Source organism: Perca fluviatilis, chromosome 5 (genome assembly GCF_010015445.1).
Source record: "Perca fluviatilis chromosome 5, GENO_Pfluv_1.0, whole genome shotgun sequence".
NCBI lineage: Eukaryota > Metazoa > Chordata > Actinopteri > Perciformes > Percidae > Perca > Perca fluviatilis.
In genome coordinates, this window is record NC_053116.1 from 41,761,095 (window position 1) to 41,818,594 (window position 57,500).

General features: G+C 41.0%; 1 pseudogene; it reads right to left on the bottom strand.

Moving 5' to 3' along the window:
- Positions 1-2,040: 2,040 nt before the first annotated feature.
- LOC120558308 lies at positions 2,041-43,327 on the bottom strand (annotated as a pseudogene).
- Between the last annotated feature and the right edge of the window lie 14,173 nt (positions 43,328-57,500).

The following is a 57,500-nucleotide window of genomic DNA, read 5'->3' on the forward strand; positions in this document are numbered from 1 at the left end:
ATTTGATTAATTAAATTACACATTTTACCTCAGTAATACAACTCAATACAATTACATACATTTTGTAATTTAATAACATCATTTCATTACACTTAACTAGTCACTCCTCAACCCTGCATACATTTTGTTCCAAAATATAGAGTTTTAGAGTATAGAGAACAAATATTTCTATTAATTCCACAATTGTTTTCTTTTTTTAAACACGTATGATATCCAGTGTTGGGGGATTATTTTACATTACTGCTTATGAAGTAATGCCATAATATAATCACATTTGGCTGTAACTGAGTAATGTAACACATTAATGTTAATGTTACTGTTGTGTTGTGAGTTGATCGGAGTGAGTTGTTTAAGCCCTTTATGAGCTCTATGCCAGGCTCTTGCTGTGTTGCACTAGTAACACAGTAATGTAATGAGTAGAGTAATGAGTTACTATCCTTAGAGAATAACAAGTAAGGTAATGCATTATGTTGTTTTCTTTAAGTGAATAATGTATATTACACGTTCTTGAGTAGTGACCCCAACACTGATGATATCAAATATCAGTAGCATAATACCATCAAGAGATGGTTTTCAAAATAAAAGACTGTCTGTCTGTTAACTTCCTTGTAGATGCCTTTTAAAATATGAAGTAGTCTTGATGGAGCCACAGACTGGAGCACTGCAGTGCTTGCATATGGCTCTGTGGTTTCCAGGTGTTGGAATTGGTTCTTCAAAATGAACTAGTACAGATGAGCTTTTAGGCCTGCTATTATCTTCCATGTCGCTGTTATTACAGGTGTCAAATCTATAAATGTTTGTAACCTGAAGTTGTAAGGGACTTCTGAAACTTAAAAAGCCCAGTGTTAACCATCAAATTGTGTAGAAAAGAAGCTTTCAAACAAATATTCACCTCACATTGTTTGGCAACAATTTTAAATACTTGGTTAAAAGTAAAGCATTCTGGGAAATGGAGTCATGGTCCATCATGTTCCACAAAATTACAATTACAATAAATCAAACTTAACTAAGTGTTCTGTGACTAGATCTTTTAACATTCATTGCTGGGGAAAACATTTCCTGTTAATGTAATCTGTACAAGTAGTTCAAACTAATCAATCAATCAATCAATCAATCAATCAAAATGTATTTATATAGCACTTTACAAAAACCATCAGGTATCCAAAGTGCTTAACATCAGAAACACATGTCATACAATAGAAAGAATGAACATAGAAAACAGTAAAATCAGAAAAGGTTACACAGAAACAAAAGAATGAAATTGTCACACCACTGCTACGTATTAAAGGCCAGACGAAACAGATACGTTTTGAGTTTGGACCTAAAAAGAGCTCCATCTGTGATAGTGCGAATATCAGGGGGTAACTCTTTTCAGAGTCTCGGGGCAGCAACTGCAAAAGCCTGATCACCCCACCGTTTATACCTACCGCAAAGACCGGCTGTGCTCAGGCAGGGTTAAAATCTCTGATAAGTACTCCGGGGCCAGGCCATTAAGGGCCTTAAAAACAAACAATTAAATCTTAAAATCTATTCTAAAATGCACAGGGAGCCAATGTAGAGTGTAAAGAACTGGAGTAATATGTGCACGTCTAGATGTAATATCGTTTATAGAATATGTAATGCCATCATATCTGACATATATTGTAAAGCTTCATTGTTAAACACTTCACTTAAATTATGTATATGAATTTCTTTGAATTTTTATTGAATTTCAATTCTGCTTCCTTTAATTCAAATTTGAATTGTAATTCTAGATCCTGTTTTTGACATCAATTCAAATTCAATTCAAATTCAAGAATGTAATTGGAATTTAGGAGTCATTCTCAGTTCAATTCTGAATTGTGCACAAGCCTGGCTGCTGGGAACAGAGGTCTTCTGAAGACTTGGAGTTCAGCTTTTCTTTGAGAAAAGAACAAAGAACGGCTCTGAAGTCATTCTTAAAAAAGGAAGATGTGTTCGGAGTTATGCCGACTGGATATGGCAAAAGTTTAAAGTTTAATCTATCAACTAGCTTCTCTACCTTCTTCGTTTCTCTGCCTGGTTGTAGCGCTATCCTATTACGTGCAGAGGGATTGAGCTCCATCAATGGTGAGTTCCCAGACCCAACATCTGGATGTGGGTCTGGCTTGTCAGGCTATCAGATACAGTATTAGGGGACCACATGCGGGGCTGGAGCTCCAGACGCTCCGCCCCTGCTCTCCCATAACTCTATTTCATGGACTCAGCTCCCTCGGGGGTGCTGAAGTGGTGTGGGGAGGAGGGAGGACCCTCTCCTTTGCTGTTAAAGGCCGTGACATACAGCTCGTAGCGAGAGAACAGCTGCAGCCCAGATACTTTCTCTGAGGTCTTTGTGCCGTGGACCACCATCACCCGACTCTCCCTGTTTCTGTCCATCCCTCGCTCGGACCTTTCCTCCTTCTCTCTCTCCTTGTGCAGGTTTCCCAGGGACCTGCGGCCCTGACCCTCATGTGGACCCAACCTCCTGATGTAGATCTGACAGGGGCAGAATAAACCAAATGGATGTGCAGTGTAACCAAGCATGACAAAGGTATTAGTGGGACCAATCCTTTGCAGTTCTAAAATATTTATTATTTATTATTATTTTTTACAATGTTCAGCGGTGATTCAGAATGGAGTTTTACTTTTCGTTGACGTATGTAACCTTTATTTATAAAATGGCTGCAGACATAAACAAAACATCTCATATCTTACAAAACTATGTGCTTTTAAAAATGCTTAAAAGTGGCCACATGGTGGTACCATCTGCACAAGTTATCAGTTCTTGGCTCACGGCTGAACTCTTTACCAAATTCTGTCAAATTTTCTTAATTTTCTTTTATATATCACATGTATTCTTATATATAATACTCTGCTTATAGTTTTTCTGTGAATGTGTTTCTTGAGATTGAGTTGTTGTAATAACTGTTGTAAGTGTTCTAAGTTGTAATAAGTGTTGTTAGTTGTAATAACTGTTGTAATAACCATTGTAAGTTGTAATAACTGTTGTAATAACCATTGTAAGTTGTAATAACTGTTGTAATAACCATTGTAAGTTGTAATAACCGTTGTAATAACCGTTGTAAGTTGTAATAACTGTACCTTGTATCCCTGCAGCAGACCTCGGACGTTCTGGGCTTCGTTCCACTTGACTCGGACCGTGCTGTTCATCACGGTCGTTGTGACTCCAGTTGGCGCTTCCGCCGGCTCTGAGAGCGACAAATAAACAAAAATCATTATTTGAATGAAGAAACATGTTGCATTTGTTTTATTTCTGGTACTTTCTATGGGCACTGATACTATTGTATCCCAGTTTAAACATTATCAATTATTACGCCTCATATCACATATGAACATACAACCGTGCCCCCAATCTACAAACTGATGGGCGAGGATGAGGCCCCCTCTGCCCAGGAAACTGCCTGATAAGCCAGCTCTTGTGTCAGCCTGTTGGCCCAAACTGAGACTCAAAAAACTCATCCAAATGGTTATGTTACACATAAATATGTCCATCAATCATTCAGGCTTTTGACTCTTGACAGAGAGAGAATTTCCGTTAGAAAACCACTGACAGCGATGAACAAGCTGCACACCAGAGCGCTTCTTTTCTACCAGAAACAAGATCCCAACAAACCAAGTCGCCCAACTGCTGGTCTCTTTCATTGGATTTGACATTTCTGCAGAACTCAATGTGATTTACTCTCATTGTAAGATGTTCCAGAAATCAAATATCCAGACTCTCTGGTGTGAGAAAGGAACTTTGACCTCTTTTATGAGGGATGTAATTACTCAGTTCTTGTACAAGAAAGGTCTTCAAGTTTTTGTTGCTCTGTATGAAGAACAATCAGCCTCTACATGGAGTTTACTAAAGACACAAGTTCCTTCAAATCAGACACATTTAGCCTGAAGGGATTTTCCTCTTGGCCATAAAGAAGGTAATTTTTGTAGAAAATAGGAAGAAGATCTTTTTGTTGATGATTGGTGTGAAACTATCTGCGCTAGCATTCCAAAGTATTGTTTACTGTTAGATACAATAAAAATGTAATTTAATTCAACGAGTGAGATTGTGTGTTTACTGTAGATTTATTGATCTTCATGTTTGTGTGTTGTAGTATTGTGTTGTATGTTTTTTTTGACAGGGTGAAGAAATAACTCACTATGACTCTGTGTTGCTCTGGAAGAAATGATCCATAGAGTTCGGATAGCGTACCTTCCTCTCCAGAGTGTCCGATCTCCGGCTCCGGTGCCGGTCCTTCTCCGAGAGAGTTGACAGCCTGGACTTTGATCTCAAACGGTGTGTACGTTCCTGTGTTGTTAACCATGAACGGCGGAGACGTTACGTCTTGGTGGTTCCAGTGTAGACTATCAGCCTTCCTCCAGAACACCTTGTACAGGAAGCCGTGGCTGTTATGTAAGCGCTTGTCCATCTCCTGGAAAGACACACAGGAATATTAAATGGATTTTTTGATTAAAGTTGGAGACTTCGACAGCGATGATTACAGACTGAAGTACTCACATCCCAGGTAATGATCAGAGTCGTTGGGTCTGTGGACTCACTGCGCACACCCGTCGGGTTACTATCAGGAACTGTAGGACGGAGACAGGGGAAAAAGACAGATAACATCCCATTATAAAGAAACAAAGTAAAGAAATAAAGTTTCACAAATGCATGTCTTTGCTTTCTTGCTGAGTCAGATGAGAAGATTGATACCTCTGTAATATGTCCCTTAGTTTAGTATGAAGATTGGAAAAATGGATGAAAAAAAAATCAACCTACCAGCATCTGTAAAACTAACTTATTTCCACGTTATATTCTGTTTGTGTAATCCGTAAAACAAAATGTAAAAGCCAGTTGTGGTTTTAAGGGACTATTTCTTAGCTAGGTGTTAAATAAGCTAAGCTAACCAGCTGCAGGCTGGCTGCTTTTCCCGACATTTGAATCAACCTTCAGATCTAACAAGAAAGTGATGAAGACAAAATGTTAAATTCTTCCTTAAATGAAGATTAAATAAGACATAAATATATATTCTCCTGTCACAGGCGACAGCGTTGAATTAGTAGGGTTGACAGATCATGGACACAGGATAAGTGTGGGAATCAAACTTCTGAGCAGACTGCTTTAATGAACCTCTAACCCAAACTTTACAGACGTTACAGTGAGAGCGTTGGGCGTCGCTTACCACCTGGCGGCGTTTGGTATGTCTGTGAGGGCTCGCTGGGGTCGCTGCTGCCCAGCTCGTTGATGGCGGTGACCCTGAAGCGGTAAGTGCAGAAACGATGGAGGATCAGCTCCTGGTGGTTGAATATCCCGGGAACTCTCTTCCACTCCTCCCACAGCCACTTCCCCTCCTCAGTGTGTCGCTCCTCCCGGGCCTCCACGATGAACTCTGAGAGAAGGACACAGTTATTACTACTTCCTGCCAGATGTTAGGACCTGGAACTCCACGATGAACACAGTTATAGTAGAGCAGATGCTAATACGTTACATATATTTATACATCTGTAATACTAATACATACATCTTAGCATGAACATTGCATTGGACATATGCAGTATATTAATATAGTAATACAAGGAAAGTTGACTTCCAGTTTGACACTATAGAGATAAAACAAAACATTTGACTAGACCAATGGTGCTAGTCTATTTTAATACTATATTAACAGTTATGATGACAATAATGGTAACGATCAAAGTTTAACAGTCTCGAGAACAGTAGCACAGTACTAGTTCATATATACTGTATATATTATATTTACCTTTTATATTGTGAGAGCTTATCCTCTTTTCTATTAGAAGCCTTTTTCTTCGTTGAACAAAAGTCATAGTATAGTATGTCAAAAAAAAGTCACTAAAACGTCCTATGAAGTCATAGTGTATTATGTTAAAAAGTCATAAAAAAGTCATAGTATAGTATGTCGGAAAAAGTAAAAAAAAGTCATAGTATAGTATGTTGGAAAAAGTAATAAAAAGTAAAAGTATAGTATGTCGAAAAAGTCATAAAAAGTCATAGCATAGTATGTGGAAAAAAGTAATAAAAAGTTACAGTACAGTATGTTGAAAAGTCATAAAAAAATAATAGTATAGTATGTCGAAAAAATGTCATAGTATAGCATGTTGAAAAAGTTACAAAAAGTCATAGTATAGTATGTTGAAAAAGTCATAGCATAGTATGTGGAAAAGTCATAAAAAGTCATAGTATAGTATGTCGAAAAAATTCATAAAAAGTCAAAGTATAGTATGTCAAAAAAGTCATAAAAAGTCATAGTATAAGATGTCGAAAAAAGTAATAAAAAGTCATAGTAAAGTATGTCGAGAAAAGTCATAAAAAGTCATAAAAAGTGATAGTATAGTATGTTGAAACCAGTCATAAAAAGTCATAGTATAGTATGTCGAAAAAAGACATACTGTACTATGACTTTTATGAATATACTGAATATATTGAATCAACTCTGCTCAGGTTGAAAGTGGGCTGGAGCTTAGATGGGAATTTATTAGGTCACAAATATTTTCTACCATCATTCATCCTGCCCTAACTGCAACACAGCTAACAGCAGACTCAGGAAGATGTCAATCAACCAGTCTAAACACACCCACACAGAAAAGAGGGCCAATCAAGACAGGTTGAGTGAAAACACCTGTGTGGGTGTTCAGGGCCTTTAAAGTGATATCTGCAAGTTCCTTTAACTCACATACGGAAATATCACTTTTGTGACCTCTGACTGTTTCCCCTAGTCTGTCTATGTCTGTGTTGTATGTATGATATGACATGAACTACTACGACTACCATTTGAAGTCACTGTTCCATTATCTTTAATGTGACTATTATCACCACTGTTCATCACACCCCCAACCGGCCCGTCAGACACCCCCTACCAAGAGCCTGGGTCTGTCCCATCAGACACCTCCTACCAAGAGCCTGGGTCTGTCCCGTCAGACACCTCCTACCAAGAGCCTGGGTCTGTCCCATCAGACACCTCCTACCAAGAGCCTGGGTCTGTCCCGTCAGACACCTCCTACCAAGAGCCTGGGTCTGTCCCGTCAGACACCTCCTACCAAGAGCCTGGGTCTGTCCCTTCAGACACCTCCTACCAAGAGCCTGGGTCTGTCCCGTCAGACACCTCCTACCAAGAGTCTGGGTCTGTCCCATCAGACACCTCCTACCAAGAGCCTGGGTCTGTCCCATCAGACACCTCCTACCAAGAGCCTGGGTCTGTCCCGTCAGACACCTCCTACCAAGAGTCTGGGTCAGTCCCGTCAGACACCCCCTACCAAGAGCCTGGGTCTGTCCCGGGTTTCTTCCCAAGAGGGAGTTTTTCCTCGCCCCTGTCTCACTGCTTGCTCTTGGTGAAATTATTAGAATTGTTGGGTCTTTGTAAATTATAGAGTGTGATCTAGACCTAGTCTATCTGTAAAGTGTCTCGAGATAACTCGTGTTATGATTTGATACTATTAATAAAATTGAATTGAATTGAATTACCTATGATGGGGCTGTTGTGTGAGTTTCCTGGGATCCAGCGCAGAGTGAGGTGGTGGTCCTCAACATCAGACAGAGACAGATCTTTAGGAGGGTCCGGCCGGCCTGAGGGTCGACACAAAAAACTGTTACACACACACACACACACACACACACACACACACACACACACACACACACACACAAACACACACACACACACACACAAACACAGACACAGACGCACACACTCATGCAAACATACACACATACACACACACACACACACACACACACACACACACACAAACACAGACACAGACACAGACACAGACACACACACTCATGCAACTACATACACACATACACACACACACACACACACACACACAGTGACACACAGTGACACACACACACACACACAGAGACACAGTGACATACCGACAACAGAGATGGAGCCGCTGGCCTTCACATTGTCCAGGTCAGTGATGACCTCACAGGAATAAACCCCACCATCGTCTGATTGGATGTCTGTCAATTTTAAGGTGCCATTCCCAAAGATAGTACGTCTAAATACACACACACACACACACACACACACACACAAATAGTTAATTATAACATGTTAATTACCTTCTTGTGAGCATTATTTTGAAATCAGATGAAGAGACTAATTTCTTGGACATGATATATCTTGATGGTACTGCGCCACATGTCGTGTGTGATGCGTTTACTTGTCATCTGGAGACGATTCCTGCACCTCCTCTCCATCTTTTCTCCATTTGATCTGGAACTGGAGCAGCCGAGGGTCTTTGTAGAAGTCACAGTCCAGCAGGGCGCTGCTTCCTCTGATCACACGGACGTCCTGCGGTCTCGCCACGATCTCGGTTCGATCTGACAGCAACGGTAACACAGGACGACTCGCCATGTTCACTCTCAGCTTATAGTAGGATTATTCTTATGTGCACGTTTGTATAAAGCATGCAGTTGTATTAAAGAGATAATGTCAAAAATAATGTCCTTCATTTCAGTGACCAGTAACAGTAACACATTATGTTTCTGCAGCTTAAAAACAATTCTCTGGAAACTCTGCAAATTTTAGAAACCTAAATATTGATTTGATAACAATAAGAACTATATTATATATATTATATATATTATTAAAAGCCATCTGCGCAGGTGTACAGTGCCATTCAGACCAAAGATTCATGAAGAGATGAATCCGTTTCAGCAGTATGTGGTGGAGAGAGATAGAGAGTGAGTGAAGAGATGAATCTGTTTCACATCTAAACTCTTTTATTAAATCAGATGTTTCTGACCAGTTATTAAACTGGTTTCTTCTGATCAGAACAGTATTATCTTTGAGTTGTTGCCGCTCTAACCTCCAGCACATCCTGACGCCATGAATACGTGTTTCCTTGTTTAGTTATTGAACCCGGGATGATCTGTGTGAAGGTTACTGCTTTTAGAACGCTGCAGACCAGACACGGCACGGAGACAAACGTTTCCCCTCGTCTCAACAGGAATCTTTGCTCTGAACTGGACTCTGTTTCAGCTGATGGGTACTTTATTATTATTATTATTAAAGATTGATGTTGGACTGACTGAAGACTTCCAGGTGAGCGGTGATGGAGATGTTGGTGCGTGTGATGGAGCAGGTGTACTCTCCGCTGTCACTGAGGCTGGCGCCGGACAGTCTGATGGTCCCGTCGGTCTGCAGCGAGACACGGGGGTCAGACAGCAGAGGGAGACTGTCCTTCCCCTCCCTGCAGAGGACACACACACAGTCATCAGACGGCATCATGGAACTGATGGGGGGGCGGGGGGGGGGGCACATTATAACCGGGGGGTCTTGAGCGTTAAACACTTGTTTGTTTATTTATTTATTGTCCCCGTGTGGAAATTAGGTTGCAGCAGAAATCACATCATCATAAGGCATTTTAACGACATTAATCCAAAAGAATAGAAAAGAAAAAGACAAAAAGAAGACTGTAACATGTAGATATTATTACTCATAAACCAGGGCACTTGTATGGAGGAGGGGGGGGGGGTTGTATGGATCAAGTATGGTTCCAGACCAGCTGGATAACGATACATAAATAAATAAAGACCTTATTACCGTACAGGACCTTCGTTAACTATTAGATATATTAAGGAGTTTGACACACTTCTTGCTTTGAGCTGAACTTCAGCCGAGCTGAATGTTTTTTTTAACCTATTGTGGGGAATGGGTTGTAAATATTGGGGGGGACATATCCCCACGCGATCTACACCTATGGCTCTAAACACTATGAACAAATGTTTACGGCCTGTAAAACAACATGCACATTCTTCAGGTTCAGATTACTTTATTTGTTGTTTGTTGTATGACACCACAGACAACATCCAATAAATACATAAAACAGTTGAAATGCTCCAGTGAATATCTAATAAATACCAATGAAAACTTAACTTCAAACTGACCACCATAAAATCTAAAAACCAACGAATGACTAAATAACATATAGGCCTACACAGATACATGCTAATACATCAGTGAGACTGCCGCTGGCTATAAGCTGTTTTAGATCGTTGGTTTTACACCGTGGAACCCCAAAAAAAAAAATTCAGAAGAAAAAAAAAAAAAAAAAAAAAATAAATAAAATATTACAAAAAAAAAAAAAAAACAAAAAATACTTTATTTTTTTTTTTTTTATATTTAATTAAAAATTTTTAAAAAAAAAAATTATTTTTTTTTTTCATTTTTTATTTAAATTTTTTTTTTTTTTTTTTTTTTTTTTTTTGTTTTTTTTTTTTAAAAATTTTTTTTTATTTTTTTTTTTTTTTTTTTTTTTTTTTTTCAAAAAAAAAACTATATTATAAAATATAAAAAAAAAAAAAAAAAAAAAGGTTAAAAAAACGACATGCACACAGGTTAAGGCACTGTAAGAAATATCACAGATGACTCATATCTGAAAAGTTTGGCTCCAAATCTAGACAGCAAACCAGTTTAAAGTTTTCAGTGAAGGTACACAAGTTTAGAAAGACTTTGTGAAGGACTTAAGGGAGCATGTGAACGGCTGAATATTGACGGATGTCAGATCCTGCAGAGAACTTTAGTTCCTGCAGCCACCGGAGGGCGCTGCTGCTTTAACAGTCAAACTCTAGAGCTAGGATTACCCAAACTGATAACAGCTCAACATGCCTTTAACTGCTCTAAATAAGATGCTCTACCTGACAGAGTTCATCTCACAGCTTTAAGGATGAAGCTGCTCTTATTCTCTGCTTGATTTATTGTCTTTGTAGATGCAATCATTACCAAAACTCTGCAGCTGAGGGACTGAATATTCCTCACTACCAAGACAACTCCAGAGACTATACTTCATACGGAGGAGTGAGGAGGTGACTCTAATCTATTGGAGGGATGAGAATGCCTCTAGGTGTGCTGGATGGAGGCAGAAACATAAAGGTTATGCTTTCTGATGTTTAAAATGTCTCTGACCATGTGACGTGTGGTCGCGGCGAGCCGAAGGATTCACAGAACAGCACGATGTCTCCGCCCTCAATGACCCGGTACACGAGTCCATCAGACGACAGGATCTGAGGAGGGAGCTCTGACACACACACACACACACACACACACACACACACACACACACACACACACACAGACACACACACACACAGACACACACACACACACACACACACACACACACACACAGACACACACAGACACACACACACACACACACAAAAAAAGACACACACACACACGGACACAAACAACAGACACACAGACACACACACACACACACACACACAGACACACATACACACACACACACACACACACAGACACAGACACACACACACACAGACACACACACACACACACACACACACGGACAGACAGGCACACAAACACACACACACAGACAGGCGCGCACACACACAAATACACACACACACACAGACACAGACAGGCGCACACACACACACACACACACACACACACGACACACAGACAAAATACCACACACACACAGACAGACAGGCACAAACCACACAGACACACACACACCAACAGACAGACACACACACACCCACAGACAGACAGGCGCACACACACACACACACACACACACACCACACAAAAACACACAACACACACAGACAGACAGGCACACAAAAACACACACAGACACACACACACACACACAACAACACAGACACAGACAGGCAATACACACACACACACAACACACAACAACAAAACACAGACAGACACAGACACACACACAGACAGACACACACACAGAAAGACACATACACACACACACAAACAGACACAGACAGATTACACACACACACAACAACAACACACAATACACACAGACACACACAGACACAAAACACATCAACACACAACAAAGACAGACAGGCAATAAACAACACACACACACAATAAAGACACAGACAGCGAACACACAAACGCACACACACAACACAATACACACACACAAACACAGACACACAAAAACCAGACAGGCGCACACACACACACAAAACAACAACCTAACAGACAGACAGGCCCAACAAACACAAAACACACACACACACACACAGACACGACAGGCGCAACACAACAAACACACATACACCATCACACAGACAGGCGCACACACATATCACACACACACACACACACAAACATACAGACACATACACACACACACACAACACACACACAACAAACACACACACACAGACTCAACACACAGACAGACAGGCCACACAGAACACACAGACGGACAATCACACACACACACACACAGACACCACACACACACACACACACACACACAGACACACACACACAGACAGACACACAGACACACACACACACCACGCAGGAAATTAAATCACAGTTTTTTCCGATTGCTAAACGACAGTGGGCACAACTGGAGTCACAAAAGTCTACCTCCAGTCTGCTCTACCAACAGTCACCTGAGCTAAACAGTTCACATCAGCTGCAAAACAGGCTCAGTGCAACCAAACACACCCTCACTGAGATAACCCAACACACACACACACACACACACACACACAGAGACACACTGTCACTCAGAACACACTGAGGGTAAAAACACTAGCATCAAACACCAATACACAAATTACAAACTTTCTCATCTTTACAGTTTGAACAATTTGAGTGACGTGACACTACTCAACAGTTTATTTAATGAAAAAATATAGATTGTATAACATACCAATCTTTACATAAGGTAAACAACAAGGAATGAAAATCAGCAGTTTTCTTCAATATATTATTTTGTCTCTAGTAATTTATGGAATTACTGGGGAAAAAAAACTAAAGGTACATAACAGTACCAACGAATAGTGACTAATCCTGCCTCTCTCCGCATCATGTGGCAAGTTTTCTTCATCACGTTGGATGTCTTCATCATCTCTAAATACTAATGAATGTGGTGTTTCTATTTCTCTCACCTCCATTACTTTCTGAAAAACAGTAAGAACACAGTTTTACTATTGTAAAGATATAGTGTTTTTCACTTTTTTTTATAGCTGTGTACATAACCTCAGACATCTTTCCTGGACATATTGGTATCTTTGCTCTTTTACCTGTTTGTCTCAAACAGTACAGTGTATAATTATTTCATTCTTATTTGGTGTTTGTACACAAAAAAGTCTTTCTGAGCTTTCTCTACTGTATATAAATACTGTATATGTTCACTAACTAGTCTAAAACAAGACACCTGCTCAGGCTTTCAGCTAAAATTCCATTCAGCAGTGTTTGATAGGCACCAGACTGAAATCTATTCTGTTCTGAATGTGTGGTTAACAGTGTTGACAGCAGTGTGTTAGCATTTGAACAAAGTGCTGTAAATCTACAGTGTTGTGCACGTTGTGGTTAAAGTCATGGGATAAGTGTGTAGAGTTTTGAAAACTGTGTTCAAGCTATGAAAAACGAACTAGAGTTTGGTCCACATGAACTGCTGCTGTGCAGACTGTTGTTAGAGTTTTGCACATGTGACTCCAGTTGTGCCCACTGTCGTTTAGCAATCGAAAAAAACTGTAATAACAACACAATCCAAAGTGCATTTATTCCACATGCATAATCAAATTACTTGGTTTATTGTTATTATTTGGTAGAATTTTTCAGAGGAAATGTATGTCACAACTTCAGAACTTTTATTGAAAAATATGATTAGTGCAGTGCTCTGAGCCAACGCCAGCGAACTAACACACACTCTTTGCAAACAGAAATAAGTTGTAGGCCGAGGACAGACTGTCCTGCTGGTCATCGGTAAAATGACAGTTGAAAAGTGCTCTATGTATGAAGATTATTAGTATAATTATTATTATAATGTCTTTATCTAAAAACTGAAAATTTTTTGAAATTGCTTGGTGTTAACCGTGGCTCTGCAGGTTTGTGTCGTGGCTAAAGCTGAGGTATGTGGGCGTGTCCTGGGACGGACGGAGAGAGAGAGCGCTGCAGTCTGTACTCACCCACAACGTAGAGGTGGGGGTACGTGTCCAGGTAGGACTGTGTGTGTGTGTGTGTGTGTGTGTGTGTGTGTGTGTGTGTGTTTTCTGTTTCTGTCTGTGTGTCAGCCTGTACTCACCCACGACGTAGAGGTGGGTGTTGAGCAGGATGGAGCCGTGTTTGTTGGCGGCCTCGCACTGATACACCGCCGTGTCGGCAAACTCTACGTCTCTCAGGATCAACACACCGCCAGACACGCTGCGGCGAGGATCATCGTCCACCTCTGAGAGACAGAGAGACACCAGAGGTTAGATCTCAGACATCACGGAGAGAGAGAGAGACCAGAGGTTAGAACTCAGACATCACGGAGAGAGAGAGAGACTAGAGGTTAGAACTCAGACATCACGGAGAGAGAGAGAGAGACCAGAGGTTAGAACTCAGACATCACGGAGAGAGAGAGAGAGACCAGAGGTTAGAACTCAGACATCACGGAGAGAGAGAGAACCAGAGGTTAGAACCTGCACACCGATGAGAGAGAGAGAGAGACCAGAGGTTAGAACTCAGACATCACGGAGAGAGAGAGAGACCAGAGGTTAGAACTCAGACATCACGGAGAGAGAGAGAGACTAGAGGTTAGAACTCAGACATCACGGAGAGAGAGAGAGACCAGAGGTTAGAACTCAGACATCAAGAGAGAGAGAGAGAGAGAGACCAGAGGTTAGAACTCAGACATCACGGAGAATCACGGGAGAAACCTGTCTTTGGACGTGCTGATGTGTAAGGTGAGCATATTGTGTCACTTCCGGTGTTCCCAGTGTTCCCGTGTTACAAACGCTAGTTTGCTGCTCCAGCAAAAACTTACTCAACTCTGCTTCACTGTTTAAATTAGCAGCTATTTGCCTGGATTGCATTTGAATTACAATTGTTCTACTCAAGCACTTATACTTAGCTTCCCTTACAGTGACTGACTCGCTGAATTTACAATTGTTAAAACGCTGTTAGCTACTTTAGCTTAGCCATTAACAATGGCTAATTCCTCTCCCTCTCCTGCTCTCTCTTGCTCTGTGTATCAAATGTTTAGCTATTCCTCTGCCTCCTTTAGTGATAACGATACATGTAATAAATGTAGTATATTCGCTGCTCTGGAGGCAAGGCTTAGTGAGTTTGGGGCACACCTCCGCACCATGGAATCAGAATCGTATGCTTCCGTAGCTAGCCAGCGCCATGTAGCTAAAGCAGGCCAACATACTGTAGCTTCTGTAGCTTCTGCTAGCTGTCCCCCGGCAGGCCCCGAGCAGCCGGGCGAGTGGGTGACTGTCCGAGGGAAGCGTAGCGTTAGATCTAAACCAGGGAGTGCACATGATGAGTGTCGCTCATGATGAGTGTCTTCGCCTCTCTAACAGTTTCTCCCTACTCAGCGATACACCCGCTGAGAAGACAACTCTGGTTATTGGGAGCTCTATACTGCGATATGTGAAGCCGGCGGCCCCGGCAGCTACAGCACCTACGGTCATATGTGTCCCCGGGGCCAGAGCGGGCGATATAGAAACCCATCTAAAGCTGCTGGCTAAAAAGAACCCTAAATACAGTATGATCATACTTCACGTAGGTGGTAATGGTCGTAAATCGGAGATCACTAAAATTTATGTTGAGTCACTTTGTGCATACGCAAAGACAATGTCGGACTCAGTAGTTTTCTCTGGACCCCTGCCAAACCTGACCAATGATGAAATGTACAGCCGTACGTCATCCTTCCACCGCTGGTTGTCGGGGTGGTGCCCAGCTAATGATGTGGGCTATGTGAATAACTGGAGGGCTTCTCGGGGAAAGCCTTGGTCTGATTAGGAGAGATGGCATTCATCCCACCTGGGACGGAGCCGCTCATATCAAAAAATTCGGACTGAGTCTATTATCAGACATAAACCATGACAACCCAAGTTTGATATTAGTAATCAGAGGTGCAGTGCTACGCGCCCCTCTGTGCTTCCGTTGGAGCAGTCGCCCACTCATAGTCTAATAAGCACGGTGTCTGTCCCCCGGCTCATATCGGTTAAATCAAAGGTAAACAAAAGATGCGCTATACTTAACAACCTAATTGGAATTAAAACGACTGCAACGATAGAACAAAATAGAAAAATTAGATGTGGACTATTAAATATTATATCTCTTTCTTCTAAAGCAGTATTGGTAAACGATTTGATATCAGATGATAACATTGATTTATTTTGTCTTACTGAAACCTGGCTGGGCCATGAAGACTATGTTAGTCTAAATGAAGCCACTCCTCCCAGCCATACTCAAATTCCTAGAGGCTCAGGCCGAGGAGGGGGAGTTGCAGCCATCTTTGATTCAAGCCTGTTAATTAATCCTGAACCTAAATTATAGTATAGAGTTATAATTATTAATAGTTATAAGTTGTTTGAAAGTCTTGTTCTTAATCTTCAACATCCAATATGGAAAACATTACAGCCAATTATATTCATTGTTATTTACAGGGCTCCAGGTCCGTATTCTGAATTTTTATCTGAATTCTCAGAGTTTTTATCATGTTTAGTCCTTAAATCAGACCAAGTACTTATTGTAGGTGATTTTAATATCCATGTGGATGTTGACAATGATAGCCTTAGTACTGCTTTCAACTCATTACTGGATTCAATCGGTTTCAGTCAGAGTGTGCACAAGGCGACGCACTGTTTTAACCACACCCTCGACCTTGTGCTAGTATATGGTATTGAAATTGAGGATTTAATAATATTTCCGCAGAATTCGGTATTATCAGATCATTCTTTAATTACTTTCGAATTCTTACTACCTGACTATACTAAATTAGATAAAAGCTTCTACACTAGATGCCTATCTGACAGTGCTATAGCTAAATTTAAGGAAGATATTCCAACAGCATTTGACTCTATGTCATGCCTTAACATACAGAGGACCTTTATGTTAACCTCAGTCCCTCTCAAATTGATGCATTTGTAGACGGTGCTATGACCTGCCTACGGAGGACTTTAGACTCTGTTGCTCCCTGATGAGGAAAAGGAAACTAGTACCTTGGTATAACTCCAAAACTCGCAAATTAAAACAAATCTTGCGAAACCTCAAAAATAAGTGGTGTTCCACCAAAGTGGCATAATCCCGTTTGGATTGGCAAGAAAGTTTCAAAACCTATAGGAAGGCCCTAAGAAAGGCCAGATCAGACAATTACTCTTCACTAATAGAAGAAAATAAGAAAAGCCAAGGTTTCTTTTCAGCACTGTAGCCAGGCTGATAGCCACAGCTCTACTGAGCCATCTCTTACTCTAGCTCTAGTAGTGATGACTTCATGAGTTTCAATAATGATAAAATTATAACAATTAGAGATAAAATTCATCACCTTTTGCCCTCAACTTCTAACAGTTCACCTTTAAATGCAGGACAACTAGAAAGAACGACTATTCCCGACATATACTTAGACTGCTTTTATCCTATAGACCTTCAACAATTAATGTTAAAGATATCCTCAGCTAAGCCATCTACCTGTGTCTTAGACCCCATCCCAACGAGACTCCTCAAAGAAGTGTTACCCGTGGTTAACATTTCATTACTAGATATGATCAATATGTCCTTATTAACAGGTTATTTACCGCAGTCATTTAAAATAGCTGTGATAAAACCTCTTCTGAAAAAACCCACCCTAGATCCTGAGGTCTTAGCAAACTATAGACCTATATCTAACCTTCCCTTTCTATCCAAGATCCTTGAGAAGGTGGTTGCTAATCAGTTATGTGATTTTCTACATAGCAATAGTTTATTTGATGACTTTCAATCAGGATTTAGAAAGCATCATAGCACAGAGACGGCACTGGTGAAAATGACTAATGACGTTCTAACTGCTGCAGACAAAGGACTTGTCTCCATTCTTGTTTTACTAGATCTTAGTGCTGCATTTGACACTATTGACCGTACAATCCTGTTGCAGAGATTGGAACACTTAGTTGGCATTAAAGGAATTGCTCTAAGCTGGTTTAAGTCATATTTCTCTGATCAATCTCAATTTGTGAATGTTAATGATAAATCCTCCAAGTACGCTAAAGTTAGCCATGGTGTTCCACAAGGCTCAGTGCTTGGACCAATTCTATTCTCCTTATATATGCTTCCTCTTGGTAATATTATTAGGAAACACTCAATTAACTTTCACTGTTATGCGGATGACACCCAATTATACTTGTCAATCAAACCAGACGAAACTAGTCAGCAAGCTAAACTTCAAGCGTGCATTAAAGATATAAAATCCTGGATGACCTATAATTTTCTGATGTTAAACTCTAACAAAACTGAAGTTATTGTGCTGGGCCCTAAACACCTCCGAACCTCATTATCTAAAGATATAGCTACTCTGGATGGTATTGTCCTGGCCTCCAGCACTACTGTCAGAAATCTAGGAGTTATTTTTGATCAGGATATATCCTTTAACACCCATCTAAAACAAACCTCAAGAACAGCCTTTTTTCATCTTCGTAACATTGCCAAAATTAGGAATATCCTGTCTCAAAACAATGCTGAAAAACTAGTCCATGCATTTGTTACTTCCAGGCTGGATTATTGTAATTCCCTACTGTCAGGTTGCTCAAATAAGTCCCTTAAGACTCTCCAGCTGATCCAGAATGCTGCAGCGCGTGTTCTCACAAGAACTAAGAAAAGAGATCATATTTCTCCTGTATTAGCTTCTCTGCACTGGCTTCCTGTTGAATCCAGGATTTAATTTAAAATCCTTCTCCTGACCTACAAAGCTCTAAATGGTCAAGCACCATCATATCTAGAAGAGCTCCTAATACCTTATTGTCCCACTAGAGCACTGCGCTCCCAGAATGCAGAGTTACTTGTGGTACCTAGAGTCTCTAAAAGTAGAATGGGAGCAAGAGCCTTCAGTTATCAGGCTCCTCTGCTATGGAACCAGCTCCCAATCTGGGTTCGGGGGGCAGAAACTGTCACCTCATTCAGGAAGAACTTAAAACTCTCCCATTTGATAAAGCTTATAGTTAGGGAGTGAGGAGTTGCAGTGTCCACCTAACTGGCCCACTTGCTTCTCTTCATAATTGTTAGATTAATAATATATAACAAAAGTAGAGGGAGTCAGGCCAGCACAGCCCAATCCGGCAGGGGAGAGTTCAAAGCCCGAACAGAATACCTCTCCTTATGTCCTGTCTCTCTTAGTTACGCTGTTATAGTTCTAGACTGCCGGGGGACTTCCTTCCTTCCTTTGACACACTGAGCTGCTCTCTCCTCTCCCTTTCTATTACCATTTGTGTACATCCCGTCCCAGAAATGCTTGTTACTAATCCTAGCTTCTGGGGAATTTACTCCCCGGAGTCCTTATGTTTTTTCCCCCAGCGTATTTCCTTGGAGAACGTTGGCACCAAGATCTTGGTTGCAGCTGTCGCCGTGGTCCTGCTGCACTCCCTGCTGAGCTCAGTGGTGCCCTGCAATGTCATGCTGCATCCTGCTGAACACTGCTGCTTCCTGCTGAACCCTGCTGCTTCCTGCTGAACACTGCAGCTTCCTGCTGAACCCTGCTGCTTCCTGCTGAACCCTGCTGCTTCCTGCTGAACCCTGCTGCTTCCTGCTGAACCCTGCTGCTTCCTGCTTAACCCTGCTACTTCCTGCTGAACCCTGCTGCTTCCTGCTACGTCCATCCATGCTCTGCTGGGTCACGCTACATCCTGTAACGCCCTGCAGCACCCTGATATGACATGAACTACTACGACTACCATTTGAAGTCACTGTTCCATTATTAATGTGACTATTATCGCCACTGTTCATCACATCCCCAACCGGCACCGTCAGACACCTCCTACCAAGAGCCTGGGTCTGTCCCAGGTTTCTTCCCAAGAGGGAGTTTTTCCTCGCCACTGTCACACTGCTTGCTCTTGAGGGAATTACTGGAATTGTTGGAATTGTTGGGGCTTTGTAAATTATAGAGTGTGGTCTAGACCTACTATATCTGTAAAGTGTCTTGAGATAACTCTTGTTATGATTTGATACTATAAATAAAATTGAATTGAAAATTGAAAAACAGACGAGGCAGCAGCTGTTACTCAACTCTTTTCAACAGCTGCTACAAAACTTTCTTTATTCTTTTTTTCTGTTTGTTTCTCTTTCATTTCCCCTCCTTTGCTCCTCTCTTTCTCTGAACATGCCTTCTTTTCTTTCTGCATTTCTGTCCATCTTCCGATTTCCTTCCACTCATTTATCACTTTCTTTCTCTCATAATTGAATTTCCCTTCCTTTGATCCTCCCTCCTATCTTCCTCCCTCCATGCCAACTCGCTTTCTTCATTTTTATTTCTCTCTTCATTTCATTTCCCTTGCTCCGTCCTCGTCTAGAAAGAAATGAAGAAAGAAAGGGAGGGATGGAAGGACGTTCCCTGCCTCCATTCTTTCGTCATTTTTCCATCCACCTTGGATTTCCTTCAATCCCTTCATTCCTTTTTTTCTCGCTACCTCACTTCCTTTGCTGGTTCGTTCATTCCTTTCATTCTAACTTCCTTCACCTTTGTCCTCCCATCCTTCCTTCCTATCTTCCCCATGTTTCTTTCTCCTTCACTTACTTTGAACAAAAAACACAAAAACGTTATTCTTACTTGTCACAGACACACAGAAAGATGTAGGAAAATTATATTTCTGCATTTGACCCCTACCAGTTTTAGGAGCAGTGGACAGCTAACAGTATCCGGGGAGCAACTCCAGTGTCTTGTTCAGGAACCCTTTATCATGTGGACGGAGGATCCTGGGATTGAACCACCAACTGCTCTCACCACCTCCTCTCTCTCTCTGGGAGTCATTCAGTAACTTTGGCGAGTCCATCTCTGCACATTATCCTGATTCATTCATCTGGTCTAAAGAGGCTTTCTCTTTCAGTGGACCAATCAGTCGGACTTCCTGTAGCCGGGAAACGACCGCGGCTCTTCCCTGAAATCTTGCTGTGCTCATGCAGCTTTGTGTAATAAAGAGATACAGAGTGAACCGAAAGACAAGAGTGCTGATCGTTCCAAATGGAGATGAATATGTTTACTACTTCAGTTATCAAGGAGCAGGGCCTGAATTTAACTTTTTCTGCCTTTTTTGACCCTAGTCGATTTTAAAATCCACCTGCCAAAGGCTTTTTACCAGAAAATTTATTTTCCTCATCAAGGTAAAATACAGGAAATGCACAAGCATTTTTCTTGAACTTGTTAAGAAGACACATTTAAGTGTTTGTACCTGTGACTGGCTGGCCCTTGATGCTCCAGGTGATAGACAGGGTCTGTGTTTTTGTTTGTACCTGTGAGTGGCTGGCCATTGATGCTCCAGGTGATAGATGGGGTCGGGATGCCATCAACCTGACAGTCGAGTCGAACGGTTTCTCCTGGAGAGTAGAGCAGGTTCTCTGGCTGCTTCACCCAGTACGGAGAGGCTGAAACACAATACACAGAGACTTTAATTCTCACTTTCTTTTGAAAAACCTATTGATCACCATCAACATACGATTTGATTGGTAAATGGCTTAAAGTGAAGTTTTTCCATCTCCCTGTTCTCTGCTGTCAGAGACAGACTGGATTAAAACCATCGTGGCAGTGACTGTCTGTGTGTTTGTACCTTCCACACTGAGACCTAATGTTCGTACGCTGAGACTTAATGTTCGTACGCTGAGACTTAATGTTCGTACGCTGAGACTTAATGTTCGTACGCTGAGACTTAATGTTCGTATGCTGAGAGTAAATGTTTGTACCTTCCACACTGAGCGTGAAGCGGTGTGACGTGGATCCGTGGTCGTTAAAGGCTCTGCACTCGTATTCACCATCATCTTCCTCTGTGATGTTGTCGAAGCGTGGAGCCGGCGGCCGTAGTGGTCCACCTGGCTGCTGGTTTCCTCCAGGCGGTCGTCCTTCTTTGTCCATTCCACCTTCGGAGTCGGTCTGCAGACACAGACAAGATAAAAAGGGCAATAGAAGAACACAGATATAAAACGGTTTGTTTTGTTTTTTACAATGTTTTTATCACTTATTTTAATGTTTTGTTAACTTTGATGTCTTTGTCGTTTTTGTTTTACATTTTGGTCATTTTTGCTGTCGTTGTTTTTGACATTTTGGTCATTTTTTCAAGGTTTTTGTCACGTTTTTTGACATTTTTGTCACTGTTTCCGATGATCACAGAGAACGAGAGGAACAGAAGAACACAAAGAGAAAGAGAAGACAGAAGGGAAGAGTGATAGAAGAACATGGATCACTTTAGAAAGATATGCAGGAAATTAGAGTTGAATAAACACAGACATTCTTGTTAAAGATATAATATCCTGTTTCATCATTAAGATTATGACACTCCATTTGTTGCCATGGAGACTCCCAGGGGGCTGAGGGTAATTAGAGCAAACATTGAAAGAGAGGAGAGATAAAAGGATTTAAAATGATTAGTTTAAAGTTTTAATCTGAGCTCAAACTAATTTTCTGAGATAACAGAAAATTACACTAATGTGTGAATTAGTCAAAGCAGACATTAAATGGTCTTTACAGTACCAGCTCTGAGTACAAAGCCTGAGTTATGTCCAACTGAGCCCAAAGGGTGAACAGAGCACCTCATTGTCCAGAGAATTCACAGTGAGCGAGTGCAAGTGTTGATGACGTGTCATTCATGAACTGAAAGAAAACAAATATCTGAGGTTGAGAAGAAGAAGAAGAAGAAGAAGAAGAAGAAGAAGAAGAAGAAGAAGAAGAAGAATTTACACGAAGATGCTATAGATGGGAATGTTTATTTGGACGAGATTCAGGAACTTCTGTTGGTAAGCACCAACGCCGAAATCCTCAGCCAGATTTAAGTAACGTGAGACTTGGTTATTTATGACGTCTGAATGCGGTGTAATCTGCTGATTCATGTTCTGCCTCCTGAGCACTCTACTCAGGCTCCGCCCCTTGCCTAGTCTGAATCAACGGAAGTGCATTCACGGTACTGTTTTGTGTCATCAGTTAACTTCATTCAATATTGTATGTGGCGTTTTCTTTTGCGGGGTGCAAATGTTCCACCAAAACAAGTTCCTTCCTGAGACATCTGTACCCACTAACTGACAGACAGACAGACAGACAGACTAACACACAGACATCCTTACAGGCCTTTGGGGATACATTCAAGGACGACGCTGTGACCTCTGAGGGCCAGCAGGGAGGTGTGGGAACCCGCGGGATGGAAGAGGTGAGGCTTCCTGCCGTGAACCTCATCATTACCTGGAGAGAGGGAGAGAGAGAGAGAGAGAGAGAGAGAGAGAGAGAGAGAGAGAGAGAGAAAGAGAGTTCAGCACAATCTGAACGAGTAAATGTCCTTTATAACATTATACGGACATATGTTACCCTCATTAATATACTTGGGGTGGACAATAAGATGGAAACATCAGTCAGTTAACGCGTTACACCACATACAGCCTCAAACAGAGGCGGCGCCAGGGAGGGGCTAGGGTGTGCTTTAGCTACCCCTAGGATTGCCATAGCACCCCCTTAGCACCCCCAAGAAATTGCTGTGGTTTATTTATAAATAAATTAAAAATCGCTAATGTGTAAATAGTATAATTTAGATTTGGAAAATGAATAAATACATTAATAAAACAAACCGATTATTTTTAGGCTAAAAAAACACAGGTGATCGTATTCGGCCAAAGGGTGCAGCACCGCAGCACACATGGAACTTTTGACATTACTTCCGCAGTAACGTATTCACACAGAAGAAGAAGAGCTCAATATTTTAGGATTAGAGAAGTGAGTTTAACGCTAGCAATGGATAGTTTTTTACTCCCTACTACTACTGAGGATGCTTAACGTCACCCTGCTGTACATAGACCAGGGGATCGCACAGCCAGGCCACAGTGGGTGAGTCAGTTGATAGGGGTCCATATAAGAACTTTACTCTTATCTCTGTCTCGTAGAAGAGCATTACATTAATATGTTTTACAGAAATGTTAATAAATGGATGACCGAATCTAAAAGTATACAGCGCACTGGACATCGGTTTATTTTTGGTCCAGAAAACGTGTTTATGGGATTAGTTTTGTGACTTTAATTCCAAGCAAAACTTCTCAAGTATCAAACAAAAAACACTAAAAAATTAAAACGTGCAAACAAAACATTTGTGTAGTTGTAAACTATTGGTCTTATATTTGTTTGATATTATGTCCTTTTGTTTACAGTTCCCTCTGCTTCTTTCTCAATGATCAGTCTTTTGCTCTCTCCATCACGTTTGCAGTCATGCTCCCAGCTTTCTCCTTTGCGCTCCCTGACTTTTTGCTTGCGATTCTGAGACAGAAATCTCTCGTGGGCGGGTCTTACAGGGGTGCGTCCCCATTGGCTAATGAGTGTTAAGGGAAAGTTTGAGTGACAGCTCAGCCTCAGTGCAGGTAAACTTACGTTAGAGTCAGAGTCTGGTCTGGAGGACACACAAGCCACTCCACAGGGGATTCCTACAAGATTAATAAAGTGTAAGTATTGATCATATATATATATATATATATATATATATATATATATATATATATATATATATATATATATATATATATATATTATCTGTGATCTACGTTGCAAGTATGGTTACTAGACATTTGTGGTTTCGTTGTGTTAAGTTACTAGCTAGCTAGTAAAGCTGTTTAAGTTAGCATTTAACGGTAGCTATACTGCTAACGTTATCTAAAACTTGTAGCCACCGGCTACCTTACTGAGCTAATAATTTACCATGGGAATCATGTATTCTTCGTGAGACCTTACTCAATGGAGCTGTATTAATTATCGTCTTCTCTCTGTAGAGACCTGCAGGACCCGAGCAGAGCTACGATGCTCTCCCAGGTAACCTTAGGTTAGTAACGTAGCTATATTATGGTCTATTAGGAAAAATGATTATCCAGCTAACTACTAATTGTTGTGGTTGCTATTGGTCTGATAATACACAATGCTAGGGTATTGGTTGAGTTGTACAATGTAGAAGCTGTGAATATAATGTATTATATCTAGAGGTCGACACATACTGTACAGTACATATGCACTGCTTAACTGGTTCATCTTTATAGTTTTGTGCTAATCTTTACTTTCCTAGTTAAGACAAAGACTGGCTATCCTAACTCTAATTACATGTCTTCTGTTGCATTTGCAAGCAGGTCAGCATAAGGAAAATGTTCGTAGTGTTTTTAAAGCCTACACATTTGCTAATGGCTACTTAAAAGCAAGTTATTTTAATTGTAAATCACACAACCTTGGAAGCCTCAGTTATCAGTAAGAACTGTGTTACCATTTGATTTGTGTAAGAAACTTTGTTATAATTTTCTATCACAGCTCACATCAGGCAGCAGGCAGACCAACCAGGAGGACGAGGAGCAGCAGAGGGAGAGGAGCCTTTAGTCTCTCTGTGGAGGAAACACTGTGTGCGAAGGCTTCAAACAGCCAGGGTATAGACCAATAGCCTATGTATTGATCATATTTTGCTCAGATACTCAATTAACACTTACAATAACCTTTTTCTTAAGTTTTCATTGGTGTACTTGTAGTTTCTTAGTCCATTGTCAATATATCCTACTACAGTATACTGTCCTGTAATTTAATTTGTGTTTTTTTATTTTAAAATGCACATAATATATTAAAACATTTTTACATTCACCCTTGTCTGTTTGGTTCATTATATAAAACAGGAAATAAGGTTGAGACTATTATAATGCTTTATTTTTAGTCCAATATAAAACTTCACGTACATAATGGATATTTGAACATATTTTGCTGGGGCCCCGGTGGTAGAAGAAGCTGAAACTAATTATTTGCAGTACATCACAGGTCAGGGTCAGGTTTACATCACCAACAACACACAAACATACTGAGTAATTGGGTTATGTATATATTTCACATATTCAGTTTCACCTAAGGCAAGCTGTATTTCTCTGCTGACTTGTGCAAGAACACTTCTGAGGGAGGTGCAGGAATATCACACACAACTCCTGGACGCCTGGGATCATCTGGTCTCCTGAGCTCACTGATGGCCCACAGCTCCAGTCTGGACGACAGCCTTTTCTGCAGGACAGTTCTCTGAAGGGCTGGGATGTGGCTGTAGTCCTTCACTTCCTTGACTTCTTAAAGCTTGAAGTACCTTATTGGATGATAAAAAGTGTTTGAAATTAGCTCAATAATAAATAATTGTAATAAAGCCTGCACTCTAGAAAATTTTTTCTAGCTTTTCTGAACAATACTGGAACATTTATTTCTGGAATATTATTGATCACACTTTCTAGATTCCTACCTCCACGTTGACTACATGTGTAAAGTAAGATATGGCCAGCCACCAGGACACATGCACATCACATCAAACCATAAGGATCACTAAGCAAAGTATTTGTCAAGGGCCTGGTGTGTTAGTTAAAGTACATAGTTTGGACAGTAGTAACACTATGCATTAATTCTAAATATTGTTGACATTTACAGCGCTAAAAAATACAAAAAATACGTCCGTTATCTGCCATCTTAAGGTAGTGCAAAGAAAGAAGAAACAGTGTGTACAGATGGAACATTATCTAATGTATGTGTCGAACCCTATATATATTACATCCACAGCTTCTACATTGTACAACTTAACCAATACCCTAGCATTGTGTATTATCAGGCCAATAGCAACCACAACAATTAGTAGTTAGCTGGATAATAATTTTTCCTAATAGACCATAATATAGCTACGTTATAACCTAAGGTTACCTGGGAGAGCATCGTAGCTCTGCTCGGGTCCTGCAGGTCTCTACAGAGAGAAGACGATAATTAATACAGCTCCATTGAGTAAGGCCTCACGAAGAATACATGATTCCCATGGTAAATTATTAGCTCAGTAAGGTAGCCGGTGGCTACAAGTTTTAGATAACGTTAGCAGTATAGCTAACGTTAAATGCTAACTTAAAAGAGCTTTACTAGCTAGCTAGCTAGTAACTTAACACAACGAAACAACAAATGTCTAGTAACCATGCTTGCAACATAGATCACAGAAATAAATATATGAGCAATACTTACACTTTATTAATCTTGTAGTAATCCGCTGTGGAGTGGCTTGTGTGTCCTCCAGACCAGACTCTGAGTCTATAACGTTAGTTTACCTGCACTGAGGCTGAGCTGTCACTCAAATTTTCCCATAACGTTCCCTTAACACTCATTAGCCAATGGGGACGCACCCCTGTAAGACCCGCCCACGCGAGATGTTTGTGTCAGAATCACAAGCAAAAACTCAGGGAGCGCAAAGGAGAAAGCTGGGAGCATGACTGCAAACGTGATGGAGAGAGCAAAAGACTGATCATTGAGAAAGAAGCAGAGGGAACTGTAAACAAAAGGACATAATATCAAACAAATAAAAGACCAATAGTTTACAACTACACAAATGTTTTGTTTGCAAGTTTTAAGTTTTACCTTTAAGGTGACACTTTTTTTTGCTTGAGTTAGTGTTTTTTGTTTGATACTTGAGAAGTTTTGCTTGGAATTAAAGTCACAAAACTAATCCCATACATGTTCGCCCTCCGTGGCTTATTTAGATATATTAAGATATGACTACAGTATTTTAGTGTGTGTGTGTGTATGTCTGTGTGTGTGTGTGTGTGTCTGTCTGTCTGTGTGTGTCTGTGTGTGTGTGTGTGTGTCTGTCTGTGTGTGTGTGTCTCTCTGTGTGTGTGTGTTTGCTCACTGGGCAGCACGGTGAGTCTGACAGCGGTATCAGGGAGGATAGTTCTGGCTGCAAAGTACTGGGCGTTGCAGATGTAGTCGTCTCTGCTGTCGGTCTTCAGAAGATTAGAAAAGTAAAGGTTCCCGTTGAGGCCGACCATCACTCTGTCGCTCTGCTTGATATGCACCATCCCTAAGGAAAACACACAAATACACAGAGAGACATCATATCAGTTACTAAAACAAAGGATAACACAGAGATAAAGACACAGAGACTTCAGGGTAATTCAATTAACTTAATTTATCCGTCAGGAACTTTATCAGTGTTAAAGCTGCAGTGTGGGCAGAAGGGAAAGAGAAAAAGAAAAAAGAAGAGCTTCTTTTCTTGCACTGCAGGGTGACTTAAACATCGACAACATTCAAAAACATTCAACCTTTTTTATACTTTTTTATACTTTAACACTCAGACACGTTAGCTGACAGCTCTGCATTCATTAGTCTGAGTGGAAATGTTCTGCAATGCAGCACAGCCATGCACATCTCTCCAACAAGTCTCTCCAACAAGTCTCTCTAACAGGTCTCTCCATGAACAAAAAAGGATGGAGGCAATAACATCCTACAACGCTGTTCGGATGGAAGAGACCTTCCATCAAACAACTCTCCAAACGATTCCTCCTTCTCAGACTAATGTCCAGTCTAGGAATGAAGTCCTGATGGTCTTGCTAGAGTCGCTAGTGGTGCTCCCGTCGTCTCCATCGTCTCCATCGTCGTCTCTGTTGTCGTCTCCATTGTCGTCTACTCAGTCCCAGTCAGTGTTTTCACATCTGGATGCTGAGACTAAATCAAACCTGTTTGATATTATTCTAAGTTTGAAATCTTGGTAGTTAAATCTTCTAGTCGGAGACTAAAAACTCAGCTATTATGACAGATTGTCTTTAGATGTGAGCCAAACTGGCCAGAAGACAGGAAGTGGGAATAAAAGCCAACTCACACTTGTCCATCCAGTGGATGTTTGGAGGGTGGAGCTCTCTGGGGGGTTGTTGGACGAGCCATCACTCTTTTTCCTCCTTACCGCTCTTATGAACTTTCTGTTGTTTAGGAAGAACTGGCTGAGCTGGAACACAAAAACACAAAGCAGAAGATTTTAACTTTATACACTTCTACATGCAGCAGATTCAAACTTTATATACTTTAACATGTAGAGGATTATCAGTTAATGTTATATGCTTCAACATGAATCATCAGCAGCATGGAACCGAATCTGTTCTGTTGATTCAGTAAAGTCAGACATTGAGGATTTCCCTCGGCTCTTTTTAAACACAACAGTATGATCTCTGCTGCATTTGCAGCTTTTTCTCCAACAGTTTTGTTCAGTAAATGTCTCAGTAAGTCTGCAGTGAGTCAGAGCTCATCACTGACTACAGTTTTTTTACTCTCTCTCGGTTTGGTTTCATTCCGTGCAGTATTTATTGCTCCACAGCTGCTGTTGAACACTATTGATCTGAGGAAATGTCTTAATAACTGCAGAAGGGAGGAGGGTGTAACTCTCACACACAAAGCTAGGATCACTCAGAATGGGAGGGGAGTGAAATCAGAGACGCACTACATGTTATTCTACATCATTATTGGATAATCATTGGATGGGTCTTCATGTCCACCTGTCGAGAGTCAGAGATAGTTCTCACTCCGGGGGACATTTTACCCATGTTGCTATCGTTCCTGTTAAGTTGTAGTGAGTAAATCAAAATGAAACTGTGAAGGAGGATTGATCCTCTCTGTATCAGCGGAAAACATGTACAATGTTTTTGTATCATCCTTTCATGCCAGCAGCTATAGATCTGCAATGGGATTCTTTAAAACGTCCCCAGTTGTGTGCTCAGAGCTTTGTGGAACAGTTTTCTCTCTGCATGCAGAGAGAAAACTGCAGAACTCCCTTCTTTGAACACCTTTAAAGGTCTTTGACAATCTTCCCTGAAGGAAGCATGTGTTGGAATGTGTTTGCTTTGCATGCTTTTACTATTTCCCTTGGGTTGTTTTTACATGTTTTGTAATCAAACATGTGAACATGTTTTTATATGAAAGTGTTTCTGCTGCCGTCTTGTCTCTCAATGGGACCTTCCTGGCTAAAAAAGTAGTAAAAAAAAAAAATAAAAAAGCAAAGGGGACATAAAATGGTCAGGCAAATTACGGATCTTATTCAGCGGCACTCTGGCCCGAAGTGCCTTAAATCTGCGGACTAATCTCTGCTGTATGTCCCCGATCACGACTCCAAACTAAAAGCCTTTAACTGAGGAACCAGCTGCCGTTAGATATCAGACTGCTCCCTCCATCTCTGAGTCTGTTCTTGGTCACGTCTATATTTCTGTTTGTGAACGGCAGCGTGTTGTTGTCGTTGGGATGTTCTTCTTGTGTTTTCGTTCCTGTTTGTGCAGCACTTTTTGTCATCTGAAGTTTAATGTGCTCTAGAAATATGTAAGATAGATATATATATATATTTTTCATTTAACCTTGATTTAACCAGGTAGGCCGTTGAGAACAGGTTCTCATTTGCAACGGCGACCTGGCCAAGAAAAGTGTAGGCGTGTAAGACAACAAATAGTTTCACATTCAATACAGTACAAGAATACAGAATACAAAATGCTACATAAAGTGCAGAATTAGGGTCGTATCTTGCACTCACGCAATTGCCTTTGTACACCGACGCATGTATCGTTCCTATTTTGCACCCGACGCACAGCGGACTTGTCCCTCCACAGACGCATGTCGGCAAATTAGGGAATGTATTTGCGCTCCCGGGGGCGGTTCAGCGAAAAGAGGAGGCGTGTTCCAGCGCAAACGTTATATGATGCTATTTTGCAGTTTCAGAAAACAATCCCGCCACTGACCAGGAAAAACCTAGTTTAAAGTCAGTGGTGCTAGTCTAAAGTCAGTGTTGCTAGTCTAAAGTCAGTGGTACTAGTCTAAAGTCAGTGGTACTAGTCTAAAGTCAGTGGCGCTAGTCTAAAGTCAGTGGTGCTAGTCTAAAGTCAGTGTTGCTAGTCTAAAGTCAGTGGTGCTAGTCTAAAGTCAGTGGTGTTAGTTTAAAGTCAGTGGTGTTAGTCTAAAGTCAGTGGTACTAGTCTAAAGTCAGTGGCGCTAGTCTAAAGTCAGTGGTACTAGTCTAAAGTCAGTGGTACTAGTCTAAAGTCAGTGGCGCTAGTCTAAAGTCAGTGGTGCTAGTCTAAAGTCAGTGTTGCTAGTCTAAAGTCAGTGGTGCTAGTCTAAAGTCAGTGGTGTTAGTTTAAAGTCAGTGGTACTAGTCTAAAGTCAGTGGTACTAGTCTAAAGTCAGTGGCGCTAGTCTAAAGTCAGTGGTGCTAGTCTAAAGTCAGTGTTGCTAGTCTAAAGTCAGTGGTGTTAGTCTAAAGTCAGTGGTGTTAGTTTAAAGTCAGTGGTGTTAGTCTAAAGTCAGTGGTGCTAGTCTAAAGTCAGTGGTGCTAGTCTAAAGTCAGTGGTGCTAGTCTAAAGTCAGTGCTAGTCTAAAGTCAGTGGTGCTAGTCTAAAGTCAGTGCTAGTCTAAAGTCAGTGGTGCTAGTCTAAAGTCAGTGCTAGTCTAAAGTCAGTGGTGCTAGTCTAAAGTCAGTGCTAGTCTAAAGTCAGTGGTGCTAGTCTAAAGTCAGTGCTAGTCTAAAGTCAGTGGTGCTAGTGTAAAGTCAGTGGTACTAGTCTAAAGTCAGTGCTAGTCTAAAGTCAGTGCTAGTCTAAAGTCAGTGATGCTAGTGTAAAGTCAGTGGTACTAGTCTAAAGTCAGTGGTACTAGTCTAAAGTCAGTGCTAGTCTAAAGTCAGTGATGCTAGTGTAAAGTCAGTGGTACTAGTCTAAAGTCAGTGGTGCTAGTCTAAAGTCAGTGGTACTAGTCTAAAGTCAGTGGTACTAGTCTAAAGTCAGTGCTAGTCTAAAGTCAGTGATGCTAGTGTAAAGTCAGTGGTACTAGTCTAAAGTCAGTGGTACTAGTCTAAAGTCAGTGGTACTAGTCTAAAGTCAGTGCTAGTCTAAAGTCAGTGGTGCTAGTGTAAAGTCAGTGGTGCTAGTCTAAAGTCAGTGGTGCAGTAGATGTAAAGTCAGTGCAACTAGTCTTAGCACAGGGTACTAATTTTTATTTTTTACGAGGGTCCGTCAGATAAACATTCATGTTATTCCCTCACCGTCAAATACCGACGAAAGAAAAAACCGCCCACCCGCCCCTTAACTCGAAATCTGTGACAGTTATTATTGGTATTTTGGCCCAATAACCACTGTTTTAATCAACATTATTCACGAGATATTATCATGGTTTTTATGTATTTATTTTAATGTTATTATTTCGGTCTATTTCGGCCAGGGAAGCTGGGTTGCTTTTTTGTTGATTTATATTTTTTAAACTATAACGCTACATCTATCAACATTTATTTAGATGTTATCATGGTATTCATTTCTTTATTTTAATAATATTATTTCGGTCTTATTAACGGTAAAATATTACAGTATATGCTGTAGCCTAATAGGCTACAGAACATTACGATATGATCCTAGCAGGACGCATTCAAAGCCGATATCCTCCAATGCAATGCGGCCGTTCATTTCAAAGAATCGGGCAGCGATCAGCGGGTCTTTAACGCCAGGATCGCTTCAATATACATATATACAGTCAGTGGTCAGTATCACTTCAATATACATATATACAGTCAGTGGTCAGTATCACTTCAATATACATATATACAGTCAGTATCACTTCAATATACATATATACAGTCAGTGGTCAGTATCACTTCAATATACATATATACAGTCAGTGGTCAGTATCACTTCAATATACATATACACAGTCAGTGGTAAGTATCACTTCAATATACAGATATACAGTCAGTGGTCAGTATCACTTCAATATACATATACACAGTCAGTGGTAAGTATCACTTCAATATACATATATACAGTCAGTGGTCAGTATCACTTCAATATACATATATACAGTCAGTATCACTTCAATATACATATACACAGTCAGTGGTAAGTATCACTTCAATATACATATATACAGTCAGTGGTCAGTATCACTTCAATATACATATATACAGTCAGTGGTCAGTATCACTTCAATATACATATATACAGTCAGTGGTCAGTATCACTTCAATATACATATATACAGTCAGTGGTCAGTATCACTTCAATATCCATATATACAGTCAGTGGTCAGTATCGCTTCAATATACATATATACAGTCAGTGATTGTGTCACCAGCAACAACACGTTGCTCAGTTTTGTTCCAGTAAGTTATGAACCATAATAACGTTTAAACGAATCCGCGGAAAACTCCGGAAGTGACGTAGTACGTCCCGCTCAGCGGATACAAAGATACAAATATATAATATTCGTAATATTAATGTTTTTTTCTAATGTTGTATTTGAGGAGTTAAACAATAAAGATAGTTATAATAATAAAATACAGTTTCATGTATTTGTCTACGTTTAAACGAATCCGCGGAAGTGACGTGGAATTCCACACCTCGTCTGTGAAAGAATGTTCCACGTTGTACGTGAGAATTTACACAATAAAATACTAATAATGAAAAAACTGTGTTTTATATTTAGCACTTTGATTTGCCTTATAGTGTATAAAAAACCTACAGTGGAGTGTTTAGAAATACAGCCTAATGGCTTGTTTGACTAATTTCCATTTGTTTTGAATTGTACTGTTGTGAAAAACAATAAACTATATACAAAGAGAAGCATTTTTTATTTTATTTTCCATGCATAGTTATTTAAAAACGCAATTTTCTAATTTTGCAGATGATGAATATTAATAGCAAAGACTAAAGGGGAAAAACATGAGTATATTTATGTGTGGAACTTAGTTTGATTTAAAATCACACTGCATTATTAGTTGTTTTAAATAAATTACTTTTTTGAAATATCAATTTATGGTAGGCCTAACATATTAATTATTATATTCAGAAGATGATCCTCATATCAATCACCGTGGTTACAGCTTGTAGCCATCCTAACCTTTGTAGCCTTTACTGAGACTAGCTTTTCAAAATTAAGAAGGGAGTTTTAGGAAGCATTTTCAGGAAATTAAAAGGATAAGCAGATTGTTACCGAGGTTTTTGTTCACAGAGTAAGATGTATAAAGCTTTGTTTGGGTATGTATACATATACAACATGTGTTTTGGCATTTTTGGCACACTTCTACCTCAGCCCTACTGCACAAAGACAAAACCATACTCACATTCATTCAACCATTTCACAAGCTGAGAAAAGGGTCATGACATGGGTCAGAGCTGTGGTTCCCAACCTTTTTTCCTTGGTGCCCCCACTACTCATGTCTAAGAAAAGCTGACACCCCCTTCACAGAACAGTTGAGATAACTCTCGAGATAGAGCTGGGTCAGAGGATATCAGAGGTCATAAATGATGAACCAATCCATCGGCTCTGCTCCTATAGGCCCAATGGTGTTCATATGGACAACACCTTTGGCTGGAAGGCCCGTGTTGAAAGTGTGTGTAATCATTTAGAGCAGACACCCACGATGAATCAGATGGTTTATGTTATACAAGGCTGCATTACAGAGCATATTAATATGACTGTCATGAAGGTTGTGGAGAGGAATAGAAACCAGTCTCTCCAGGCAAGCACACAGAATATGGTCTGCTCTATCTTTATTCTCCATGCCAAGTATTAGCTCTTATCCTCTGGCAGAAGATATGGGTGAACTTAACATTTCTAAACTATAAAAACGTTGATGATGATATAGGCCTAATATGGACCTTCCTCAATTAAAACTTTAAGTAATGTTACTTGACATTGAGGGTGTGCAATAGCTTCATGATATGAAGCATGGTTGTGTTGCTCTTGTCACTGTTTGTGAAAGATGAGCAATAGATTGTTGCTGTGTGATGTGCTTCAGTCTAGCCTATATCACTTTGTTCATGTTGTTTTTTATTGTAAGTATGTCAGCTGTATGATAAAACAATATGTCAAGTGTTATTTGTGAAGCATTTGAACTCAAGGCAAATATCCCTCTGGACAATAAAGTATCTCCTGCTAAGTGGTCTTCATGATGTGTAAAAATTAAAACGTTGTCGTAGGACTATAGCAAACACATAGTTGGAAAGGTCTCAACCTGGAGAGTAACATATGTCAGTCTGGAGAGGATACATTACTCCTGCTTTGAAATATTGACCTCTGAACCTTGAACCCAGTACATGTATGAAGGCCTGTCATTTAGCAACAGAAGGTGCTACACACATAAGACCAGCTGTTATAGAACTCTGGACATCAGCTATCATGTAGCTATGGTCACCAAATTGTACCTACTGTAAGCACTGTCAAATATGGTAATAAGCTATTTTCACCTATTTAACGATTCGATTTTTAAAATCTGATGACACCAGTGTGTTCTCCCTCGCAAAAAACCCCAGGGTGTATCCAAAATTATACACTGCCAACTTCTACTTATGAGAAATATACCAATATACTTTAAAACTACAACTCCCATAAGAAACGCCACAGAAGCTGTTACAAAGCTTGAGCACTTGTAGTTCTTCCCGGGGGTGGGGGGGACTCGTCGGGCTCCTCTTTCTGTCTGTCCGCCGTGAGATGGCGATTCCATTTCAGATTGAGGCGCCCGCCCGCGCCCGGCCGAGCACAAGTTATGAGACAAATACATGAAACTGTATTTTATTATTATTGCTGTCTTTATTGTTTAACTCCTCAAATACAACGTTAGAAAAAACATCAATATTACGAATATTATATATTTGTATCTTCGGTATCCGCTGGCGGGGCGGTTACCTCGTCACTTCCGGAGTTTTCCGCGGATTCGTTTAAACGCGTTATTATGGTTCATAACTTACTGGAACAAAACTGAGCATCGTGTTGTTGCTGGTGACACAACCACTGACTGTATATATGGATATTGAAGTGATACTGACCACTGTATATATGTATATTGAAGTGATACTGACCACTGTATATATGTATATTGAAGTGATACTGACCACTGACTGTATATATGTATATTGAAGTGATACTGACCACTGACTGTATATATGTATATTGAAGCGATACTGACCACTGACTGTATATATGTATATTGAAGTGATACTGACCACTGACTGTATATATGTATATTGAAGCGATACTGACCACTGACTGTATATATGTATATTGAAGTGATACTGACCACTGACTGTATATATGTATATTGAAGTGATACTGACCACTGACTGTATATATGTATATTGAAGTGATACTGACCACTGACTGTATATATGTATATTGAAGTATTACTGACTGGTATATATATGTATACTGACCACTGACTGTATATATGTATATTGAAGTAATACTGACCACTGACTGTATATATGTATATTGAAGTGATACTGACCACTGACTGTATATATGTATATTGAAGTGATACTGATCACTGACTGTATATATGTATATTGAAGTGATACTGACCACTGACTGTATATATGTATATTGAAGTGATACTGACCACTGACTGTGTATATGTATATTGAAGTGATACTGACCACTGACTGTGTATATGTATATTGAAGTGATCCTGGCGTTAAAGACCAGCTGATCGCTGCCCGATTCTTTGAAATGAACGGCCGCATTGCATTGGGGGACATCGGCTTTGAATGCGTCCAGCTCGGGTCATATCGTAATGTTCTGTATTACAGCATATACTGTAATATTTCACCGGTAATAAGACCAAAATAATATTATTAAAATAAAGAAATTAATACCATGATAACATCTAAATAAATGTTGATAGATGTAGCATTATAGTTTAAAAAATATAAATCAACAAAAAAGCAACCCAGCTTCCCTGGCGAAATAGACGAAAAATAATAACATTAAAAAATACATATAAACCATGATAATATCTCGTGAATAATGTTGATTAAAACAGTATTTATTGGGCTAAAAATACCAATAATAACTGTCACAGATTTCGAGTTAAGGGCCGCGCGTTTTTTCTTTCGTCGATATCCGACGGTGAGGGAATAACATGAATGTCTATCTGACGGACCCCCTCGTCGAAAAATAACATCAAGGGTACCCCTATTTAGTTGAAACTTGACGCCAGGGTCCTTGACCATGCATCATACATTTGACGAGTAGGGAGTGAGACTGTGTTGTAAAGTCAGTGGTGCTAGTCTAAAGTCAGTGGTGCTAGTCTAAAGTCAGTAGCGTGTTATTCAGATGCTATTTTAGGGGCACATGCTTGGCCATAATATAGTTTGTGCACAACAAGGGTAAATATTACTGAAAATGTGCTTCAGGTGTTTGGCTAGATCAGGAGGCACTTTACAGTACAGTCCTCAAAAAGTCCCAGCATTCTTTGTGGCTTGTTGTGTTTTACACATTTCCATGAATCATGGATTTGTTGATGACATAAATAAGGAAATATTAGAGTGGCAATGCGCGATGTGCTCCTGGTGGAGCGGGTGGACGGAGATGGAGTGGGGGGAGGAGGAAGGGGCACAACAGGAGCAGGTGGTGCGTTTGGAGGCCCACGCTCCATGGCTGCAGCAATCCTCTCCAGACTTGAGGAGATGCGCCCGAGAGGCAAGCAGCACACGCCGCACCCGCCAAGACGGCATTTATTTACTTCATCCGGACCGACAGCTCCCGCTGGCGTGCGCCAGGCAAATTCGCCGTTATAATAGCAATCCGCCACGGAACAAGAGCGCCTGCTCTTAAAGGGAATGTGAGATGACGCTCTGATTGGTTTATTGCACGTTACGCCCAAACCACACCTAGCTACTTCAGACCAACTCATTTAAGATTTGCGACGGGCACAAGAGTAATTTATCCCGCCGGTATCATAGCAACAGCGCCCGAGATCCGCCCACAATGCTACTTGCGTTTCACATTTGATACTTGCGTTTCAGATCCTTAAAATAGGGCCCTAAGTGGGCAGGTTTTGGGACTGATTGGTGGGGTTGCTGTGGACAAAGTCCACACGGAGATAAACTAGTAAGAGCCAATGAGGTTTAACCATGTATCAGCTCATTTACATTTAAATAGCTCACGTTACTGGATCGTGTTAACAGTTAACTTCATTTAATATTGGATGAGGAGTTTTCTTTTGCGGGGTGCAAATGTTACACCAGAACCAGGTCCTTCCTGAGACTATTTATCAGAGCCACCGTCGCTGCGTATGGAGCTTAGCGCTGCCCAAGACCATTGGGATTGGTTTAAAGAAATACAGACAACAAAGTGTTTTATTCTCCTCTCCCAGAATGCATCTGTGGTGTCTCACCCTCCACGATGACCCGGATGCTCTGCGTCACGGCGGTGCCCAGGCTGTTGGAGGCGTAGCAGCGGTACAAGCCTTCATACGAGCTGAGAGGAACCTCGTCTTCGGCTCGCAGCGTCCCGGACCCTGTACGCTCCGAGCCGAACGCCTCGCCATCCTTCACCCAGCGGAAACTACACAGCAGAGGAGAAAGAGATTCAAAGACACATTAACAGTCAGAGAGAGAGAGAGGATTCTCCGCAGGATCAAACATAAATGTCTGTTACAAAGAGGACAAAGATGCCAACGTAGTAAACACATACAATTTAAAATAATGAAAGTGAGGTTTAAATTAGAGAGAAGAGGAAGTCAGGGAGTAAGTCAGAGAGGACAGAAGAGAAGAGGCAGGGAGGGAAGGAAACAAGAGAGATGATTTTATCAAAAGAACATTCATCGCTATGCCAACAGAAAGGCGAGACACACATACACAGAAAAACACAAATAGAAACACACACAGAAACACAGAAACACAGAAAGACTCTCTCAGGTGTACATACGTGGGCGTGGGGTTCCCAGAGGCCTCACAGGGCAGGTTGATGTCTTCTGTGGAAAAGGCGGTGAGTGATACCGGCTTCTGTGTCAGGACCGGAGGCTGCGGGACTGAACACACACACACACACACACACACAGACACACACCCAGACACACACACACATACACACACACACACACACAAAGACACACACACAGACACACACACACACAAACACACACACACACACAGACACACACACACAGACACACACACATGCACAGACACACACAGACACACATATTGGTGATTTGTTTGTAGACAGACAGCGATACAACAGGAGATTGTGATTCTGCCGTCAGACACTGGTTCATCGTCATAATATAATAAGTTAATTTGATATGGAGCCTTTTACAGACAAAGTCACAAACTCACATGATACACATTGGTAAAAATACAGTAAGATCCAACAGAAAATAAGCAAGGAAAAAATAATTGAAAGACCAATGAAAATCCTTTAAAATATTAAAACCTAAAACCCAAAGTTACAAACATGAGTCAGAAGTGAATTTAAACAAATGTGTCTTCAGCTGCTTTTTAAAAGCTTCAACAGAGACTGCAGAACGTAAGACAGTAGGAAGGGCGTTCCACAGCATCGGAGCCACCGCTTCAAAGGAACGGTCACCTTTTGTTTTTAAGTGAGTGCGTGGGACCACCAGTAGTCCCTGGTTAGAAGACCTGATAGTTGTGTATAGATGGAGCAGGTCTGAGATATAAACAGGTCTAGTCCCTGGTTCGAAGACTTGAGAGACCTGTTACTAGTGTACGGATGGAGCAGGTCTCAGATATAAACAGGTCTAGTCCCTGGTTAGAAAACCTGAGGGACCTGTTAGTAGTGTATAGATGGAGCAGGTCCGAGATATAAACAGGTCTAGTCCCTGGTTAGAAGACCTGAGGGACGATGGAAGTCAAACATTTAAGCTATTCCAACACTTTGTCAGTCTCTTCCGGGTTAAAAGAGACATACAGCCGGATGTCATCTGCATAGAAGTGATAACAGATATCTCCAAATTGGCTAACTATATATCCCAGGGGAAGCATATACAATGCAAATAAAATCGGACCTAACACAGAACCCTGAGGCACCCCACAGGAAAGGGCAGCAGTTTCTGCACAATAGGGACCAAGTGACACAGAAAAACTTCTATCTGAAAGATAATAGGTGGACCAATCCATGGCGCTCCCTGAGATACCAATCCAGTGCTTCAGTCTTTCAAGCAAAATGTTGTGCTTACATCCAGCAGCACCAAAACCAAGCATTGACCCACGTCAGAGGACATTAATAAATCGTTGGACACTCTAAGAAGAGCGGTTTCTGTTGATTGTTTCTGACGAAGCCAGATTGAAATTTGTCTAAAATGTTGTGTGTATTCCAGACAGCAGTGAGCTGTTTAGCAACAATTTTTTCTAAAATTTTGGAAATCAAAGGCATCTTGGAAATGGGCCTATAATGTCCAGGCATTGATGTATCCAGGTTGGTTTTGTTTAGTAATTGCTGAACAACTGCATGTTTTAAATACTAAGGGACACAACCAGATTGCAGAGAGCTGTTGAGTATAGAGAGAACCCAAGTACTCACAGACCCAAGAACATTGTTAAACAAGGAAGTTGGTGTAATATCTACTGGGCTCGAGGAAGATTTCATACTGCTGACCAGATCAGTGAGTTCTTCTAGCGAGATCGGACCAAGACAGTTCAAGATTGGAGGCCGGATCGAGTGAACCGAATATGGAGTAGTAGAGAGGATTACGCCATCACTCATTTTATTTCCGAAGAAAAGAGAAAGTCACTGCAGTCCTGATTTAAAAACACACACAGCACTTCAGGAGGAGCAGGATTGACAATGTTGTTGATGGTTTCTAGAAGGACTTTAGGGTTATGTTTACTGGAAGAAATAAGGTTAGAAAAGTAAGATCTCCTAGCCTCCTTAACCATGTTGTTGAATTCAGTCAAAAGGTCCGGTGAACATGACACAACAAGGAGAGTTACTTACTGTTCCGCACTTTGTCTGTTCGTCCAATCAAAAGCAGGGAAAGAGACTGAGAGGAAACAGGTTAAAACACACACACACACACACACACACACACACACACACACGTTAGAAACACACACATGTTAGAAATGTAAAACACACAAGAGGTACATTCATCCATATACTTTGAGGTACATCCATATACTTTGAGGTACATTCATCCATATACTTTGAGGTACATTCATCCATATACTTTGAGGTACATTCATCCATATACTTTGAGGTACATTCATCCATATACTTTGAGGTACATTCATCCATATACTTTGAGGTACATTCATCCATATACTTTGAGGTACATTCATGCATATACTTTGAGGTACATTCATATACTTTGAGGTACATTCATCCATATACTTTGGTCATGTGATCACATCCAGAGGTTGATTCTGTGATCAAGGAGCTTAAATACGTTACATTATCTTCTTCGTACTTTATTCTGAGTACACAGTGCGTTTACACTGATGTAGTTTGTCCAAAGTCAGCACTGCGAGTCCCAGAATGCAGCTCTCCAAACGGTTTGAAACTTGTTAAAGTGGTTATTATTGAAACGGCGAAACACAAACTATACAAATGTAATAGATACGTGTTTTTTTCTCCAATAAGTACCACTCTACTGCCATCAGTTAGTGAGAAAACAAGCCGGTCGGACGAAATATATGCACTACACAAGTGAGTATAGACAGTATTTGAAATATAATTGTATCATCTAAAGGGATTCTCTTTCCTCTCTCTGTTTCCGGACACAGAATGGGCTGCGTCTCATCGATCCATTTACATCTTCCCCCCCTCCCTCTCCCTACCTTCCTCCCTCCTTCCCTCTCTCCATCCCTCCCCCTCCCTCCATCCCTCCCTCCCTCCCTCCCTCTCTCTCTCTCTCCCTCCCCCCTCTCCTCTCTCTGCCTCTTCAGATCTGAAGGTCGATCTGAAGGTTGATCTGAACTCGACTCCTCCTCTGGGACGTCCCAGCTTATCTGGTGACCTTTGACCTTAACCGCCAAGACCACAGTTCTCTCTAAACCTGATTGTCTGGGGAAATGTGTTTGTGTTTGCACTTAGGTAAATCTGTTCAAATATTACGATTCTCCACGTGCAACATTTCAGGTTTTCAAACAAAGACCGGAGCAAACGGACAGATGAACTAGACAAGAAGAAGAAAAGATGCATCACTAACAAGTACTTCCTGTTTTCATTAATTTCAGCGCGGAATGAAGATGACCTTGCAGACACTTGAACACTCTCTGTAAATTATTTAGCGGGTCTAGACCTTCTCTATCTGTAAAGTGTCCTGAGGTAACCTGATCTGATCTGTCCTGATTTGATTTAATAGATTTGGATAGCACACCAAATTGTTTTTCATAATCAAATTCATAAAGAAAAAAGATTGTTCTTCATGACATGAACACCTGTTTCCTATCCAATCCAATCCAATCCACTTTATTTGTATAGCACAATTTTAACAAACACAAGGTTTCCAAAGTGCTGCACAAAAGATAAAACAAAGTAAATAGATAACACAATAAAAGCAGAGGTACCCACTATAAAATAAATGCAATAAAAAACAATTTAAATTGAATTAAATAAGTAAACATCAATTAAAATATGCAAATATGCAAATAACATCAACACTCTACCTGGTGTTAAAAGCCAAAGAAAAGAGGTAGGTTTTAAGAAGAGTTTTAAAATTAGACAGAGAGGAGGCCTGTCTAATGTGCAGAGGCAGTCCGTTCCAACGTTTTGGAGCTGCAACGGCAAACGCTCGATCCCGTCTGAGCTTGAGCCTAGCTATAGGCACCATCAGGAGCAGGAGGTGGGTGAAAGTCTTGTGTTTTCTCCTTATCTTCTTCAGGACACAAACACCTGTTTCCTGGGTGAAAGTCTTGTGTTTTCTCCTTATCTTCTTCAGGACATGAACACCTGTTTCCTGGGTGAAAGTCTTGTGTTTTCTCCTTAACTTCTTCAGGACATGAACACCTGTTTCCTGGGTGAAAGTCTTGTGTTTTCTCCTTATCTTCTTCAGGACACAAACACCTGTTTCCTGGGTGAAAGTCTTGTGTTTTCTCCTTATCTTCTTCAGGACATGAACACCTGTTTCCTGGGTGAAAGTCTTGTGTTTTCTCCTTATCTTCTTCAGGACACAAACACCTGTTTCCTGGGTGAAAGTCTTGTGTTTTCTCCTTATCTTCTTCAGGACATGAACACCTGTTTCCTGGGTGAAAGTCTTGTGTTTTCTCCTTAACTTCTTCCAGGAGACGAACACCTGTTTCCTGGGTGAAAGTCTTGTGTTTTCTCCTTACCTTCTTCAGGACATGAACACCTGTTTCCTGGGTGAAAGTCTTGTGTTTTCTCCTTACCTTCTTCAGGACATGAACACCTGTTTCCTGGGTGAAAGTCTTGTGTTTTCTCCTTAACTTCTCCAGGACATGAGTCAAACATCCGCCCCCGACCTTACGACCCTACGAGGATCTTCATACAGCAGCAGTCAACGTGCTGCTGAGTAATAAATAAATAATAAATACTAGAATACATACTGATTGCAGTGCTGCACTTTCACAGATATTGTTAAATGTGTCGACATTGAGGATTTTGTTTATCACATTGCATTTCTTTGTGAAGAGCGAGAGAGACAGGTATGGGTATGGGTTAGGGTTAGGATTACTCACAGTCTTTGGGGATGCTGATGGCAGCCTGAGCCAGCGGCGGCATGGACAACAGCAAGGACAGAGCGAGGAGGAGGAGGAGGGGGAGGGCGGGGCGGCACGGTGCCCTGAAACCCATCCACTGACGCTGTGACACACACATCTCTCAATGTCGGATGCAGCGCCAACCCACCAGGCACACACACAAACACACAACTACAACCCTCTGGAGACAGAGAGAGAGAGAGAGAGAGAAAAGAGAGAGAGAGAGAGTGTGTGTGTGTGTGTGTGTGTGTGTGTGTGTGTGTGTGTGTGTGTGTGTGTGTGTGTGTGGTGTGTGTGTGTGTGTGTGTGTGGGTGTGTGTGTGTGTGAGGTGTGTGTGTGTGAGTGTGTGTGTGTGAAGGGGAGGAGGAGGGTTGACCCGAGAACAAAGGAGAGATGGAGGGGAGGAAGGACAGAGAGAGAGAGAATAAAGAAAAGACATCATTAATATCATCAAACATAAATCATCTCAACAAGACAAACATTAATTTACTCCAATGGGATATCTGACTTCATGTTGACCTACAAAATAAAAACACCTCCAAGGTAGGTGTGTGTGTGTGTGTATGTCTGTGTGTGTGTGTGTGTCTGTGTGTGTGTGTATGTGTGTGTGTGTGTGTGTGTCTCTACTGCTGTCTCTTTACATACTACTCTCTACTGCTGTCTCTCTTCATACTACTCTCTACTGCTGTCTCTCTACATACTACACTCTACTGCTGTCTCTTTACATACTACTCTCTACTGCTGTCTCTCTTCATACTACTCTCTACTGCTGTCTCTCTACATACTACACTCTACTGCTGTCTCTTTACATACTACTCTCTACTGTAGTCTCTCTACATACTACTCTCTACTGTAGTCTCTCTACATACTACTCTCTACTGTTGTCTCTCTACTACTCTCTACTGTTGTCTCTCTACATACTACTCTCTACTGTTGTCTCTCTACATACTACTCTCTACTGCTGTCTCTCTACATACTACTCTTAGTCTCTCTACATACTACTCTTACTGTTGTCTCTACTACAACACTCTCTACTGTTGTCTCTCTACATACTACTCTCTACTGTCTCTCTACATACTACTCTCTACATACTGCTACTACTCTCTACTGTTGTCTCTCTACATACTACTCTCTACTGTCTCTCTACACTCACTACCTCTCTACTGTCTCTGTACATACTACTCTCTACTGTCTCTCTACATACTACTCTCTACTGCTGTCCCTCTACATACTACTCTCTACTGTCTCTCTACATACTACTCTCTACTGTCTCTGTACATACTACTCTCTACTGTCTCTCTACATACTACTCTCTACTGCTGTCCCTCTACATACTACTCTCTACTGTTGTCTCTCTACATACTACTCTCTACTGTCTCTCTACATACTACTCTCTACTGTCTCTGTACATACTACTCTCTACTGTTGTCCCTCTACATACTACTCTCTACTGTCTCTCTACATACTACTCTAATATTGTGTCTCCGATATCGTGTCTCAGATATTGTATCTCAGATATTGTGTCACAGATATTGTATCTCAGATATTGTGTCTCAGATATTGTGTCACAGATATTGTATCTCAGATATTGTGTCTCAGATATTGTGTCTCAGATATCGTGTCTCAGATATTGTATCTCAGATATTGTGTCTCAGATATTGTATCTCAGATATTGTGTCTCAGATATTGTATCTCAGATATTGTGTCACAGATATTGTATCTCAGATATTGTGTCTCAGATATTGTGTCACAGATATTGTATCTCAGATATTGTGTCTCAGATATTGTGTCTCAGATATTGTATCTCAGATATTGTATCTCAGATATTGTGTCTCAGATATTGTATCTCAGATATTGTGTCTCAGATATTGTATCTCAGATATTGTATCTCAGATATTGTATCTCAGATATTGTTTCTCAGATATTGAGCTGATAAAGTGTCTCTGTGTTTCGTTTCACAATGAACTATATCACGGTTTCACCATACCGACCACAAAAACAGAGGAAGTTTGTGTGTTCTCCAAACCCCCCCACCCCCAATACGACCCACCGGAGTGTTTAATAACTCAGCGCCCCCTAGTGGCTGTAGGAAATACGTCCTCATATCTAAACCAGAGAAGGTAACGGTGGAGGTTTTAACCCCGTGGTTAACGTTGTGAAATGGTCCCAGTTTGGTTTAGACACCAGAACTACTGAGTAGGTTGATAAAAGGACGGAGGTTTGGGTTCAAATCAGACGTGACTTCACTTCCTGAAGGTTACCACGTGACACAGAACGTGACGTAGCTCCGTTTGTTCCCTAAAGTTAAAAAAACTCTCTGTTTCCTTTTCTCTTCTAACGGGACATGAACCCCGGTCTCCTGGGTGAAAGTCTACCACCCCCCCCAACCTGCCTCCTTACCAGGACATTTGGCGCTCTTATACTTTCTAACCTTACTTCCTGCTTTGGTCCCGTCAGAAGTACTACGGCCACTAGAGGGCGCTGCCTCTACAAACATCAATATAAGTCAGAATGCTGCTGGAACTGACGGGCTGATTTAAGAATGATATTAAAGTTCCATTAGTTGTTTCTGAGGAGATTAAAACGGAAAAACAAAGAGCAGCTGTTAAAACCCTCCTACAGCCACTAATCCCAGCTAATGGACACCCCCCCCCCCCCCCAAAAAAAAAAAAAAAAAAACAAAAAAAAAAAAAAAAAAAAAACACACACACACACACACACACACACACACACACACGCACGCACACAAATACACACACACAGACACACACACACACACACACAAACAATTCAATTCAATTCAATTCAATTTTATTTATAGTATCAAATCATAACATGAGTTATCTCGAGACACTTTACAGATAGAGTAGGTCTAGACCACACTCTATGATTTACAAAACCCCAACAATTACAGTAATTCCCTCAAGAGCAAGCATTAGCAGTGGCTATAGCGACAGTGGCGAGGAAAAACTCCCTTTTAGGAAGAAACCTCGGCAGACCCAGACTCTTGGTAGGGGGTTGTCTGACGGGGCCGGTTGGGGGTGTGATGAACAGTGGCGTAATAGTCATATAGTCAAACACACAGACACACACAGACACACACACACATAAATACACAGACACACACACACACATAAATACACACACACACACACACAGACATAAATACACAGACACACACACACACAGACATAAATACACAGACACACACACACAAAAAAGGTCTCACACACACACAAAAACACACACACACACACACACACACACACACACACACATAAATACACAGACACACACACACACACACAAACACAGTCTCACACACACAGACACACACACACACAGACACACACAGTCACACACACATACACACACAGTAAATAGAGGAAGGGGCATTCCTGTCATTTCTGGACACAAAGGCTTCATTCTGTGGAGCAGAAAAGGGGCAAACAAGAGAGTCTTAAAGGCAAAGAGGGAAAGATGGATGAGAGGGAAGGAGGGAGCTGGGAGAGACAGATGAAGATGGAGGAGAGAAAACATAAAGAGAAGTATAGCGGAAAGCAGGAGAAGAGACAGGAAGTGAGAGTTGGACTGTCATCTCATTTAGTGGCTCTGATCTGTCTTAATTCCTCCGGTATCAGACTGACTTCAGAGAGAAATGATTCATCATTCCCTTCACTCTGCACACTATCACACACACTGATCTTTAGTCTGTCTGTCTTGCAGCCTGATCCAGATACAGTCATACAATCAAGCAAAAGGTCATTCACTTTAACCCTCTCATTCAGAAAAAGTAGATAAGTTCCTATAAATGAGGTTTATTGACCATGAATTCCCAAAATAAGTGTAAAAGTAGAGTTAATAAGTTGGTCTTAGTGGTGAATATACTCCATCCATCTGTATAAACCTGAGACTATCTCCACCCTGCAACACATAATCTAAACTTTATTTCAGCTTCAGATTCATCCCTAACTTTGCTCCTATGAAGATATTTACCAGTTCTCTCATCAGCCTGAGAAACAGAGTTAACGTTAAATAATCTGCTTCTCCTCAGAGTGACATCATCAGGACTCATCATTTATAACAAGATCATGGTAAACTGATTCTGTCTGTCTGTCTGTCTGTCTGTCTGTCTATCTGTGTGTCTGTCTGTCTGTAAAGAATAAAGATATAAATCCAGCAGATGGTTCCAGTTAACAGGACTGGCAAACATCAGAGGGAGAGGAATCAGGCTAAAAGCCTCCTACACTACTCACTGTTAACTTCCCTCCTCCTCATCCACTCATCCACTCATCCTCTCATTCTCTCATCCTCCTTATTCTCTCATCCTCTCATTCTCTCATCCTCTCATCCTCCTCATCCTCTCATTCTCTCATTCTCTCATCCTCTCATCCTCCTCATTCTCCTCATCCTCTCATCCTCCTTATCCTCTCATTCTCTCATCCTCTCATCCTCCTCATTCTCTCATCCTCTCATTCTCTCACCTGTTCCCAGCCAGACTTCCTTTCCCTCCATATATAATCAATGATCCAGTCTTTGACTGTTCCTACCTCTGTTAAACTTCTAATAGACCAGCCTCCTGTAGAGATTGTATAATAGTTGGACAGTGATGTACTCTGGGCTGAGAGAAATATGTTTTATGTGAAATATGTTATTTAGAAAATAATTAAAGAGTCACACTCTCTGGCTCCATATGCACATCTGTATTTATTCTGTTTGGGCCCTCAGGCCTTCTTCAAACCAACAACCATTGTTGATACTCTGTTCTTATTTTGAAGTCAGTGAGCACCTCACTCAGTGTGCGTTACTTTTACATATATAAACACACATACATATATATATATATATATATATATATATATATATATATATATAAGTTGATAGTGCAATATGTTTTTACTATGGGATGTCTGCAATACTTTATGTTCAGTCTACTGTTGTGACTGTTTTGTTTATAACTGTCAAGGCATTATTCATGAGCCAAAACAAATCTCCCTAAAGCCTGGCTCAGACTACAGGAGTTTTAAATGGCTTTTATTACAAATATATATTCATGTAGAAAAGATCATTGGAGGATGAATCAATGAAGAAAATAATCTTCATCATGAAAACAGACTCAAAGTAAGGTGAATGGGTTCTGCATGAAGCCAGAGACACAGAGATGATTTCATGATGGATTTATGAATCCAATGCTGGTGCTGTCTCTCAGACGGCTGTCCACCAACAGTCTGCTTCTGTCTGTTTAAAGGACGTTGTTGGTCCCCACTGAGTGAGGTCTGGACCTGATCTGTCTGTAAACTGTCCTGGGTCTGGACCTGATCTGTCTGTAAACTGTCCTGGGTCTGGACCTGATCTGTCTGTAAACTGTCCTGGGTCTGGACCTGATCTGTCTGTAAACTGTCCTGGGTCTGGACCTGATCGGTCTGTCCTGAGATCACTCCTGGTAGCATCTGGATCAAATTCAACTCAAAACGGGACAGTGACGTCAAATCTGCTCAGAGATTTCATCACGACAGGATCAGTCATAATCAGAACTGAATAATTTACCTCTATAATGTTTATAGTGCTGCTGTCATCCAATATTAATATATATATACACACTCACACACACACACACACACACACACACACACACACACCACACACACACACACACAAATATACAAACACACACACACACACACACACACACACACACACACACACACACACACACACACACACACACACAACACACACACACACACACACACACAATCACACACACACACACACACACATACACACACACACACACAAACTCACAACACACACACACACACACACACACACACACACATACACACACACACAACACAACACGCACACACACAGACACACACACACAGACACAGACACGCACACACACACACACACACAAAGACACAACACATACCCACAAACACACACACATACACACACACAGACACACACACACACACACACAGACACACACATACCCACAAACACACACACATACACACACACAGACACACATACACACACACACACACGACACACACACACACACACACATACACACACACAGACACACACACACACACACACACTCCGCATGGTTGTTGTCGTCTTACCTGTGCAGGTGTCTCTCTGTCTCTCTCTCTCCGTCTCCTTTCTTCTGGTTTATCCCTTTGTTTCTCTTTGTGTCTGTCTGTCCTTATTCTCCTCCGAGTCTGTATTCTGTCTTTCTTTCTCTCTCTGTCTTCCGTCTCCTGTCCTCAGAGTCTTTTCTTCAGTATTTTCTGCTCTGATGATGCTGCAATGCTTCAGAAAACAAACCCTTCTGAGCCCCGCCTCCCTCCTCCATGCTGCTCTCTCATTGGCTGCTTCACTCAGATGACATCAGTCTCTCTCTCTCTCTCTCTCTCTCTGTATTCCCCTGGTACTTCAAGGGAGTAAGCTTCGCTTCAGAACGCGGAGTTCCGATGGCGCCATTTTGTTGCTACAAAGGTATCACCTCCCGTTAGCATCCCACTGACCGCCAACTTTTTTTGATGTCACTTGACAGAGAATAACTTTACATCTGAAGAGTTTAAAGACTCTATTTGTCCGTTGTTTATTTCTAAAGAAACACGACAATGTATAAAAGCTCCATTACCTTGTAGCTCACGTTATGGCTCCGTAGCAGACGCTTTTATAACAATAGGCTAACGATTGGGTCATAACCACGAGACTTACTGTCGCACAGTAGAGGAATTACCGTATAATACAGGAGAAGCTCACAGGCAGTTTGGACTTCCATTATCTGTTTAGGTTTAATGACTAATGTTAACTAGCATGTTAGTGATCAGTAATTAGCCTGTGCCTATGTTATCTCCTTACATATACCTACGCTCTCCGTCTCTGTGAGATTGGGAATGATTGAGATTTCTCTCGGCACAGCTACCAGAAGACTTCACACTTTCAGACACGTTGCTCACGTCACATCTACGTTGTCTCTGTCAGTTGGAGGCTGCTCAGTAAAGCAAGAGATCACCGGAAAAGTGTTTCTAATATCCTTCACTGGTCTCTGTCCACAGCAACGGGATCTGTTGGTCCATTTTATATATGTCAATGGCGGCAGCAGCAGGGGGGCGGTGACAAAACTCCGCTGTCAAGTCGGACAGTTTCCAGCTGTTTCCAGCAGCCTTCAGGCTGAACAGGAAGTGACAGAAACACTGTGGTCCGATTCTGATTTAATAAAATGTTCTAAGACACATATAACAGCTTGCACACAGTCTCCAGTGTTTTTTATTAAAGGAGAATTCCGGTCGATTTCAACCCGTAGCTCTGTTGTTTGTACATTAGGAGTACTGTCAGTAGCGAGAAAAACGAAACCAATCGGTGCCGGCTACACCCAGTTATCCTCCTGCTAGATTTAGCACCCAACAGGCTTAAACAGGGCTTCAACGGGGAAAGTTTTAAACGTGTTTTTAGCCTCTAAACATGTTCAAAATGCCATTTCAAGTGCTTATCCATGTGCAGTTATTCCTTCCAAGGGAACACAGCGAATTTGACTGCAGTAGATGTGACAGAAAGGCACAGAGTGAATCTTTCAGAGTGAATGTAAAGTTGTGTTGTTAATCAGGATCAGGTTTATTAGGGAATGAAGAAGACAACAAAGATGGTTTCACACGGAGAAAAAAGTCAGCCAGGAATCATAATCCTGATGGCTCCAGTTACCTGATTATCTCTTTCTTTCTTTCTTTCTTTCTTTCTTTCTTTCTTTCTTTCTTAGTGCTGCAGTTTCTTGGTGTTCAGTATTCCCGTCTCAGGCTGAGTCACACTTACGGTAAACTGTTTGCATATGGAAACAGTGTGTGTGTGTGTGTGTGTGTGTGTGTGTGTGTGTGTGTGTGTGTGTGTGTTGACATGTCCCAGATAATGGCAGACATGAGACAAGGACATGCGAGAGGAGAGAGCGATCCTCATCTGCTTTATTGATCACTGACAAACACACACACACACACACACACACACACACACACACACACACACACACACACACATGTTAAGTGAATTAAGTGTGGGAAGATGGAGGAAGGGTGGAGACAGAGGAAGAGGAGAAGATGCTTGAGATTAAGGGGGAATTAGCAGAGCAGCAGATGAGAACTCTTTCTGTGTAAAGGTCACTGCTGGCTATTTTCTTCCCTATTGATGAGAAACATTGTGTTCTAGACTCTGTGTGTCACGTCACAGCCGAGTGGTCAGCATTCACAAGCAACTTCTTGGAGAAGTCCCGGTACTCTTCATCCATCTACATCCTGACATAATTAGGCAGCTTTCATCTGAAACACCAAAATGTTGAAAATACCAGCAAAATTGAAGAAAAAAAATGTCAAAAACCCTAAACAAAAGCTCCCAAAATGTCAAAAATAGCAAACAACTCAAAGAAAAACTGCCAAGAATTTTGGTCAAAGCGAATTTGAATGGATGTGTGAGGGGCCAGATGTGGGCCGCGGGCCTCGAGTTTGACACCGTCTTCTGAAGGGTAAATAGACATTCATATAAAAAGCTTTTAACTTGTTTAAGAAGAAGCCTCAGACCTTTCTTACTTCTTCTTTGAGTTTGTTTTGGTGGGACCTTTGGTACATGGAGCTGTGATAGAGAACTAGATAATATTAACAACATGTTATTCTTCACTTTCTTTGGCTTCACAGCTGTTCTCAGGATGTTTTATTATGTTGTTCAGATCTCTACTGCAGCTGGTTATTTTATTACAGACACACACACACACACACACACAGACACACACACACAGACACACACACACACACACACACACACACACACACACACACACACACACACACACACACAAACACACACAACACACAGACAGACAGACAGATACACACACACACACACACACAAACACACACACAGACTCACACACTGGTCAGTGTGATGTACTTCCTGCCAAAGAGAAACCCTGAAACATACTCTCTCTGTCCATCTGTCCATCTGTCTGTCTGTCTGTCTGTCTGTCTGTCTGTCCATCTGTCTCTCTGTCCATCTGTCTGTCTGTCTGTCTGTCTGTCTGTCTGTCTGTCTGTCTGTGTGTTCAGCGTCCGCTCTGTTTGGCAGCAGAAGACCACAGAAGTGTTTCTGCTCTTCATATTTCACATTGGAGAGGACGTGCTGCATTTACTGTAAGTGACGGAGAGGAAGAAGAGGAGGAGGAGGAGCCGAGTGGGAAAAGCCTTCAGAGAGACAGAGCTGAAGGTGATTAATGTCTGAGAGCAGAGACCAAACTGATCTAAGGTCAGCTTTCAGTCTTTAAACCAGCGTTTAGTTCTTCTCTCAATCTAGTGTATGAAATGAGTGTGAGTGTGTGTTCCATACCAACAGAGTTATCTTCCTACTCTGAGGAGTTTTGGGATGTATGTTTGGGTCCCCCTCAAAGGGGACTCCATGTACACAACAGACCAGGGAGTGGTTGGAAGGTGTTTGGGTCACCTGGCTGCCAGCTCACCTGTATTTAAAGCTACTTCATGATGCTCTCACTTCATTCAACAATCCAACATTTTAGTGTTTTTAATTTTGCAACAATTTCTGTTGACATGTGATTACATAAAAAAAATAGTAACTGACAGAACAGGAAAGGTTTTAGCAAGAAATAAATCAAAATAAAATGTGTTTCATTTTTTGTGTTTGTCTGATGTTCTCCAGCTGGAGACAAAAAAAACAGAACAGAGAGACGGAGAGACAGAGAGACAGAGAGAAAGAGAGAGAGACACAGAGAGAAAGAGAGACAGAGACACAGAGAGAGAGACAGAGAGAGAGAGAGAGAGGGAGAGAGACAGAGAGACAGAGAGAAAGACAGAGCTAGAGAGAGAGACAGAGAGACAGAAATAGAACATAAAAGTTGTGTTAATCCATACCTCTGTTGATTTCATGCTTTCCGGTGAAGTCCACACTAATCAACTCTCATACAATCCAATATTTAGGGCCCGAGCGCCGACAGCGGCGAGGACCCTATTGAAACTGAAGGAATTATTTTCCCATCAAATGAATTGGCTTTTTGAGGGGCTTAAACACTTAAAGTCATAGCGCCCTGTAGTGGCAACAGGAAGTAGGCCTAAAAGTCAAGGTGCTATACTTTAACGAACTCCTCCTGGAGATTTCATCTGATGGACTTCAAACTTGGTCTGTACCATCCCAACACCTTAACGATGAAAAGTTATTAAAAGAAAAACTTTTCGTCAAACGATGTGGGCGTGGCGGCCATTTTGAGTGTTTAGTGATGAACAAAGAAGTCGTAACTGGAGTGTACTTCCCGAAATTTCTCATGATTGACAAGGGTCCATGCCTGAGGACACCTACAGGCCAAATTGACTTTTGGTCATAGCGCCCCCCGCTGGCACCAGGAAATCTCAGAATGTGTGGTCAACATGTGATACTGAGCCGCCCCCTATAATATGACCACGCCCACTTTAAATCGGATGATGTTTGTCATATAAGTCGCATTTCATGTTGCCAGCGGGGGGCGCTATGACCAAAAGGCAATTTTGGCCTGTAGGTGTCCTCAGGCCTGGACCCTTGTCCATCATGAGAAATTTTGGGCAGATACGACAACGTACACTCAAGTTTTGTACATCTTAACATGTTCCTTGAGTCTACGTTAAACGCACTGCAGGGGCTCACTTTTTTTAACTTTGTAGGGGGCGCTAGTGAGCCATTTTTGTGCGCCTATTTCCGAATCCCTTAAAATACGTAAATTTTCACCAGACTTGATGCGACTGCCAAATTTGTTGAGTTTTTGAATATCTTAAGCCCCTCAAAAAGCCAATTAATTTGACGGGAAAAAGAAAGAATAGAAAGAAACAAACAAACAATAATTCCTTCAGTTTCCATAGGGCTTTCGCTGCTGTCGGCGCTCGGGCCCTAACGACTTGTTATTAGGATCTAGGGTTAGAATACAGAGTGAATGTAAAGTTGTGTTGTTAATCAGGATCAGGTTTATTAGGGAATGAAGAAGAGAACGGAGATGGTTTCACACGGAGAATAAAGTCAGCCAGGAATCATAATCCTGATGGCTCCAGTTACCTGATTATCTCTTTCTTTCTTTCTTTCTTTCTTTCTTTCTTTCTTAGTGCTGCAGTTTCTTGGTGTTCAGTATTCCCGTCTCAGGCTGAGTCACACTTACGGTAAACTGTTTGCATATGGAAACAGTGTGTGTGTGTGTGTGTGTGTGTTGACATGTCCCAGATAATGGCAGACATGAGACAAGGACATGCGAGAGGAGAGAGCGATCCTCATCTGCTTTATTTTTTACACACACACACACACACACACACACACACACACACACACACACACACACACACACACACACACACACACACACACACACATGTTAAGTGAATTAAGTGTGGGAAGATGGAGGAAGGGTGGAGACAGAGGAAGAGGAGAAGATGCTTGAGATGAGAGTGAATTAGCAGAGCAGCAGATGAGAACTCTTTCTGTGTAAAGGTCACTGCTGGCTATTTTCTTCCCTATTGATGAGAAACATTGTTACTAGACTCTGTGTGTCACGTCACAGCCGAGTGGTCAGCATTCACAAGCAACTTCTTGGAGAAGTCCCGGTACTCTTCATCCATCTACATCCTGACATAACTAGGCAGCTTTCATCTGAAACACCAAAATGTTGAAAATACCAGCAAAATTGAAGAAAAAAAATGTCAAAAACCCTAAAAAAAAGCTCCCAAAATGTCAGAAATAGCAAACATTTCGAAGAAAAACTGCCAAGAATTTTGGTAAAAGCGAATCTGAATGGATGTGTGAGGGGTCCAACCCAGTCTCACGTCAGTTCGTGATGGCATTACGAAATTAAATCTATTAGAACGTGATACCCTCACGTTATTTTGAAGATTTACGTGTTGGGGTCACGTTTTTTATACTAATGTATTTCAATGAGAAGCATCTTACGTAATCACAGCACGAAACTTTCTGCCACTCGGCTGCAGCAGAGAAGCTGGATACAGCTTTGATATTATTGGTATTTTTAGCCCAATAATCGCTGTTTTAATCAACATTTATTCACCAGATCTTATCACGGTATATATGTATTTCTTTTAATGTTATTATTTCGGTCTATTTCGGCCAGGGAAGCTGGATTGCTTTGTTGTTTATTGATATTTTTAAAACTATAACTCTACATCTTTCAACATGTATTTAGCTGTTATCATGGTATGCATTTCTTTATTTTAATAATATTATTTCGGTCTTATTACCGGTAAATATTACAGTAAATAAGACAGAACAGTAGGTTACGATATGAGCGAGCTGGGCGCATTCAAAGCCGATGTCCCATGATGCAATGCGGGCATTCATTCACAGAATCAGACAGCGATCAGCGGGTCTTTAACGCCTGTATCACTTCAATGTACGTAAGGGATCATGTAGAGCGTTGTTATAGCGACTACAACCATATTATGTCTATGACTACAACAACGACAGGGTGATCAGGACCCCGACGCCAGTCTTCTTTCAGCGGATCGGTTGATAGCTCTCCTCCAGAGGGAACAGAACTGCGTCCATGGCAACGCTCTGCTATGCATGGCAACGGTGTGTTATACTTAGCAACGGTCTGTTATCAAGAAAATAAAAGACCGTATTCTACATTAGAATTCAAGCAAGCCATGTAATAAATATAATATATATAATCAGTAGTTTTGTCACCAGCAACAACGTGTTGCTCAGTTATGTTCCAGTAAGTTATGCACCGTAATAACGTTTAAAAAAATCAGCTGAAGACTCCGGAAGTGACGTCGTAATTACCGCTCGGCGGGTAGAAAAGATACAAATACATAATATTCGTAATATTGATGTTTTTGTCTAACGTTGTATTTGAGGAGTTAAACAATAAACATAGCAATAATAATAAAATACAGTTTCATGTATTTGTCTCATGTACTGTGTGCTCAGCCGGCCGGCGGGCGGCATCAATCTGAAACAGAACGAAGCCGAACACGTCCTCCCACCCACCCCGGAAGAACTACAAGTGCTCAAGCTTTGTAACAGATTCTGGGCCGCGTCTATAGTGGGAGTTGTAGTTTTTAAAATATATTGGTATATTTCTCATAAGTAGAAGTTGGTAGTGTAGAATTTTGGATACACCCTGGGGTTTTTTGGGATGGGGAACACACTGGTGTCATCAGATTTTAAAAATCGAATCGTTAAACAGGTGAAAACAGCTTATTACCATATTTGACAGTGCTTACAGTGGGTAAACTGTGGTGACCATATCTACATGATAGCTAAGGTCCAGAGCTTTTTTATGTGTGTTGCACCTTCTGTTGCTAAATGACATCAGCTGAAGACTCCTGAAGTGACGTAGTAATTACCACTCGGCGGATAGAAAAGATTGCTGCACGTAAAAAAATAAAACAAATTGCTGCACGTTGTACGTGAGAATTTATACAATAAAAATACCAATAATGAAAAAATTGTGCACAGCAAAGCACTTTGATTTGCCTTGTTGCAGAAAAATACTAGGCCTATATAAACTACAGTTGAGGGTTTAGAACTACAGCCTAATGGCTCGGTGGACTAATGGGCATTTGTTTTGACTTGTAGGCTATGTTGTGAAAAACAAAAAATAAAACTACTTACAAAGAGATGCATTTTTCATTTTATTTTCCATGCATAGTTATTTAAAAACGCAATTTTCTAAATTTGCAGTTGATGAATGTTAATAGCAAAGACTAAAGGGGAAAAAAAACATAAGGATGTTTATGTATGGGACTTAATTTGATTTAAATCACACTGTATTATTAGTAACAATTTATGGTAGGCCTATCATTAATTATTATATTCAGAAGATGATCCTGATATCAATCAGCATGGTTACAGTACAGCTTGTAGCTATAAACTCAGCCTTTACTGAGACTACCTTTTCAAAATTAAGAAGGGGCTAGTTTTAGGAAGCATTTTAAGCAGATTTTTGCTGAGGTTTTTGTTCACAGAGATGTATATAGCTTTGTATGGGTATGTGTACACAAACGTGTTTTGGCATTTTTTTGCACACTTCTACCTCAGCCTACTGCACACAGACACAAGTACTTTTGCATATTCTGCTAAAATAGAGAATGTGGTGCCAAACCAACAATCTCATTCAACCATTTCACAAAATGAGGAGTTGGTCTTGCCATGGTTTAGAGGGTATCAGAGGTCATAAATGATGAACCAATCAATGGGCTCTGCTCCTACAGGCACCTTGGTGTGTATATACCACACCTTTGGCTGGAAGGCCCGTGTTG